General features: G+C 43.1%; 1 protein-coding gene and 1 long non-coding RNA gene across 4 annotated transcripts; one reads left to right on the top strand and one right to left on the bottom strand.

Annotated features, from left to right (window-relative positions):
• Positions 1 to 49,007: 49,007 nt before the first annotated feature.
• LOC308610825 lies at positions 49,008 to 64,165 on the bottom strand. Of its 3 annotated transcripts, none has more exons than XR_014014658.1 (3): positions 64,036 to 64,165; positions 52,679 to 52,919; positions 49,008 to 49,082 (listed from the first exon to the last, which is right to left on the bottom strand). It is a non-coding gene; the product is annotated as an uncharacterized lncRNA (long non-coding RNA). The 3 variants fall into 3 exon arrangements; XR_014014659.1 differs by having other exon boundaries at positions 52,679 to 52,780; positions 64,036 to 64,164; XR_014014660.1 differs by lacking the exon at positions 64,036 to 64,165 and adding an exon at positions 57,856 to 57,939 and having other exon boundaries at positions 52,679 to 52,817.
• A 1,566-nt stretch (positions 64,166 to 65,731) lies between these two features.
• Positions 65,732 to 71,776, top strand: LOC308610837 (NUT family member 2G-like). The gene is made up of 3 exons (XM_081259833.1): positions 65,732 to 66,836; positions 67,789 to 67,918; positions 70,647 to 71,776. Exons 1-3 carry the CDS (start codon positions 66,151 to 66,153, stop codon positions 71,706 to 71,708), a joined length of 1,878 nt encoding a protein of 625 aa, XP_081115959.1. The 5' UTR covers positions 65,732 to 66,150; the 3' UTR covers positions 71,709 to 71,776.
• Positions 71,777 to 72,089: the final 313 nt, after the last annotated feature.

The following is a 72,089-nucleotide window of genomic DNA, read 5'->3' as shown; positions in this document are numbered from 1 at the left end:
AAGATTTGTGATATCACACTAATTAGATATTATTATTAAAAATTTATATCCTATGTAAAGCATTCTTAAAATAGCTACATTGACTTTTGCTATGATATTAGAAATGGAAGGATATATAAATAAAACATGTATATGTACAACATATTTGGAATTCTGTAGAATTAGTACAGAATAATAGGGCATCATGGAATGAGAACAGTTAAACATTTTTTTTTAGTTAGCATGATTAAACAAAGTGGAAATGTAACTGCAGTATACAAGCTCATTGAGCTCTTTTAAGAGTAATTTTATTTCTTGGGCTTTTTTTTTTGTATTTGCCTCAGTTATTTGGAGACATAGAGGTAAGCCAAATCAGTATCTGGGTATATACCTAGATCCAGGGGAGTATAGGGGTGAAATAATGGTGTGAATTGTGTCACATTTATATTGTACTTATGTATGCCTAATAAAAGATGGGAACTTTTATTAGAAATTTTTTAATCTCCTAACAAGAAAAGTGTAATTTTAAAAAATTTTAATACATATATATATTTGTGTGTGTGTGTGCGTGTGTGGTACGCGGGCCTCTCACTTTTGTGGCCTCTCCCGTTGCGGAGCACAGGCTCAGCGGCCATGGCTCACGGGCCCAGTCGCTCCGCAGCATGTGGGATCTTCCCGGACCGGGGCACGAACCCGTGTCCCCTGCATCGGCAGGTGGACTCTCAACCACTGCGCCACCAGGGAAGCCCTCCTATATATTTTTAAGAGGCATGTAAATCACAGAGGATCGTGTGGTGATTATCAATAAGCTACACTCTATGAAATATTTGTCCTATATTACCGAATACACTCCATTTTACCCTGCATCCTAATGCTGCTAAAATATAGTAGAAAGCAGCAGCATAGCACAGGGAGATCAGCTTGGTGCTTTGCGATGACCTAGAGGGGTGGGATAGGGAGGGTGGGAGGGAGGCTCAAGAGGGTGGGATATGGGGACATGTGTATGCATATGGCTGATTCGCTTTGTTGTGTAACAGAAACTAACACAGAATTGTGAAGCAATTATACTCCAATCAAGATCTATTAAAATAAATAAATAAAATAACATAAAATATAGTAGCTTTGAAGGATAAATATAACCATTTTAACCTATGATGTTTGTTTTCAGTAAATTCAAATTAAATATTTAAATGTGAATTTTAATATATGGCTTGTTCTAAGTAAAATATTAACACGTAGGTCTAGTTTTTGCAACCAAATGTTTCCTATAAAGATACTTGCCTCTTTACTACTGAAATATAGGGTAAGTCTCCACATTTCACTCTTTCATCCAGTGGGTTTCATTTGTTTTTTTGTGCGTTTTCTATATGAAATCAAAGGAGCAGTGAAGGTTGACAGGCTTATAGGAGGGTAAAATTGACTCACCTACCCCCCAGCAACTTGCAGCCTTATAACTTGTATTGTTTTTACATAGAAAAATTCATCTTAAATTTAACTTTTGGTCTACTTCTGAAGATTCTGTTTGGCAGAAGTCATGGGTGTATCTGTGTTTCTGTGTCCTTGAGATTCAGAAATGCCAAAGGTGTTCTAAGATTCAGGAAACTTGAGTGTTTCTGCATGATACATAAAATGTATCATACTTTGGGATTTTTTTAAAACTTTTATTTTTGCATTTCTGCACATCTCAATACTTTTGTTTTAGTTAAAATAACTTGTTACTGTAGAGAACTTATGTTTTTTAAAAATGCTGGCTTATGGAAAACCTTTGTACAAAACCGATCCTCTTTTTAATGGGCTTGGCATCGTTGTCAAGTGCCTTTTTGATTCCTTTCGACGTGTGCACGTGTGACATTTGCTCTGTAGACCTTTGGTGCATCTTGATTCCTTGTTTTCATGCTTTGTCAAACGTAGTCTTGGCCGCAAAGAAGCCTGTAAGTAATGGAAGGAAATACTCTGCTGGTAAAGAATGTTACCCTCCTGAAGCACTACCACCTGGAGTGTCTGGTTTCCGGCCATTGTGTCCTGCAGAAAGTGCAAAAAGCAACAGGTAACCTGTTTGCATTCCCTGTCTTTTTCAGTCATTTAGAGTTCTTTATTTTGGAACTTGTATTATGTGGGTGGTCTCTGGTATTTTGTGTAGAGGAAAAAAGGTAACTCACACATGGCTTCTGCCTAATGAGCCCTCTAAGGAAGAAAAATTAAAAGTAATTGGGAGTTTCAAGTTGTTTCTCAAGTGTCACAACAGAGGTAACTCCGTGGGAGTCTTGAGGAGACTAAAATGATCACCAATTGTGCATGTGAGAGAAGTTTGATTAAAGGCAGGTGTAGTTGAGCGAAGCCCTACAGCACAGAAGTAGGAATTTGGATACGTATGAATGGGAAAAAAGACATTTTAGGCATGGGAAATAGTTTAATGCAGAATGGATGAAAAATGTGCATTAGACCTATTCTAAATCAACTGGCTTATTAACTCAGTAAATCAGATTTAGTGAGTCAAACTAGCATTACCTGATTTCTTATCCAGGGGATAGCTGTTCATAGTAATTTTTGTCACAGAACAGTAAATAAAATGGTTGAATTATAGCTTTAGGCTTGCTAAGTGAAATAGATGGCTCTAGATGATCTTCAGGTGACTTACTTGGTAGTAATCAGGAAATTGGGGATTAACAATTGCTTAAGAAAACAAAGAGAATTGATTTTAAATAGTACTTGAAGTAGTTACTGTGTAAAATATCTGTTCAGTTGTTCATGTTAAATGGATGTTTCTAATCCCCACTGGACAACCGACTACTTTTTTGCAAATGGTAATGTGAATTGCTGTTGCATAAACTATAGTGTTGAATCCCCAGTGTTTGCACTTGAGTTTCACAGCTCTGTGGTTTCCTGTCTTCTTCCTGAGACACTTAATCGCAGGTCCATCCTCCTCACACAGGGGGGTAAATTAGAGAACGATTAATATCACCATTTAAAGAAGTGAGACTGAAATCTCAACCATCCTGAACATAGGAGCTGAAGGGGCCTCTCAGCAGTTCAGAGAGTGATTACCAAGCCAGTAGGCTGAATTCTGTTCTGTTTTCTCCGTAGCAGAGCCCTCCAGGTCCTTGTTTTGAGCTTATTTATTTTTATACACAATTCTGTATGGATACTGTTCATACTACTAAATAGTTGTATTAACTGGGTTTAACTGGTGATGTATTTACATGAAGATCTAACTTCGTTTTGTTGCTATCTTTTTAGGGGCTTTCTATTCATCAAAGCTCGTGATGTATGTAATCAGTTGGTGGTGTGTAGCTATCATATTTATGATATATAGGGCTTGAACTGGGAAAGGTGGATGGTCATTCTTCTTGCTTTTTAAACTGACAGAGCCTTACATGAAGCATTTCCCTCTCTGAAATAAATCCATGTAAAACATGTTTGGTCGCTCTCCCAATGCAACTGTGTATTTGTGTGGATTTAGTGCACACCTGGCAGCCTTGTGGTTATGTCTGTAAACAAGGAAGCCTGTTTTCCAGTCCGCAAATCAGCTGTTACCCAGTGAAACGAACTTGACTGCCATTTCTGACCCCTCACATGGAGCTGTCATACTCAAGAATGTTCACGTTTTCAAGAAACGTTGTTTGCGGGCTATATGTACAAATTCCTGATCTGAAAGCCAATATAAAGCAACATCTCCCAAACCTCTGCTCTCTCACCAAGACCACACACATTCCCTCGCTTATGGCTTCGTGGCAAGCTAATACTGTCAGTATCAGACTCTCCTTCCCACTGGTCTTGGGAGACTGCATAGTTGCTCTGTGAAAGGCACCACTGCTGAGGTTGAGAGAAGAGCATCTTGGGTGTCAGTCCTGGCCTTGCATTCCCAGAGAGAGGGGTGTGCACCTTGTTCTCCTGTTAGGGTTTTCCTATGCTGCAGGGTTTGCTGCTTGTTGTCAAAATGATGTCCTAGTGACTTGTCTTCTGCGTGGTTATATAATCCCAGCACAGTTCTTTATGATCTGTAGACTTTTATGGGGTTGTGGCCAGGTCAGTTTTTAAATGTTTGGAAATGTCCTATTGAACAACATTGCAGTGGCAGTGAAGCTTGCTGGGAGAATTGTTGCCCTAGTTTTGGCTTAAGGGTGGTGAGAAGATGAAATTTTTGATGGGTCAGTTTTAGTTGTGTATGTGTATGTGATTTATTTTTTTAAATTCTAATGTCTATTATTCACAGCTTAGATATGTTGACTTCCTGATTATTCATCAGTCCCTTTACTGATGTATTTTCCTCTGAAAAACTACATTTTCTTCCAGACTGTTTTTGTCTGATGGTGAAGAATAAATTTTTCATTTGCAGTATAAAGTTGATCTGAGAAAAAATGTTTACCTTGGATCTTCACTTGGCTTCTGTGAAAGAAACTTAATAAAATAATATGGGCAATTCCCATTACTAATCCTAACCACGTACAACAGAGGTCTGTACAGTAACATAGCAAAAATAAGTTCCTGTACTTTTACTTAGTCATTGCCTGTTTTACACTAAAGAGCAGTGAGAGACATTTATAAAGAATGATACCTCAGATCACTTTTGTTAAATGTCCTCTAATATTTGGATATTTGGTATCTGGCTTGTGTTGTCTTTTATACAATCTTGTCTTCTTTCTTTGCACTTTAGTGTAACAACTCTGTGGTTTCCTATCTTCTTCTTGTGACACTCAGGTCCATCAGAATTTCCTGTGACTGTGACAGTAGAGAGTCCTTCCTCCTCAGAAATCGAAGAGGTCGACGACTCCTCAGAACGTGTTCAGGAGGAGCCAGAGAAAATCCGTTTGATACAAGAAGCATTGCAGGTACAAAGTTATCACTTTAAAGCTATAGAGAAGATTATTTTTCAAACGGAAGGCTGATTGCAACACAGCACAGCTTGTGTGAGGGTTCTGTTTTCTCCTCCCCTCTGCGTTGTATCCCCTTGAATGGTTCCTTAAGCTTAGACCAAGGTGAATGGTGGACATTTGAACTCTAAGAAACTAAAATCAAAACATGTCGTTAGTAATATATTTTCCTTTGCTTAGAAGCTTAGTATTTTAGATTTAGGGAGAAGCTTAGTGATCATAAGATAAGGAAATTGAGTTCTGAATGAATACAGTCAGCTGATTCAGTGCTCTTGTTTTACAGATGAGAAAATAGACAGTTCTAGTTGAACTCTCTTTTTATAAGAGGAAAATATGGCCTCATTTTAAATAAAAGTAAAGTTGAAAAAAGTTTTGATGTTGATATTCTCCTTTCCTAAAATCAAAAATATCAAGAAGCTACATTCTATTGCCAAATAAACCTGACCTCTAATGTCATTCCATACTTTTGTTTGTATGGACAGAAAAGAAAAATTGATTTTTATAAGAAATTTTTGCACCTCAAAATTAATATATTTATTTTATTTCAACTTTAATGCAGAGCTGAACATTTCTAGTAAATAAAGGAACACCATTTGGGGGGGACCTTGTCTTTGTGCTACAAAGTCCATGTTTAATTTTTTAAAATTATTTAATATGATTTTCTCTTCGTATGAAATATGACACTTGACAGGTTTCAGAACTAATTATCCCATTATTGTAGGACTACGGGAACTACTCTTTGATTTTCAAAAGAGAAAGTTAGATTTTTATTTTTTAATTAAAATTAATGATAATATAGAGAAATTTTAAGAAAAGAACTTAGAAAATTATGAAATGTTAGAGTAGGAGAAATCTATAGTTCATGTAGAGTTACTCCCTTTCGTTTTATAAATGCGCACCTACAATTTGTAGAACGTAAGTGGTTTATTAGTAAATGGCAGAGTATGACTAGACCCTAGAGCATCTAACCCGCATTCCTTGTTATTTTAGATGTGGTGTATTCATTTCCTTCACGAATAGACCATGAGATTGTATTTGTAAAAGCAGTAATAGACAGTGGGGAAGTCCAAGAAGTTTAAACACTGGGACCACAGAATAGCAGATTCAGAATGCACTGAGAACCCTTTTAGCTCTTCTCTGTTTTGACAAGACACTACAATGATGGTATCAAAGTGTTTAAGTATATATGCACACAACTATCAAGAGATTTCAACATAGTTTTGAAAGAAGACAGGTGGAAGAGTGTGAAACTGAAGCAGTAGAACAGAGGAAAAGCATCACCTAGAATATGCACAGGGACCACGTGCAACTGAGGAGGATTCTGACCCCACCTGAAAAAGTAGCCCCATGCTCAGGTGCGCATGTAGGAGAGAGGGTGGAGTTAGTTAAAAGTGTGACCAATAGGGGAGCTCATTGAAGGGATGTGTTTGGAGGAGTGGACTCCCTGCCCCGCCCTAACCCTCCTGAAATGAGATGATTTCATTTTGAAGACAGTGAAACTGGCGAGAACTGGGGCAGCTACTGTGAGTTTTTACACCCTAGAAAACTGTTTTTGGGGGAGATCCTGTTACAGTTACTCCCCGCTTCTTCCTGCATAAGAAGCCAATCAATCGTTGACTTCAGGGAGCTTTCTGCGCTCATTCTTAAATAGAAAATAACTGTCATTTGCCTGTTAGTTGAGTAAAGCTTACAACATGAGAGAGGGGGAAAGAGTGCAAACATATCCTAGTAGGACCAGGGACAATTTAGGGCACAGAATAATTTAAGAAAAAACCCTAATTAGCATCCTGAGAGAGGTTTAAAAAGAGCTAGCAACTATAAAATAAGACTAGGGTATTAATGAAAAGGAGAATGGTCAGAAAGCAAGAGAGGTCTCCTGGAAATGAAAATATGGTTGCTGAAATAAATTCAGTAGGAATTTAAAAAATTTCTCAGTATATAAAAAAGAAAGACACAATGGAAAATGTGATAGAAATATGTTAGAGAGGCTGCATCTGGGAGATCCCACATGTTACTATTAGAAAGTCCAGACCCAGAAAAAAAATGGAGGGAAGCTGTCAAAGGGCAACAAAATTCCCCACAGCTGAAAGTAGACATCAGGCCTCAGATTGAAAATAGTTATGCAAGATGAGTAAGAATAGACTCATACCTAGGCACCCTTCATTGTGAAACTTTCAAATACTGAAAAAATAAATTAAAATAGAATAAAATACTGAGAGGATACATCCATTCCAGAGAGAAAAATACTGGTCACCTAAAAAAAAAGGTTACAATCTGACTTTATCATACTTGTCATGAGCACCATGGATCCTGGAAGGCATTAGAAAGATACCTCCAAAGTTTTTCAGGCACATAATTTTCACCCTAGGGGTTTGTATCCAGCCAAACTATCAGTCATAAGTGGAGGCTGAAGAAGATATTTTGTACCCAAAGAAATTTGAAAAATTGACCTCCTGTGCTACACCTTAAGCTATTTATAGACATAATCCAGCAAAATGAGGCAATAAACCAAGAAGGAAGGTAATAGGGGATTCAGTGCAGATTGCAGCTAGTCTATAGTGGAGAGGCTTCTATTGATTGTGTGATTGAGAGCTTAGAAACACCTTGAGGAATATCGTACTTACTAGGTGTTAGGCACTGTTGGAAGGGAGGATGGAGAGGAAGAGGAGAAGGAACTTGAACTCCAGAGGAGAAAAGGCTATACGGACATAAAGCTGAAGCACACTGAACTATGGTTGATTTTTAACCTACTATTGGTGAGGAAGGGAAGAATCCACTTCAACTTGACACTATAGATGTCCCCGTTTTCAGTGACACACAGGGGTAATGACCACCTATCTAATTTGTTGTCCAAACCGTAACTTGTCCAAACTCCTTACACTTCAATAGTGTAAGGAGGCATTCTAATGCTGTAACATCAGGACAACAGGTATAAACTGGAACAGCCCAAGGCGGCTTGGGGTATGTGGTCACCCTGCACAAGGGCAGTGACACTGGCACAGTATGGAACGAGGTATAGTCTATACACAGAGACACAGTACATCTGCAGTGGGCAATATTAATTTCATTGTAATAATGGCAATACTGTCTTGGTTTGCAGCTTTTATTGCCAACTTGCATGTAATCACAAATAACTAAAGTAAACTATACTTAGTATGTATTAGTATTAACTTGGTATGTACTGAAATGTAGTGTACTAGTATGTACTTAGCATATATTAGGCTCTAAGTGTTTTTGCATATATTAACTCATTTAATCCTCTGAATAGCCTTATGAGGTTGGTGCTAATATCATTCCCACTTTTGAGAGCAGGAAGCTAAGTCAGGGAAGGAACTTGCCCAGGCTGTACCTAATTTAAGGTTGGATCGAGGCTTTGAGTTTAGGCTCTCTGCCTGTTCTCTTAAACCTTACTCCGTACTGACTCTCAAGTAACAGAAGACTTAACTGCACATAGAACAGAATATAAATTTCAACTTTGACAACGTAACAGCTGGGTTTGGAAGGTAGACAGGAGGTAGAAAAAAGGGAAGATGGTAAGAATGTCCTCATTTTACAAAGCGTGACGTTGAGAGAGCTTCTAGTTGATCAACAATGTAGGTTTTTAAGTATATGACTACAAGTCAAAGAGATCATGAGCAGTGGAATAACTCATGATGACATAACTTTACTGAGCAGTGTGGACATAGGAAAGAGTGTAGAGGAACTAAACCCTTACTTATTAGTAAGTTAGAAAGTGAACTGATAACGCCTCCAATTTAGTGAGAAAATAGTCATGTAAGAGTATTACTTGGACATGGAGAAGAATTCAAAATAACAATAGTTGGACCTCCCTGATGGCGCAGTGGTTAAGAAACTGCCTCCCAAGTCAAGGGACACGGGTTCGAGCCCTGGTCCGGGAAGATCCCACATGCCACGGAGCAGCGAAGCCCATGCACCACAACTACGGAGCCTGTGCTCTAGAGCCCGTGAGCCACAACTACTGAGCCCATGTGCCACAACTACTGAAGCCTGCGCGCCTAGATCCTGTGCTTCATAACAAGAGAAGCCACCGCAATGAAGAGTAGCCCCCGCTCGCCGCAACTAGAGAAAACCTGCACGCAGCAACGAAGACCCAATACAGCCAAAAGTAAATAATAATAATAAAATAATAAAAAATAACAATATTTGACGTAAACCTCATAAAAAAGGAAATCCATACAGCCAGTAAACACAGAAAAGTGTACGACTTCATGAAGTAATAAGTGAAAAGTGAGTCAAAACCAAGGAAACTACATGTCAATCAGATTGACAAATACATAAATAAAAAGTCTGGTAGTATCAGGTATTGTAGACCTGAAGTACTATGGGAATCTTCTACCCTGTTTATACTGGAGTATAAATCGACACAACTACTTTGGAAAGCATTTAGCACTCTCCATCAACTGAAGGTATATAAATAGCCTGTGAGCCAGCAGCCCTCACCCCCGCCCTGTGTAAATGCACCAGAATAACGGGTACAGCAGGATTCCTGTCCATGATTTGCATTAGCACAAACTGAAAACAAACCAAATGTCCATTAAGAGTCAAAAATTAAATAAATGATGTGTATTTGTACAGTGGGAAAACTCTCCAGCAATAAAATTGAATGAACTAGAGCTACAGGCAGCAATGTGGATGAATTTTTTAAACCAATGTTGAGAGAAAGAAATAAGATAGAAAAGACTTCATATACTATGATCCTGTACATAAAGTTAGATGTTGACACAACTAAACTCTTTTGTTAGGGATGCATGCAGGTTAAAGGAAATGACTGTCAAGAAGTGAGGTTGGTGTTTAACCGGGAAGAGGGAAGGAGCTTGTGATGAGAAAAGGATATGGGGGGTTTTTGCGATGCTGACAAGTATCAATACTTTCAGCTTCGAGTAGTGCTTATGTAAGTATTCTCTTTTTCTTTGTCACATTGACAGTTTTGTTCTGTGCACTTCTCAGTACACATATCGTATTTTACAATTAAAAACTGCATAAAGAATCGGTCGCTTCTTGAGTGCTGGATGTGGGAGAGGGATGAGACCGTTTCATTTGAAGCCCTTCACTACTGTTTGCATTCGCATGTTCATTCATTCAGCATTAATTGCACATATTCTATGTACCAAGCACTCTTCTAATTTTATATGTGTTTTAACTCATGTAATTCTCACAAGAGCTCTGTAATATGGGAGCTTATCTCCATTTTATAGATGAGGAAGTTGAGGCCTAGAGTTATAGAACTTGTCCAAGGTTATGTAGCTAATGGGTAGTGCCAGGCCCATTTGCCTCAGAGAATCTGAATATTTACAATATAATCTAAAAGAGAAATTTAATGACTAATTATAAGCAAAAAAATTGCACATTAAAGAAGATGACAAGTTTTCATCTATCCAGTTAGAGAAAAACACACAGTCTGTCTTTCACACACGTACATCTTATATGTATGTGTGTGGCAGGGATTCTCCTTATTAAGCAATTATTTATTGACCGTCTACGTTGTGCTAGGCACAGGTGCTGGGGATAAACACTTAATAAAATACACCCCCTATCTTCAAATAACTTGCACTCTAAGTGAGGAAGTAAGCCAACAGTTACAGTAGAGGTTATATACCAGGTGATACATCGCTGATGGCAGTGTAAAATCTCAGAAATCTTTTGGAAAGAAGTCTGGAGATAGGTACCTCAGAGCCTTAAAAATGTTCATTTGCTTTGATCTCAAACTCATTTTTATGGATTTATTGTAAGAATGTTATTCTCAATATGGAAAAAAGCCTTCATGCATAAAAACGGTTATTTTGTCTGATAATACTGAAAAGTTGGAAAGAATTTAAATCTGTAAAATGGTTAACCAGTAAACCCACTCAGTGGAATATTTTGTAGCCCGCACAAAAAAATCAAGGTTATGAATCCCCTGATTATATGAGAAATGATTGATTACAATGTTAAATGGAGAAAAGTTGAACATAAAATTTGATATCCAATATGATGGGAGCTTTGCCCCAGAAAAATCACCCTAGCTGGTGTACAGAAGGGTGGAATGGAGAGCAGATGGAAGGAAGGAAAATTATTCCAAAGCCTTATCATTAGTCTTACTTAAGTAATAGAATATCAAGCAATTTTACTTTCTAACTTTTTTGGTTCCATATTTCCATGTAAGGGACATGAATTCTGAATATTTTGTAGGAGGAGGGTACACTTTTTCACAAAAATTGAACACTGTGTTCTAATTCCCTCCATTAGAGGGAGAAACTGTTGCATGTAATTGCACTTTGATGTGCTATTTAGAACCAGTCAGGAATTTTAGTCTACTTTCCTCTGACCGTGCTGAGGGTTTTTTGTTTTTTTGTTTATTTGTTTAGAATTTCTTTGAAATCAGTTTTAGAAGATTGACTAAACCATTATATTAAAAGTAGAGGAATTTTGCAATTTTTTCCCCTTTTTCCCCATTGAAAACTTGACTGGCTTTAGTAATGAAACATTAAAGAATTTGAAGTTCTTAGACTGTCAATTTTTTAAACATGTTCTGAATATAAAAATATATGTTCATTGAGCAAATGTTTGAAAACAATGAATAACTTCTTGAAGGAAATAAAAGCCACCTCTGCATGTACACACACCTAATCTGTTCTTTTGTCTTAAAAAAGTATCAGAAATATTTTGCCATGTCACTAACTACTCTTCTACATCAGAGAATTTGATTAAGCTTATGCATCATCTCCCAGGAAAAACGCACAGATATATTTTGAATGTAGCACTCCTGAAGCCCATTCATGAACTCTGGTTGAGACCTCTTGTCATTCTTAGTGGCTTCATAGAGCATTCCTTCAGACGATGAGCTGTTTTTATTTAAACCAGTCCCAATTCGGAGGCTCTTAGCTTTCTTCTAGGGTTTGGTTATCAACAATCTTATGACATCATGTTGGTAGATAAATCTTTGCCCACATCTTTGATTTCCTTAGAGTAAACTCCTGATGTAGGATTGTTGTTAGGTACCAAAAGCTACTGTCCAGACAGTGATACCAGCTCCTCTCCCAATGATGGCAGGTAATAGAGTTCCTCATTCTTTAAGTGATTGTTCAAAGCAGTTAACATGTATAAATATACCTTACTGTTTTCATAAGTATAGGTATTATGATTGTTTATCACTGCATAAGAAACCACCCCAAAACAGTGGCCTAAAACAATGACAATCATTTATTTTGTTCACGAACCTGGAGGTTGAGTAGAATATTCTTTTACTACACTCTTACTGACTGAAAACAATACCTGTTTGACTAGCTCAGAGTTCTGTAGGTCAGAAGTCCAGGCACAGCGTGACTGGGCTTCCTGCTCAGATACACACGGGAACATGTGGGTTCCCTCCTGAGAGTGTTAAAGCACGTGAAATTTAAGTGTAAGATATTGAGCCCCAAACGTTGGATGTTCACCATAGTTTGTGTGGGCCACAGAGCTGAAATCAAGATGTCAGTCTGGCTGTGTTAGCGTCCAGAGGCTCTGGGAAAGAATGCCTACAGGCTTCTTCCGGCTTGTTGGCATAATTCAGATTCTGCAGTTGCAGGACAGAGGTCCCCATTTCCTTGCTGGCTGTCAGTCGGGGGAGAGTTTCAACTCCTAGAGGCCTCGCTTGCCTTCCCTGCCGCAGCATTGGACTTCTTCAGAGCCAGCAATGGAGAGTCTCCCTCTTGTGCCTTTTGTACTTCAATTCAGGAAGAGTTCAGGTCCTTTTCATGGGGTGCCTGAGTAGGCCACATCCACCTAAAATAATCTCCCTATCTTAAAAGATCAACTGATTTTGAACCTTAATTCCATGTGCAAAATGCCTTCACTACAGCACCTACACTTAGAGTTTGATTGGATAAGTGGAAGGTTTGTGTACTTCAGTAAGTGGTAGTCTTGGGGGCTCTGTCAGAATTCTGCCTATTGCAAGCAGTGTCCCCACTTCAAGGACCGAAGTGTCTTAGTTCCTAAAACTCCTAAGATAGTTTATCAGTGTTCATTTTATTTCAGTGACCTTCGTGAAGGGAAGACTACCACCTCCGTGAGCAGGAATGGCAGCCAGCTTCCCGAGTCCACAGTGTGGCTCTGCTACTTAGTGGTGTGACCTTGGCTGTGCTGCTCTACTTACTCTACTTCTCTGCCTCTGTTTCCCTCATCTGTGAAATAACATGGAGTTAGTGATCGTTCTTTCCTCGTAGGGTTGTTTTATAAATTTATTTTTGGCTGCGTTGGGTTTTCGTTGCTGCTCGCCAGCTTTCTCCAGTTGCGTCGAGAGGGGGGCTACTCTTTGTTGCGGTGCGGTGGCTTCTCTTATTGTGGAGCACAGGCTCTAGGCGCGCAGGCTTCAGTAGTTGTGGCACGTGGGTTCTAGAGCGTAGGCTCAGTAGTCATGATGCACAGACTTAGTTGCTCTGCGGCATGTGGGTTCTTCCTGGACTAGGGCTCGAACCCGTGTCCCCTGCACTGGCAGGCGGATTCTTAACCACTGTGCCAGTAGGGAAGCCCCCTCTTAGGGTTTTGATGATTCGATTATTTAATACCCAGGGAACTCCAGGAACAGTGCTTGACTGTAAATTGCTTTAAAAGTGATTACTTTTTTAAAACATGCTTTTGAATCTGCAATTATGCAATTCAGGTATGCTAAGCAGGTTCGTTAATAGGACTTCCTGCTATAAAGAGACCCACAAATAAAAATAGAATTTTTCTTTCTTGGTCGTAACTTCTTATTTCTGACTTACTATGTTATATGCATATGCCTTTTATGGTGGCCTGCCACAAATTTATGTTGGAAAGAGTGGAATTTAAATAAATCTTTGCAAATTGGATAGATTTTGATCATTCATTTCACTGGCATGGTATGATATGACCAGTAGCAGACTAAAATCTGAGTTCACTTCTGGCTCTGCCCATAAATCCTGATGAGACCAATAGCTGGAAAGGCTTTTGGATATTATACTATGAATTAGTTATAATATTGACTCTGTTTGTTTAGGAAACCCTGGAGGAGTGCCTAAAGCAGTTAAAGGAGGAAAGAGTAATAAGACTGAAGGCTGATAGACGAGTCAGTGAGGTAAACACGTTTCATCTGCTTTTGAGAGTGTTTTGGTTTTATTTTGATTTGATTTTAAGCCATATACACATATTTTGTAAGCTTTAAAACTGTAATATGTTGCAAATCGGTGGTATCATATGGACTTTTGCATTTACTGGTATTTAGTGATCATATGATCTATATTCCAGAAAGCATGTTTTTAAAGATGTGAAAAGCTCGTTTTGTGTATGTGTGTGTGTGTGTGTGTGCTTTTATATGACATTAGCTTATTTCCTGTTCATGATTCTTTGATTCAAGAAGGCACTTTCTGTGCATGTATTGTATATACAGTAACATAAAAGACATGATGAGACTCTCCTGGCAATGAATTAGGAAAGTGAATCATTTAAATAAATTTAAGATATTGGAAAACTTCTAAGAATGCAATGAAAGATAAAAATATATACTATGAGAATTACATTAGGTAATGTGCATGAAAGCAGGGCATAATCTAAAAAGTTCTATCTAAATATAATTTATCACAGGGTGAGTGTAGGGAGGAATTTTTGAAAGTGCATCCATTGGATTGGCAGACACTCATTCAATAAATGTTGAGCACCTGCTCATGTAAGGCAAAAGGGGCATCATGAACATTAACGGCCTTTCTGAGAAATACGAGAGTTGAGCTTACAGGGGGTTTTAAGTGCGTAGATGCTGAGCGGAAGGGGAAGAGTGCACGGGGGTGAATATGTTCAAGAAGCCAAAGAAAATATTGGTGATCGTACATTTAATAAATTGGGTTGGGTATGATTTAGGACTTTTAAACGTAAGCATTAGATATTTTACTCACTAAAGTTAATTCTTAACATTCAGCAGAGTTGTAATATGTTTTGTTCAAATCAGATTCTATAATTCACTTTCTAATTTAAGGGAAACTTAAAGCAGGTAATTTTCTAATGTGGAATGAGGCTCCATTATGAATTGAACCAGTTAGAAATGTGATCTTTTGTGAAAGATCATTAATAAAACAGTAACTTTGGTTTATTTATATACCACCTAAGTGTTATATAGGAAACTTTGTTGGGTGCCTGTGGGTTTTGGTTATTATGTGATATGGTCTCTGTCTTTACTGGCAGAGGGTTACATTAATTATAAATTAATTACATTTTGAGTGTTTTAGTTTTGTTCCTTGAAACTAGGCAAGAATACTTTTTGTTTGTTTGTTTTTTGTTTTTGGGTTTTTTTTTTGCGGTATGTGAGCCTCTCACTGTTGTGGCCTCTCCCGTTGCGGAGCACAGGCTCCGGACGCACAGGCTCAGCGGCCATGGCTCACGGGCCCAGCCGCTACGCAGCATGTGGGATCTTCCCGGACTGGGGCACGAACCCATGTCCCCTGCATCGGCAGGCGGACTCGCAACCACTGCGCCACCAGGGAAGCCCAAGGCAAGACTACTTTTGATGACAATGAGAAAAAATCATGTCAGACGTTTTCAGTCTTCTTGTATAGCTGGAACATGAAAATGCTCAGTTAAGAAACACAACTTTCTCTTTGTCTGAAGCCCTTCATGCCCACTCATTGACAAGCATGATCCTGGATGATGAAGGTGTTTGGGGCAGCACTGAGAATTCTTTTCAGAAGTTCCATGCTTTCCTGGTTCTCCTTAAAGATGCTGGGTTAGTTCATTTCTCTTCATGGCATTCTTCTCTTTGCGACTCTAATGGTAGTTTGCTGAGGAACTGGAGCAATTTTCATCACTTATGTGGCTATATTTAGCCAAATTTAGTGTAATTATAGGTAATATAGGTGACGTTTTAAAATGAGGAATTAAATTTTTTAAGAAATGCATATAGGGAAGCCTGCTTTGGTAGAGTGGGGAGCCCATTATAAAAGAGTAACCTGTAGACAGAGTAATTAGTAGGTATAGTTGTTTTGTAAAGACTAAATTAAAGGCAGTTTTCATTGAAAATAGTCGGGAATGCGTAAGAATTTTCCTATCTTTCACTTCTTTTGCTTGTTTGATAAGTTTGAATTAAAGTTATCTTTGCCTTAGACATAAAAATGATTATTAATCTTCAGGGGAGATATAGGTCAGTGGTTCTCAACCGGGAGCAATTTTGCTGAAAGAGGGAATTGGAGATTGATAGTTGATGGAGTGGTGTTTTGTCAGTGAATGAATTGGTGTTGGTGTTGGGAAGGAAGGAACAAACACGTTCTTGGAAACTGAAGGAAAGGTGGTAAACAAGTGTGGGAATGGAGGTGTGACAGGCAGTGGACAGGGTGCATGGTACATATTGAAGCTGCTAGTGAGACAGTGGGATGTCTCCTAGAGGATGAATCTGGAAAGGGCTGAGGATTTGGGGGAGAGAGAGGCTTGTAGTCTGGAGTAGGATGTTGGCTTTTAAGATTTTAGAAGTAGGGCTTCCCTGGTGGCGGAGCGGTTGAGAGTCCGCCTGCCGATGCAGGGGCTACAGGTTCGTGCCCCGGTCTGGGAGGATCCCGCATGGCGTGGAGCGGCTGGGCCCGTGAGCCATGGCCGCTGAGCCTGCGCGTCCAGAGCCTGTGCTCCGCAACGGGAGAGGCCACAGGAGTGAGAGGCCCGCGTACCGCAAAAAAAAAAAAAAAAAAAGATTTTAGAAGTATTTCATGATTGTAGGTCTGGGGAAATCTAAACTGCTCTTCTGTGATTATAATAACCTTTGTCTTTTCTCCTTTCCTCCTCTCGTCTAGGCTTGGGCAGTTGGCCACAATGGCTGGTATAGATCAGTCAGATTTTCATTTACTAGGTTGTCCCCCCATGAATTCTCCTGTTAGTAGTCCACCTAAAGAAGAAAAGAAGGCACTTGAAGAAGGAAAATCAGACTCAAAACAGGGTGCCCCATAACAAATGCAAAATAGCCAAGTAAATGGACAGAACAGCACTTAATGATTCTAAGAGTGATTAGCAAAAAGGAAATGACCAAGTCAGGGAGAAAACAATAATGATCAGTCTCTAATAATTCACATGCTTGGGAGCTAGAAGACTCTGGAATCCTTTCCAAATCTGAGATTAGTAAATGTGTGCCCATTTCATGATACTGTACTTTTGTAAATAAGGAGACTGGAAGTTCTTTAGAAAATTTATGAGTTAAAGAAAACTATCCTTAATGAAGAAAGAAGACATTAGAGAAAATATTCCAGATTTTAAATTGTATAAATGTCTATTCTGTTCATATTTTATCTAGGTTTCTATTTGTATGCAGTCAGCTTACAATGAAGGAACACTAATGAAGGTACACATACTGATATAATTTTTAAAATAAGTAGTCCAGGCATAGCTAATAGGTAACATATTAGAGTGAATCACCTGGTTATGGGAATGGGAGGGGAAAACCTGTCAGCTTTTCCTCTAGCCTTACTTGAAGCCCCCATCAGCCCATCTCAGAGTGGTCTTGGGAACTGACAGCTTGAGAACACAGTCTGGTCACAAACTATATACGGTTTACATGTGCCTGGAGGATAGAAAAGACATTAATTATCCTACAGAATAGGGTTTTATTTTTAGTGAGGGAAAGGAAATGGGTAATAACTACCCCAATCACCAAAGTCTGAAAACGTAGCGGACATAGCCTTGGATATAGCTAGGTTAAGCTGAGAATCACTTGGCAAGATATAATTACAAAAAAAACTGGCTCTGAAATCTTCTGATTAATCAATTGACTGTGTTAATAATAAGATTACAGAGTAACATTGAAGTTTTGAACTCTACTTTTTAATGGTTGGCTTTGTTCATCACTGAATTTTTGTCTTGTCTTTTGTCTTCCCCTCCACTTCCCGAAAATTACAGGTGATGCTAGGATTCCTTTGCCTCTCGACTCCTTCCATGTCCCAGCGTCTACTCAGGAGGCCTTAGAAACTTCTAAAGACAACCTGGGGGTCCCAGTCACAGAGCAGCGGCAGGAGTCTTTTGAATATTTCATTGCTAGAACATGTTCTCCTTCAGCAGACGTCATTTCTGGAACTGGAAGTCAAAGAAAAGAAGAATTATCTAGAAATAGCAGGTCTTCTTCAGAGAAAATGAGCAAAGCAGGTGAATAGACCAAAAACTACTCTGCTAAGAAACAACCTGGGAAGGACCTGCATTCCTGCTCTGACTCACCTGTAAAGCAGAAAAGCAAAGGAATTGGGCAAAATAATTCTTTGGTTAATAAACCAATTAAAAGTGAGTCTTCGAAAAAACACATTTTTCTTAAGAAAGAGAGTAGAATAATCACTGTTTCATCAAAGACAACTAAAAGTAAACTCAGTGTACTAGAACAGTCTGAAAGTGATACTCTTGGATCTGATTGTGAATTTCAAGAAAGCATCCATACTCTATCACACCTAACATAGGTCTAAATCTTTTAAAATTATGTTTTTGCCTTCAAATTTTCATAAATTACTTATGTTTTTATTATAGCATATGGTGTTTTCAGTTACTTGACTGGAAGCCATTAGAGAAAGATTTTTTTATCTATACTTTTTTATTATAATGAAAGTTTGGGTGTACTTTTCCTTGTAACACTTTGCACCATTCATTCAGCTAGTGTTTACTGAGGGCTTCATATGTACAGTACTTTTCTGGGTGCTGTTGCTTTCAGCAGTGAACAAAATAAAGCCTTTACTCTCCTGGAACTAGCACTCTGTGGTGGGAGAAAACATAAACAACAAAGCAGGCTAAGGGTTAAAAAGAGATGGGAATAATAAATGGAATAGTTTTACCATTTGGTTAAACATCAAACTATTATATAAATCACACGGCCAGAAGCCATTGACATATTTTAATTCATAATAACCAGAGAGCCTCAAACATTTACCAAGGCACTTAACCGTGTTTATGGATTACAGCAACGCTCTGAGGTAGGGAACTCTTACCATCCCCATTTTATAGATGAACAGTCTGAGGAGACATTATGTGAGTTGCCCAGAATTACACAGCTATAAGTAAGTGGGAAGTTGCAATGTGACCCGAACCCATGCTCTTTTTTTTTTTTTTTTTTAATGTATGGACTTTATTATCTTTCATTTGTTTCTGATTTATGTGAATTTTTTCTTTAAAGATTTTTTATGCTGTCAACCATTTTTAAAGTGTTTATTGCATTTGTTACAGTATTGCTTCTGTTTTATATTTTGGTTTTTTGGCCTCAAGGCATGTGGGATCTTAGCTCCCCGACCAGGGATTGAACCCTCACCCCTCCATTGGAAGGCAAAGTCTTAACCACTGGACCACCAGGGAAGTTCCCCTTATGTGACTATTTTTCTGGCAATTTTTTTAAATTTTATTTTTTATTGACATACACTTGAATTACAGTGTTGTGTTAATTACTGCTGTACAGGAAAGTGACCCAGTTACACATTTATGTACATTCTTTTTCATATTCTTTTCCATTACGGTTTATCACAGGATATAGGATATAGTTCCCTGTGCTCTACAGTAGGACCTTTTTGGTTTTTTTTAAAATACATGCACTTTTAAAAAATAAATGTATGTATGTATGTATGTATTTTTGGCTCTGTTTGGCCTTTGTTGCTGCACGCGGGCTTCCTCTAGTTGAGGTGCACATGCTTCTCATTGTGGTGGCTTCTCTTGTTGCAGAGCACGGGCTCTAGGTGCCTGGACTTCAGGAGTTGTGACATCCGGCTTAGTTGCTCTCTGGCATGTGGGATCTTCCCGGACCAGGGCTTGAACCCATGTCCCCTGCATTGGCAGGCGTATTCTTAACCGCGCCACCAGGGAAGTCCCACGTAGGACCTTTTTGTTTATCCATCCTGTATATACACCAGTTTGCATCTGCTAATCCCAAACTCCCAATCCAACCCTCTCCCACCCCCTCCTCCTTGGCAACCGCAAGTCTATTCTCTATGTCCTTGGTTATGTTTCTGTTCACACATGGGCTGTAACCAGGCTCTTAATTACTTTGTTATCCTGTTTCCTTGTTAAGAGAAGAAGGGTTTAAGGAAGGCACTGAGAGAAGCCAGTGACCACTAGAAGTGCAAAAACAGTGGGGCTGTCAGAAAGCACACCTGTCTCCTTCCCCCATCGTGAGCAGAATTTTTAAATGGCAGAGTATGTAAGAGTATGTGATGACATCTCTGGATTAAATGATGTCTCCCTGGTAAAACATGTACAGATAAGTCTTTAGTTCAATCAGAGTGAAAGGTGAGATCAGAGAAAAGCTGGAGTGTCAGATTTCTTGTAGAAGGTCCTGCCTGATTGTTACTAAGAGGGCTACTACAGTACTAGTTAGTTCATTAGTCATGGGTTGAGTGTTAGAGGAGTGAAACAATGAGCAAGATGTAGTGTTGGCCCTTTAGCAGTGGAGTGAGAGGGGAAGACGCACAGCAGATGTCTCATCCTGAACGTGACATGCTGTGACGGGCATATTCAGGGCGTTTAGTCAGTGTGGAAGAAGAGGGGGAGCCGTGAGGCAAAGAAAAGTCATCAAAAGAGGCAGTCCCTAAGCTAAGTCTTAAAGGACTCGTGAGAAACTGGTGAGTCAGCCGGTGAAAGGCAAGGATACTCAAGGCGGAGTGGACAGCGGAAGTCCAGAGCCTTGAGTGTGCGAGGGGTGTGTTACAGAGCCACAGGCACAGGCTCTGGAGGATCAGTGCAGTGTCCCCAGGCAGCGGCAAGTGCCCCTAAAGGAGGCAGCGAGGAGGAGGAGAGCAGGTCTTAACCATCCATGTGCGTGGAGCTGGTTTCCTCAGAAAATAGCTAAGAATGGAAAGGACAAGTTCAGGTGGCATTTTAGACCACTGACGTCAGTATGGATGAGGAATCTGAAGAAGCCTGGAGATAATTATGCCCCACTCTTCTGAGGAGCAGTGCTTTATATTTTCAAGTGGGATTTTCACGCTGCCACCTCCTCTCCTGTCCCTACTGAAAGGTTTATAGGCCGGCAGAAGGGAGAACCTGGCTTAAGTAGAGTTAATCAGGTTTCTTTACTGTACAGCTTCTCGGGGCTGCTGTAGGCTAATGTTCATTCTGGATCGTCACAGCAGGCGTATGGTACACAGCCATCCTCAAAGCTATTTGACCCTAGAGTCCTTTTCGAATAGAATGTCTAACAACTGGTTCCACCGAACAGCAATTTCGTAACTTCTAGACCAGGTAATAGCAAGAAGAAAGGGGTCTGAAATAAGGTATACATGAAGGGAGGAAATAAGTTCTAATTGTATTTAGGAAATTACCAGCAAGACTTGACCTTGGGAAGTAAGGAAGAAGTAGGAGGCGGAGGCTGAACCCCCATCTGTGTGACTAAGGTTGGGTGGTGGTATCATTGAGTTTGGAAATAGGGGATAAAGAACTGAAGTGGGGAAAAGACTTTAGTTCTGGACATGTAGAATTTTGAAGCACCTGTAGAATTCAGAAGACAAACTGGTAGATAACTGGACATGCACGTGGAGACATGGAGAGATAAAAATTTGAATGTCCTCAGCACATATCAGCAGTCATTAAAATCATGAAAATGGATGAGATGTCAGAGAATTGTGAGTCCTGACAACGTTTCAGTGATAAGCAGAGAAAGAATTCTGGGAAGGAGAGAGGTGACAGAGATTCAAGAAGGAGGAAGGAGATGCCAGCGTCGTCCTTCAGAGACTGTGAGTGTCCATTGGATTTGGGCAGTTAGGTCCCCAGTGACCTGAGAGCAGTGCAGGGAAGTGGTGGACAAAAAGCCAGATGGCAATAAACTGAGGGTGTAGGGCTGCCTGGCGGGGCCAGGCGGGGCTAGTGAGGACAGTGGGAATAGGCTGCTCTCAAGGAATTTGGATGAAAAGAGAAAATAATGAGCAAAAAAGAATTTTTTAGAATGAGAAGGACTTCTATTTTACATGTTGAAATGAAGGAACCAATAAAGGAGATCCTGAAGATGTAGATAATAATTTAGAGAATTGGGGAAACACGGACATATGAATAAGAAAAAAACCTTGCACAGTATATAAAAATCACTTGTATCCTTCGAGCTGGATGGATACTGGTAAGTTTGGGAGGAAATAAAGGTAAGAAGAGATAGAAGTTAAAGAAGTTTATACTGATAGCCTCAGTTTTCTTTGACACAGATTTTTCAGAGACACATATATACACATACATAATTACCGTTCGAAAATTCTTTCATAGTTACATGTTTTATTAATCACGTCTGAGAAAAGTCACTGATTTTCATTTTGTACAGCATTATCTTGTAAGGACAAGATACAGTGACAACTTCCATGCTTTTTGCATATCAGAGCTGACACTGAAAGTATCTGCATAATCGAATTTTCACTTCTTATTTGTAATAAGTTTATCCTTAGGAGGATACTTTCATAGTGTTTGATCACAGATGAGTTTGGGCATTGCTATCACTCAATAATGTTAAGCATCTGTCAGGTTCTCTCCTACACTATATATTCATATTTTGTCCGTTAAGCAAATATTTATTGGCGGCCTGTGGGAATAAGATACACCTAGGCCCTCTTTCCTTGGTATATTCACAAAAGCCTCTGAAACTAAATTTCCAAGTCAGGCCATACTAAGGCCTGGCATAATAAGTTTTCATTGTTAACAGTTTTTTTGTGTTTGTGGGGGTTTTTTGTTTTTATTTTTTTGAAGCAAGGATAAGACACTGTCTTAAATCAGTAGTTGTCCATTCATTAATAAGTCAAAGAAGACATTGATGGAGCATGGTATTTTGAATATCCTTTCCACAGAATAGGTAATGGGCCATCCTGAAACTCTGGTGAGATGCTTATCATTTTCAGATTTTGGAGTGGCTGAGAAAACCCTATTACACCTTGAATTATCACTAGAAACATGAATTCAGCCAAATAAAAACAGTGCCTCTGCCTACTGAGGTGGTCAATTTCCATCTCAACAAAAGTGACCATTTCTCCTTTAGATTAAAATCAAGAAAATCCCCTCTGTCCAGGATGCAATAATGGGGTGCACGAAAGAGGAAAACTGAAGCTATTCCCTCTTTACACCTGAACAGTGAATTCATTCTGATATCAAATATTTGTTATGATTCTGTTATGAACAGGTGCTTTATTGTTTAGAGATCAAGTTACTGTTCATTCTTGGTAAGTAAGAAAAATCCACGTTTTAGGACTCTGAATAGTAACTTTATATATATTATATATATATATATATATTAAAAATAAATATGTATATTATATGTAATATATATTCCATCTATTCAACAAAATTGTAACTTCCATCATCTCTTACGAATGATGAACTGTATTCACTCTTTGGAAAGGGCTTATAGGGAATTAAAGTCTCCATATACTTTTTATATAAGACCGTGGAAACCAAATTCTCAACTGGGAGCAAACTTAGGTTTTGCTATGAAGGTTTATGCTTGCCTGGCCTTAGAGGGGTAGGCCAGGAACTCAAGTTTTTTTCCTCTAAGTTACTTTCATTGATGCCACCCTGAAAAAATTTGGAGGGAGTATTTTTGAAATAGCTTTATCTCAGTAACCCTTTAAAAATGCTTCAGGGTATGGGGAACATAACTGTCAAAATGTTCAAGCAACTCTTGTTGATTTAAGTGTAATGGATCAGGAGCAATACAGGAAGGAGCTGGGTACAAAAGACAAAAGGCGTGAGGCTATTTCATGTATTGTTTTTGGCTTATTGTACAAAACAGAGAAAGTCTCATACACTCGCGCAGTCAAGGTCCCCTACTGTTCTCTCCTTTTAGTAGAAATAAAAGAGAGCTCGTTTCTCAATAGCAGCATTCTATCCTTAAGTGGGTACACAGTGATATTCTGATGGTCTCTGGAGCAGAGAATAATTCCGTGGCAGCTCTGACCTCCAGTCACCGGGTTCTCTGTAACTTAGTCTTTCATGGCCAAGGACTATAATCATTATTTCGATTTATATTTAGCATCTCAAAATGGAAAGGATTCCATGGACAACAAAACAGGAAGTGATTTCATGAAGTGTTTTAGTATGGATAAAACAATAAACTATAAAAATACAAATCATCAGTAAAGCTTTTTCTTTCCGGAGAACTATATTCAGAAATTAATGTAAGCCTCTAAGGTGCGCATGTGTGTTTTTTCACCCATGATCATGTTTGTATGTGTGCGCATTCCACTGCTACAGGAGACATGCAAAATGATATCAGATTTGCTACTATATGCAGTACTGGTTTCTCCCAAGAACTGTGTGCTCGCAGGGTTCGTTCAGGAAGGTGAGTGTCCTACCACCTCATCACAGTCATATCTCATCACCTTCGGCAGGAATAGTTGACACTTTAACCTCACATGCAGGCTTATTAAATTAGTATTACTCATCAGAACTTGCTTACTAATAAAACAAGCTGAATTAGCCACTGCAGAATCATATTTGGAAATTCAATGACAATTTTACCTTTTTAATAAAGGCCCAGAAATATTATTTCAGAGCAGGTGGTACAGAAAACTGTGGTCAAATTTGACATTCATTCATCATTGAAGTGTGGAACGTGACAGGTGAAAATTGATATTGATTTCTTTCCTCTAATATTTGGAAGAGTTCTAACAGGTAAATCAAATGAGATAACAAGACATATCAAGTCTCACTCATTTCTATGATCACATCCTCCCCACATATCACTCCTTCGCCTGCCATGTTTTGAATAATTCAATGCCCATAGTCTTTCCAGTCCAGTGTATTATAAGACACACTCAAGCTGGGTTTCAATCATATTAGACTGAAAGCTGAACATTTTAGGAAGGATTATTTAAAACCAAATGCGTCTTGAGCCCAACAGCCTATGAAACCAAACAATCCTGGGAGTTCAGTTGGATTCAGAAAATTCAGTAATCCTATTTGATGTATGTTAACCGTATCAATATTAACAACCTTCCGCTGGATTTCAGCACTGATTTGAGAGCTGAGTTACTACTGGTCTTGTATTTTACCTAGTTGTGAAAGCACTGAGAGAGTTGTTCTTGGGTTGGACTTGACCTGCCTCTGGGAATGCTCTCTGTTCTATCCATCTTGAAAAACTTTATTCAAGTGCCATTTCTCTGCCTGCCTTCTCTTCACTTGCACCCCTTGGGAAAACGAAAGATGCTCAAATATAGATGTGAACACTGCAGGTGCTCTGCTTGGCAATGGTGTCTTTCAGCTTCCCAATAAAAAATTATATTGCTGACCACCCATTTGACTGAAAAGTGACTCATTTTACTGACAGATATCTGGATTGAGATGCCAAAAGAAATAGGTCATTTCAAATTTCCTTTTTAAGTCATAGCTTTGTGTTGCAACACTACTTGTTCAAAACTTAGATCATGAAGGTTCCTTCCTATGACCTCCAAATAATTAAAATGTTCTTCAATACGCTATATAAAAAGCAAGCAGAGGGGCTTCCCTGGTGGCACAGTGGTTGGGAGTCCGCCTGCCGATGCAGGGGAGACGGGTTCGTGCCCAGGAGGATCCCACATGCCGCGGAGCGGCTGGGCCCGTGAGCCATGGCCGCTGGGCCTGCGCGTCTGGAGCCTGTGCTCCGCAACGGGAGAGGCCGCAGCAGTGAGAGGCCCGCGTACCGCAACAACGACAACAACAAAATAAATAAAATAAAGCAAGCAGAATATTCCTAATTATCAATCTTTCTCTTGAGTCATATAGTTCTTGTAATTTCAAGGAAGAGAAACTCAAATGTAAAGTGTTACAGTAGCCAAGCATACCAGCACTATTATCTAACCATTCAGCAATTTTCTCTGCCAAGTCACTCTGAACCTTAGACTACTGAGGATGTCTTCTTAATTAATTTTTAAGGTTCTCCTCTTTTGAGTTAAAAAATGGTCACAATTTTATAAGTAAAATTAAAGAAAAATACCAAAGAGAACATCTGAGATGTTTCCATTAGGCATTATATATATATACATAAATTTAATAGATATACATATATACATGCACTGGGATAAATCTCCATCTTCTGTGTCAGTCGGACATAGGTCCATTTTCTTAGGAATAGGGAACTCCTTTCACAGTGGAAGTGAGGAAATTGGCTGGACCATCCTTCTTGAAAATAATTCTGTGAAGCCGCCATTCCTTCTAGCAATCTACTACTCCATCAGTGTGTAGTTCATCAAATTCAGGTCTTCTGAAGCCAGGCTAGAAATACAAAGTGAGGTGGACGACTAAGGTAACTGACCAAAAAGGAGGAAAGGAAGAGGAGCAAAACAATTTCCCAATTTCATTCTTTCCCATATTCTCTGTGCTTGACAATGGAAAAAATATTCGGGTCTGAGTGCCTCTCATTCTTAGCCATTGTTAGTTCAAAGTCTGAGAAAAAAAAAAAAGGTAAAAACGAAAATATGGAGTCCAGAATTCCCTTAGCTCTCTTGCATGCAATATCTCAACTTAAAAGGCCTTCCAAAATGGAGGGATCAACTTTTAAAAATATAGCCCAATCTTTTCAATCTAAACAAGTAAACACTAAAAATATATTTTAGAAATCCAGCAAACACACTAACCACAGTCAAAGCAAAGGAAGGCTTATGGCTTACCAAATGACAGTGGCTGTCTACAAGAGAGAGAAAGAGAATAGTCCAAAATTCTATCTGACCTGGCAGAGCTAGGAGGGTGCCCTGGTTAGGGTCTTTCATATACAGTTATTCAAGCTCAGACTTGATCATCTGTCAGGGATGCTACAGTAGGGAGAGATTTGCCATAACTGTGAGACTCAGCAAGATCACTTCCAACTCTAAAACCTACAACTTTAATCACCAACACCAGCCATCATTAAGAGCGACCTCAAATAACTCCAAATCTGTTCATCTACTCACATATTCTTTACACAGTCAACAGACCTCGAGTGATTACTACGTGCCAGACACAGTTCTAAGACCCAGAATAAGGGATAAGAAAGGTAACAACCTCTGTCACTGGGGGGCTTGAGTTCTTTGGGAAGAAGTTCATCTAAATACAAAGAGACACCAAAGATAATATTTGGTTTGATTATTATTCTGTGAAAGAAGTAAGGTAATCTGTTAAATTGGGACTGAGTTAGGCTAGTAGGACAATCAAGGAAAAAATATCTTTAAGAGATGAGTGCCAAAGAATAGAAAGGAATCAGTTATGGAAAATTTTTCTGGAAATAATATTTCCAAAACACGGGAACAGCGAATACAAAGTCCCTGAGGCAAGATGAAGCTTAACTACAATCAAGGAGCAAAAAGAAGCTAAAAGGTTAGGTCAGGAGATAACCACACAGATTTACACCAGCTGGTCCCTAACTTCAAGTCTACGTGGGTATATTCTTCAGGTGAGTTACATATATATCATCCAAAAAACACAAAAAAAATGGACTCCAAAATTACCCTGGAAATTCTGAGTGAGATTCTTTACAAAGGCACAACCATATTAAAGATCACAGCCATCATTCTCCAAACTCCACTCTGGGCATCACTTGCAGGCATTTAACGGGGGTGTTTCATATCCTCTCTAAAATATTGGGCAGGAAGAACAAACACCCTAGCATGTCTGCACTGTGCACCTAGTGTCTCACAATTGAAAAGTAGCCGGAGCTCACCCTGCTGATGGCTTTGCTGGGTTTTTTTAACCATTTATTAAGAGTCCCATCTCTTTTAAGAACTGGGATATATTTTTTGAGGAAATAAACTACAGGAAAATTCAACTGACAGATCATACTGTAGTTGACTTTTCTGTTCTTTGTTACATTTATTCGTTGAGACAAACGTCTGTTCTTAGCGTTTTTTTAATGGCTCTGTTAAATAGAACGGACACAGTACACTGCACATACTTAAAAACACAATTTAAATTCTGAAATATGCATATACCCATGGAACTGCCAACACAATCAAGAAAAGGAACATATCCATCACTTGCAAGTGTTTATGCCTCATTCATAAAGCCCCTTTTTTCCCCTCACATTCCAGCCCTCCACATCCCCAAGTGAGCACTGATATGCTTTCTTTCATTAGAGACGTGTTTGCATTTTTCTAGAAATTTAGATAAAGGGATTCACACACTGAGGACTCTTTTATCTGGCTTCTTTCACTCAATGTAATTATTTGGAGAGTAATTCATATTTTGGTGGGTGTCAATAGTTTATCACTTTGTTTTGCTGAATAGTGTTTCACTGTATGGGTATACCACAGTATATTTCTTCATTCTCTTGTTGATGGGTGCTCGAGGTTGTTTCAATTCTGTCTCTTAGAAATAAAGATGCTATGATGATCCATGTACAAGTCTTTGTGTGCACATATGCTTTCATTTTTCTTGCGTAAATATCCAGGTGCAGAAAGGCTGGGTCATACGGTAGGTGTACGTTCACCTTATAAAGAAACGGCCAAACTGTGGACTGAAGTGACTGCACTCTTGCCCTCCCACTAGCATGTAAAAGCCGCGCAGTTCCTACACTGCCTCACCAGTACTTGGTGTGGTTGGACTTTTCCAATTTTAGCCATTCAGTAGGTGTGTAGTGGTATCTCCTGGGGCGTTCATTTCCATAGAGCTAATAATGGATTACATTGAGCAACGTCATGTGCTTATTTGCATCCGTACACCTCCTTGGCAGGATCTCTTTTTAAATATTCTTACCCATATTGTTAATTTAAAATTTTTTTTCTAATTACTGAGTTTTGAGAGTTCTCTACGTGTTAGAGGCACAAGTCTTTTCAGGTGTATAATTTGTAAATATTTTCTTCCAACCTGTGGCTTTTCTTTTATTAATAATGGCTTCCAAAGATGAAACCCAATTTATTACTTTTTTTCTTTTATGGATCTTGTTTTTGGTGTCATCTCTAGGAAATCTTTGCTTACCCCAAGGTCAAAAAGATTGTGTCCAAGTTTTAGAGATTTATGTTTTGATCTACATTTAGTTAATTCTTTATATGGTGTGAAGTAGGGATCAAAGGTCATACTTTTGCATATGGTGAACTAGGCACTATATCCATGTACTACATGCTTCCAGCACCATTTGTCAAGAAGACTATCCTTTCTCCTCAAAATTGGCTTTGCACCTCTGTTGAAAAATCAATTGTCCTTATATGTGTGGATATGTTCCTGGGATCTACATTCTATTTGATTGACCTATTATATCTGACTCTTGGTTATAATATATTCTTTCACTGATTTCTTTTCACTTGCTCATGTAAATAGTCTCCCAGTGATATAGCCTTACCATATGACTGGACATACCTAGATATACCTGAAATGCATTTGATAAATCGATGGAACTTGCACTCAAACTAGGGTTACTTTCCAAAAACTCTTAAAATGTTGAGGTGTAAAAACGATGTACTCTACAGCCTTCCTGCCTCAACCAAGTGTATGTTAACACATCCCCACACAAGCTATTTTGCATGTGTATGGGGCTGTAGAGTCTGGGGAGTATGAGAGTGGTATGTGCTGTCTATCCCAAAAGATCATCATAGGAGGCAAAGGAAACATTAAGGAAGTAGATAAGAATAGTCAAATGCCGAATGTTAACATATTTCTCATGCGTTTTAAATATTTACATTGAGATAAATAAGTAAATTATTATAAAATAAAATACAAAACTTTAGAGAATATTTCAAAATGCTCTTTTTTGCCAGATGCAACAAGATACTAGGAATAGAGGGATTTTCTGGAACCGGCTTATCTTTCCTTTTCTTATCACCATCGAGTGATGGGGTTGTATTTTATTCAGTGTATTGTACATGTGGGTGTGAAGAAGATGGAAGTTGTCTCAAAAAGAGAAATGAGCAAAGAATATATGTCGTCAACTTGTCTAAAACACTTTTTCATGTTCTGACTCATTTTTCTTTGTATTGGCATTTCAAGGCATTTTGTTTTTTAGTGACTATTAAAAAACCTTGATAATTTCAGTGAAATCCCATGAAGATAATATAAACAACAGTAATGGAAAATGAAAAGATGATAATAGCAACCAGCACTGTGCTATTTCTTGTCAGTGTTCTTTACTATTTAGAATAGTAACAAATCCCATATTAATTTGACTTTTTGAACTTTGGCCTTTACTTTGGTGGAAGAAATTCCTTACACTTTGCTTATTATCTGTTTGCAATTAAAAACAATTAATGACCATACTTTGATATGATCATCTTAGAGTTGTATAGAGGGAGGATAGTTATGCAACTATTTATATATCTATGGGTTCAAGGAAGTTTAAAGGCTTGATATTTTTATCCTGTGGAAAGTAGCCTCCTTTCCCAGAGGGAAATGAACATATACATGTACTTAATGTAGTTTAAACTAAAGCAACACCTGTTCGTAGAGGCACCTTCTATTCCAGGTATGTTTAGGTATAGGGAAGGGGAACAAGAGCTATAAAACATAATTTTTGTGTATAAGAAGTTTACAGGGGCTTCCCTGGTGGCACAGTGGTTGAGAGTCCGCCTGCTGATGCAGGGGACACGGGTTTGTGCCCTGGTCCGGGAGGATCCCACATGCCGCGGAGCGGCTGGGCCCGCGAGCCATGGCCGCTGAGCCTGCATGTCTGGAATCTCTGCTGCGCGTCTGGAGCCTGTGCTCCGCAACAGGAGAGGCCACAACAGTGAGAGGCCCGCGTACCACAAAAAAGAAAAAGAAAAAAAAAAGTTTACAGTTTAGGGGGGTTGAGGGCACTCAATGACTCAATGCGGATGAGCCTGATGCAGGTTACGAAAAGGTCACCCTTGAATAAACTCTGCTTTAGGAAAGACCAGCCTACTCTTATTCTGTTAAACTCTTTAATGTGGTGCTCAATATACCTGAATATCAATGTCAAAGGCCACTTTAGAAATGTTTCCAGGGGTGCTAACAGCCAACAAGTTAATATGATTCCTATACACTTAACACAACTCACCAGAGGTCTTGAATTCGGTGAGCATATTGGCCTCCTTTAAGAAAGATCACCCGTGAAACTTCGAATGCTAAGTGCTAAGAGAATGAAGTAAGTAATAAGTGATATTCAGGTTCAGAGGCGGAAGAGAAAAGACGTCTCACCTTGAGTAGAACATTTTGTTGGATTCTCCAAAGTGGCAAACAATAAGGAGAACACTCAATAACTAAGACTGAATAAGTTGAGAAATAAGATGAAAGCCTAAGATGGAGGTCAAAATGGCCCCTAGATTTAAGGATACATTTAGGCTGAAAGGGAAACTATTGAAAAAGATGTAGAAAGTGCTAAATATTTCACAAAAAATTATTAGAACAAAAAATGTATTAGAATAAACTTAGCAAAGTTTGTTTGCAGAATATGAAATCAACATACACACATCACTTGCATTTCTGTACATTAACAATGAACAATCTGAAAAAGAAATTAGGAGAACAATTCCATTTACAATACCATCTAAAAGGATAAAATACTTAGCAATAAGCTTAACCAAAGACATGAAACACTGGTACACTGAAAACTACAGCAGTATTGAGAGAAATTAAGGAAGACATAAATAAATGGAAAGACATCCCATGTTCATGAACTATTGTTAAAATGTCCATGTTACACAAAGCTATCTACAGATTTAATGCAATGCCTATCAAAATCCCCTGTTTTTGCAGAAATAGAAGAAACCACTCCAAAATTGATATGTAACCACAAAGGACCCTCAATAACGAAAGCAAACTTGAAGACCTCACACTTTCTTTTGAAATGAAGTTTTCTTGTTATTGTGGGTTAAAAATCCAGTCCTAAGTGTCCATAAATTATCCTCCTAAATTTATATTTTGGTTCATTCTCAGTGACAGGGCTTTCAGTGCCTGAGTGGTATTGAGGGCCCCTTCAATATCTGTAGCTTGGGCTCCTGTCACTGACATGGTGTGGGTATCTCACAGCCTTGGCTGTTTTTACCAGTTTATCAAGTCCCAGATGAACCATGCTCAGAAGGGCCCCACACTTGCTTGGTTTCATGCTCTGATATTGCTGTCTTAATATTCTTAATGATTTTATCTTTGAACTTACGTTCTGTAAGTAAAGTTTATGGGACAATAAAATATACGCATGAGCAGAGGAGACGTGTGCAATATGTGTGTCTGCCACCATTCCTGCTGCCCCATTCACATCTAGTTTTCACCCTGCTTATGGTGTGCTTTCCATGACATGCTTATTTGGTACCCATTTGGAGTCTTGCTGTGTTCCACCAGAATTCTGTGCTACTGGTCACATCCAAGACTAAGTGAAGGTGTTAACAGATGTGGAGGCCATGCTTTCCATTTGAATCTGAACTTACTTCTAACACAGAAAGAAAGTGTTGTTTTTTAAGAAACAAGAATGTCCAAGGAATCTTATCATATCCTTTCTTACTCGTGTTACTTCCCAATATTAGCCAAACAGTCTGCTGAAAAAGATGACATGTATGAAAAAGAGAAGAGAGAACAACCCACAGAACCCATTTAGGACTCATCCTAATCTAGTATGATGTCATCTTATCTCAATTCTATCTGAAAAAATAATTTACTTGGGCACATTCACAGGTTCCAGGTGAACATGAATTTGGGGAGGACACTATGCACCCCAGTGCAAATACTTTCAACAAGACTTTTTCTTTGCAGTTTGAACAAGAGGCACTATATTTTCATTTTGCACTGGAGCCCACACATTATGTCACTTGTTACTGTTAGAGCCCATGTTGGAAAATGGGGCTTCATGACATAGCCAAGTGAGTCTGTCAACTGAATTCTAGAGTTATCCAGACTTACCCACTTTGTTGCAGCAAGTTGGTTCCAGGCAAAGCCAGGTGAGAGGGGCATGTCCACAGTGGAGCAGAGAACTTCTGTCTCTCTATCACCAGACTCACTCCCAAGAGGAAGGAAAGAAGAGCTTAGCAAAGCATGGCCAGTTATTCTTCCCAACTTTGCCCGTCAGGTAGGTCACCTCACCTAGCCAGTGTCAGTGAACATAAGAGCAGGGAGGTTAAAAGTTACACTAATCAAATTCCCTTCACATGCTGGTACCCGTAAGAATGAGAAGGGAAACTGTCACTAATGCTCCCCTGGTGTTTTCAATCTCTTAACCCACTCAACGATGCTTTTAAGCCTATAATTAATGGAATATGGCTCTCCCTTCAGGAAAGAATAGACCTTTATCAGGACAGCCCTGCTCACACTTTTATGGGGCTACTCGTTTGAGTGGCCTCCAGGAACTGCTGGTGGATGCCTTAGAGTTTCATCCCAGAAGTCTCTGATATGGGTGAGAAATTGCATTAATTCAAATGAACTCCAAGGCTACTCATATCCAATCATCAGAAACAACTTTTTGTTCTACCAGCCATCCACAACATAGCTAACCATAGACATTTGATGAGGTCAAATGACAAACTAAGATTAAATACAGAAAAGCATCCAGTAATACAATTCAGAAATCATAGAAATGTTGCAAATTTGTAAGTACACCTTTGCCAGTATCAAATTCTTCACAGACAAATTAAAAGGGCACACATGACACGCTCTTATGAATTAAGGTTCCAAAGTATTAAATCCCAATTTTGAAATCAAGTTTCCTTGTTACTGTGGGTTAAAAATCCAAAGTCCTAAATGTCCATAAACAATCCTCCCAAATGTACATTTGGTTCATTCTCAGTGACAGGGCTTTCATTGCCTGAATGGGACTGAGGGCTCCTTCAGTATCTGTAGCTTGGACTTCTGTCACTGACACGGGTGTGGGTCTCTCAGGGCCTTGGCTGTTTTATCAGTTTATCAACCCTCTCATGAACCATGCTTTTAAAGAGTCTAAAGAGTTACTAAGATACAATTTGATTTTACAGCACTATCCCCAACATTTAAAAACAGTCTCAAAAGCAAGCCAATCCCCCACTCTTAGAAGAGTGAAACTAGGCACATTTTTGTTCCCGGAATCCAGTCAAGACTTTGATCAAAGAACATAGCGGAAACTCAATGGCATTTGAGAGAAAGAGAAAGTCTCTTTGGTTTTAGCCTCACTAGAATGTCCATTAGTCTATGCCATTTAACTGAAATTTCTGACCTGCGAACTTCGAACCAGGAGGAAACTTTTAGCTTGACATTGATTTGTCACTATGAATTTGCCATGTGCAGTGCACAGCCCTGAGCATCTGTCACACATGGACTCTTGCGTTATCCTTCCTCTTTGATGACCTTGTTGTTTACACTGCAGTACTGAACTGTTTATGGGTTCTGTCGAGTGACATTACACCTCCAGGTCTGAGGCGTAGATTTGACAGTCCTATGCCGCCATGGCCATTTTCACTGCCTCCTGCTATGGAACTACATAGACCAAAGGCGGCTGCCTTTAGGACAACATTTCTTTCTCCAATATAATTGACAAATCCAGTGTCAGCTTGGGTCCACATGTGAAGGGCGTCACTTGAGCCTACGGTAGACCATATGTGTCAGTGCCGACAAGTTCTATAAAACATGTTTTCCTTATAATTGAGTCTTTGTCTCAGTCAAGCCTGCTTGGGAAAAACTGTACCTGAAGAGTAAGGCAAGGTGGACGGCTGCCTGAGACTTTCCTGCCCTGTAAACTCCTGCACACTCTCAAGTCAAGTGCCAGGTAAAGGTCTCTGTATACTAAAGACCCTCCAGGTGCCTTATTCATTCCGCTCCAGGTATTACTCAGTCACCTGCAACTCCCTAATGCCCCTTTTCTTTATATCAGACCTTTACTTAAGTGGCTCGAAAGAAACAGCCACTCTCCCACACCATAAGCTGCAGCCATCAGCCAAAATCAAAGTATCTTATGGCTGGTGTAGTGGGTTGGATGGTGGCCCCCAAAAGGATATATCCATGTCCTAAGCCTTGACTGTTACCTCATTTGAAAAAAAAAAGGGTTTTGCAAACGTCATTAAGGATCTTGAGATGGGATTTCCATCCTATATTAGCTGGATGGGTCCTAAATAGAATGACAATTGTCCTTAATATACAAGAAGGGCAGAGGGATATTTGAGACACACAAAAGAGAAGATACAGACACAGAAAGGGGGTGATGTGAAGACACAGACCAAAACTGAGTGACGTGGCTTCAAGCCAAGGAAGCTGGCAACCACCAGAAGCTGAAAGAGGCAAGGGATAGAATCTCCCCTAGAGCATCAGTAGGGAGAGCAGCCTTGATGACACCTTGACAGCACACTTCTGGCCTCTACAACTGTGAGATCGTAAATTTCTATTGTGTTCAGCCTCCAAGTTTATTAGTCTCCCAGCAAGCACGGCACATTTATACAGCATGCATTAAACGTTTTCTAAGCTTCAGCAGTTTACTGCACAAACCTAAATATTTTCAAACAGTCAAAGGTTTCAACATCCCACCATACATTAAAGACCAAGGCAGTAGACTACCTTCCTTGGCAGTAACAAAAGATTTTCCACATGGACATTTTCCTCTCCAAAATGTCTGCTCCTTTCTTTTTATTTCTCAGTGTTCCCAGGTAATGCACCAAGTGTCAGGAACTTCTAATTACCTTTCAGCAAGTATAATGCCTTAATTCCATTTGGTTTGGAATAAATTAGGAAATAAGATAAAAGAGAAAAGATGGAGGGCCGAATATTCCTGTTACTCTTGATAACACTGGCTTGAGAATCCAGTTTGAATGAAATGATCACATAACTGAACCGCAGAATTGGGCAGATTTACTAACTAGTAATACACAGAATGAGAGAAACAGAAGACACTCACACTCTCAAGGGAGAGAACAGAATTAGTCAAGGCAAGCATGCTCACTTAATTCTTTTCAAGCTTTCTATATAAGTCACTTGATCACCCTGGGGCAGAGTCAGTAAAGAAGCAGCGCTGATAGGACCCTACGAGCTCTCTTGACAGGACTGAAACATCAGGAGCAGGAAAGCAACATTCCCTCACTCCCCACCACCGCCACCCCCAGCAGTAAAAATATGATCATCCACATAGACAATGTAAAGAAATCAGAAACTACGCTAACTCTGATTCACTCTTAGTATACCAACAGCTAATCGGGAGCCTTGTGAAAAAACATCTTGATTAGTTGCTAATAAAACTCCTTAGGGGCCTGGGGGAAGATGGCGGAAGAGTAAGACACGGAGATCACCTTCCTCCCCACAGATACACCAGAAATACATCTACACGTGGAACAGCTCCTACAGACCACATTCTGAACGCTGGCAGAAGACCTCAGACCCCCCAAAAGGCAAGAAACTCCCCATGCACTCTGGGTAGGGCAAAAGAAAAAAGAATAAACAGAGACAAAAGGATAGAGACGGGACCTGCACCAGTGGGAGGGAGCTGTGAGGCAGGAAAGGTTTCCACACACTAGGAAGCCCCTTCAAGGGCAGAGACTGCAGGTGGCAGAGGGGGAAAGCTTGGGAGTAGCGGAGGAGAGCACAGCAACAGGGGTGCGGAGGGCAAAGCGGAGAGATTCCCGCACAGAGGATGGGTGCCGATCGGCACTCAGCAGCCGGAGGCTTGTCTGCTCGGCCACCGGCGCGGGCGGGGCTGTGAGCTGAGGCTCGGGTTTCAGGTTTCTGTCGGGAGCACAGGGAGAGGACTGGGGTTGGCAGCCTGAACACAGCCTGAAGGGGTAAGTGCACCACGGCTGGCCGGGAGGGAGTCCGGGAAAAAGTCTGGACCTGCCGAAGAGGCAAGAGACTTTTTCTTCCCTCTTTGTTTCCTGGTGCACGAGGAGAGGGGATTAAGAGCGCTGCTTAAAGGAGCTCCAGAGACGGGCACGAGCCGCGGCTAAAAGCGCGGACCCCAGAGGCGGGCGTGGGATGCTGGGGCTGCTGCTGCCACCGCCAAGAGGCCTGTGTGCGAGCGCAGGTCACTGTCCACACTCCCTTTCCGGGGAGGCTGTGCAGCCCGCCACTGCCGGGGTCCCGGGATCCAGGGACAGCTTCCCCGGGAGAGTGCACGGCACACCTCGGGCTGGTGCAACATCACGCCGGCCTCTGCCGCCGCAGCCTCGCCCCGCACTCCGTACCCCTCCCTCCCCCAGGCCTGAGTGAGTCAGAGTCCCCGAAGCAGCTGTTCCTTTAACCCCATCCTGTCTGAGCGAAGAACAGATGCCCTCCGGCGACCTACATGCAGAGGCGGGGCCAAATCCAAAGCTGAGCCCCGGGAGCTGTGCGAAGAAAGAAGAGAAAGGAAAATCCCTCCCAGCAGCCTCAGAAGCAGCGGATTAAAGCTCCACAATCAACTTGTATCCTGCATCTGTGGAATACATGAATAGACAAGGAATCATCCCAACTTGAGGAGGTGGACTTTGAGAGCAAGATTTATGATTTTCTCCTCTTTTCCTCTTTTTGAACAACACAATAAGTGAAATGAAAAATACTCTAGATTGGATCAATAGCAGAATAACTGAGGCAGAAGAACGGATAAGTGACCTGGAAGATAAAATAGTGGAAATAACTACTGCAGAGCAGAAGAAAGAAAAAAGAATGAAAAGAACTGAGGACAGTCTCAGAGACCCCTGGGACAACACTAAACGCACCAACATTCGAATTATAGGGGTTCCAGAAGAAGAAGAGAAAAAGAAAGGGACTGAGAAAATATTTGAAGAGATTATAGTTGAAAACTTCCCTAATATGGGAAAGGAAATAGTTAATCAAGTCCAGGAAGCACAGAGCATCCCATACAGGAAAAACCCAAGGAGAAACACGTCAAGACACATATTAATCAAACTGTCAAAAATTAAATACAAAGAAAACCTATTAAAAGCAGCAAGGGAAAAACAACAAATAACACACAAGGGAATCCCCATAACGTTAACAGCTGATCTTTCAGCAGAAACTCTGCAAGCAAGAGGGGACTGGCAGGACATATTTAAAATGATGAAGGAGAAAAACCTACAACCAAGATTACTCTACCCAGCAAGGAGCTCATTCAGATTTGATGGAGAAATTAAAACCTTTACAGACAAGCAAAAGCTGAGAGGGTTCAGCACCACCAAACCAGCTTTACAACAAATGCTAAAGGAATTTCTCTAGGCAAGAAACACAAGAGAAGGAAAAGAACTACAATAACGAACCCAAAACAATTAAGAAAATGGGAATAGGAACACACATATCGATAATTACCTTAAATGTAAATGGACTAAATGCTCCCACCAAAAGACACAGATTGGCTGAATGGATACAAAAACAAGACCCATATATATGATGTCTACAAGAGACCCACTTCAGACCTAGAGACACATACAGACTGAAAGTAAGGGGATGGAAAAAGATATTCCATGCAAATCGAAATCAAAAGAAAGCTGGAGTAGCAGTTCTCATATCAGTCAAAATAGACTTTAAAATAAAGACTATTAGAAGACATAAAGAAGGACACTACCTAATGATCAAGGGATCGATCCAAGAAGGAGATATAACAATTGTAAATATTTAGGCACCCAACATAGGAGCACCTCAATACATAAGGCAAATACTAACAGCCATAAAAGGGGAAATCGACAGTAGCACATTCATAGTAGGGGACTTTAACACCCCACTTTCACCAATGGACAGATCATCCAAAATGAAAACAAATAAGGAAACACAAGCTTTAAATGATACATTAAACAAGATGGACTTAATTGATATTTATAGGACATTCCATCCAAAAACAACAGAATACACATTTTTCTCAAGTGCTCATGGAACATTCTGCAGGATAGATCATATCTTGGGTCACAAATCAAGCCTTGGTAAATTTAAGAAAATTGAAATTGTATCAAGTATCTTTTCTGACCACAACGCTATGAGACTAGATATCAATTACAGGAAAAGATCTGTAAAAAATACAAACACATGGAGGCTAAACAATACACTACTTAATAATGAAGTGATCATTGAAGAAATCAAAGAGGAAATCAAAAAATACCTAGAAACAAATGACAATGGAGACACCACAACCCAAAACCTAGGAGAGGCAGCAAAAGCAGTTCTAAGAGGGAAGTTTATAGCAATACAATCCTACCTTAAGAAACAGGAAACATGTCGAATAAACAACCTAAACTTGCACCTAAAGCAATTAGAGAAAGAAGAAGAAGAACAACAAAAAAAACCCAAAGTTAGCAGAAGGAAAGAAATCATAAAAATCAGATCAGAAATAAATGAAAAAGAAATGAAGGAAACGATAGCAAAGATCAATAAAACTAAAAGCTGGTTATTTGAGAAGATAAACAAAATTGATAAACCATTAGCCAGACCCATCAAGAAAAAAAGGGAGAAGACTCAAATCAATAGAATTAGAAATGAAAAAGGAAAAGTAACCACTGACACTGCAGAAATACAAAAGATCAGGAGAGATTACTACAAGCAACTCTATGCCAATAAAATGGACAACCTGGAAGAAATGGACAAATTCTTAGAAATGCACAACCTGCCAAGACTGAATCAGGAAGAAATAGAAAATATGAACAGACCAATCACAAGCACTGAAATTGAAACTGTGATAAAAAATCTTCCAACAAACAAAAACCCAGGACCAGATGGCTTCACAGGTGAATTCTATCAAACATTTAGAGAAGAGCTAACACCTATCCTTCTCAAACTCTTCCAAAATATAGCAGAAGGAGGAACACTCCCAAACTCATTCTACAAGGCCACCATCACCCTGACACCAAAACCAGACAAGGATGTCACAAAGAAAGAAAACTACAGGCCAATAACACTGATGAACATAGATGCAAAAATCCTCAACAAAATACTAGCAAACAGAATCCAACAGCACATTAAAAGGATCATACACCATGATCAAGTGGGGTTTATTCCAGGAATGCAAGCATTCTTCAATATACGCAAATCAATCAACGTGATATACCATATTAACAAATGGAAGGAGAAAAACCATATGATCATCTCAATAGATGCAGAGAAAGCTTTTAACAAAATTCAACAACCATTTATGATAAAAACCCTGCAGAAAGTAGGCATAGAGGGAACTTTCCTTAACATAATTATGGCCATATATGACAAACCCACAGCCAACATCATCCTCAATGGTGAAAAACTGAAAGCATTTCCAATAAGATCAGGAACAAAACAAGGTTGCCCACTCTCACCAATCTAATTCAACATAGTTTTGAAAGTTTTAGCCACAGTAATCAGAGAAGAAAAGGAAATAAAAGGAATCCAAATCTGAAAAGAAGAAGTAAAGCTGTTACTGTTTGCAGATGACATGATACTATACATAGAGAATCCTAAAGATGCTACCAGAAAACTACTAGAGCTAATCAATGAATTTGGTAAAGTTGCAGGATACAAAATTAATGCACAGAAATCTCTGGCATTCCTATACACTAATGATGAAAAATCTGAAAGTGAAATCAAGAAAACACTCCCATTTACCACTGCAACAAAAAGAATAAAATTTCTAGGAATAAACCTACCTAAGGAGACAAAAGACCTGTATGCAGAAAATTATAAGACACTGATGAAAGAAATTAAAGATGATACAAATAGATGGAGAGATATACCATGTTCTTGGATGGCAAGAATCAACATTGTGAAAATGACTCTACTACCCAAAGCAATCTACAGATTCAATGCAATCCCTATCAAACTACCACTGGCATTTTTCACAGAACTCGAGCAACAAATATCACAATTTGTATGGAAACACAAAAGACCCCGAATAGCCAAGGCAATCTTGAGAACGTAAAACCGAGCTGGAGGAATCAGGCTCCCTGACTTCAGACTATACTACAAAGCTACAGTAATCAAGACAGTATGGTACTGGCAGAAAAACAGAAAGATAGATCAATGGAACAGGATAGAAAGCCCAGAGATAAACCCACACACATATGGTCACCTTATCTTTGATAAAGGAGGCAGGAATGTACAGTGGAGAAAGGACAGCCTCTTCAATAAGTGGTGCTGGGAAAACTGGACAGGGACATGTAAAAGTATGAGATTCGATCCCTCCCTAACACCATACATAATAGTAAGCTCAAAATGGATTAAAGATCTAAATGTAAGGCCAGAAACTATCAAACTCTTAGAGGAAAACATAGGCAGAACACTCCATGACATAAATCACAGCAAGATCCTTTTTGACCCACCTCCTAGAGAAATGGAAATCAAAACAAAAATAAACAAATGGGACCTAATGAAACTTCAAAGCTTTTGCACAGCAAAGGAAACCATAAACAAGACCAAAAGACAACCCACAGAATGGGAGAAAATATTTGCAAATGAAGCAACGGACAAAGGATTAATCTCCAAAATTTATAAGCAGCTCATGCAGCTCAATAACAAAAAAACAAACAACCCAATCCAAAAATGGGCAGAAGACCTAAATAGACATTTCTCCACAGAAGATATACAGACTGCCAACAAACACATGAAAGAATGCTCAACATCATTAATCATTAGAGAAATGCAACTCAAAACTACAATGAGATATCATCTCACACCAGTCAGAATGGCCATCATCAAGAAATCTAGAAACAATAAATGCTGGAGAGGGTGTGGAGAAAAGGGAACACTCTTGCACTGCTGGTGGGAATGTGAATTGGTACAGCCACTATGGAGAACAATATGGAGGTTCCTTAAAAAACTACAAATAGAACTACCATATGACCCAGCAATCCCATTACTGGGTATATACCCTGAGAAAACCATAATTCAAAAAGAGTGATGTACCAAAATGTTCATTGCAGCTCTATTTACAGTAGCCCGGAGATGGAAACAAGCTAAGTGTCTATCATCAGATGAATGGAAAAAGAAGATGTGGCACATATATACAATGGAATATTACTCAGCCATAAAAAGAAATGAAATTGAGTTATTTGTAGTGAGGTGGATGGACCTAGAGTCTGTCATACAGAGTGAAGTAAGTCAGAAAGAGAAAGACAAATACCGTATGCTAACACATATATATAGAATTTAAGAAAAAAAATGTGATGAAGAACCTAGAGGTAAGACAGGAATAAAGACACAGACCTGGGGCTTCCCTGGTGGCGCAGTGGTTGAGAGTCTGCCTGCCGATGCAGGGGACACGGGTTCGTGCCCAGGTCTAGGAAGATCCCACATGCCGCGGAGCGGCTGGGACCGTGAGCCATGGCGGCTGAGCCGGCGCGTCCGGAGCCTGTGCTCCGCAACACGAGAGGCCACAACAGTGAGAGTCCCGCGTACCGCAAAAAAAAAAAAAAAAAAAAAGACACAGACCTTCTAGAGAATGGACTTGAGGATATGGGGAGGGGGAAGGGTAAGCTGTGATACACTATCAAATATAAGGTCGCTAGCTAGTGGGAAGCAGCCGCATAGCACAGGGAGATCAGCTCGGGGCTTTGTGACCACCTGGAGGGGTGGGATAGGGAGGGTGGGAGGGAGGGAGACGCAAGAGGGAAGAGATATGGGAACATATGTTTATGTATAACTGATTCACTTTGTTATAAAACAGAAACTAACACACCATTGTAAAGCAATTATACTCCAATTAATATGTAAAAAAAAATGTCATGAAGAACCTAGGGGTAAGACAGGAATAAAGACACAGACCTACTCGAGAATGGACTTGAGGATATGGGGAAGGGGAAGGGGAAGCTGTGACAAAGCGAGAAAGTGCCATGGACATATATACACTACCAAACGTAAAATAGATAGCTAGTGGGAAGCAGCCACGTGGCACAGAGACATCAGCTCGGTGCTCTGTGACCACCTAGAGGGGTGGGATAGGGAGGGGGGGAGGGAGGGAGATGCAAGAGGGAAGAGATATGGGAACATGTGTGTATGTATGACTGATTCGCTTTGTTATAAATCAGAAACTAACACACCATTGTAAAGCAATTATATTCCAATAAAGATGTAAAAAAATATATAAATGGTTTAAAACAGCACGTAAATATCTATGTATTGCTAGGAAAGAGATAATTTAATGATGAGCTTTCTTTATTAGTCATATTTTATACTGTTAGAAGAATGAGACTGTCAACTGAATTCTGTTCCCCCAAAATTCATATATTCAAGCTCTAAGAAAGTGAATGGTATTTGGAGATGGGGCCTTTGGCAGGTAATTAGATTAAATGATGTCATGAGGATTAGGCTCTATTAGTGCCCCTATAAGAAGAAACCAGAGAATTTTTTCTGTCTCTCTCCAACATGTGAGGACACAGTGAAAAGACAGTTGTCTGCAAGCCAGCAAGAGAGCCCTCACCAGGCACTGAATTGGCCAGCACCGTGATCTTAGACTTCCAAGCCTCTAGAACTGTGAGTTGTTAAAGTCACTAAGCCTATAGTATTATGTTATGGCAGCTTGAGCTATAAGAGTACTAAATGGAAGAGACATGGAGGAACCCTAAACGCATATTGCTAAATGAAAGATGCCAAACTGAAATGGATACATGCTGTATGATTTCAGCTATAGGACATCCTGGAAAACGGAGGGCACTTAACCTATTCTGTATGACACTGTAATGGTCAATGCTTGTCATACATTCGTCAAAACCCATAGGATATACAACAGAGTAAACTGTAATGTAAACTATGGATATTAGTTAATAATAATGTATGAACATTGGCTCATCAATTGTAAAAAAATGCCCCACACTAATGCAAGACGTTAATAATAGGGGAAAGTGTGGTTTGGGGAATAGATGTGAGGGGGTGTATGGGAACTCAATACTCTGCTCAAAAATTCTCTTTAAACTTAAAACTACTGTAAATATAGTCTACCAATTTATTTAAACAAAATAAATCTAAGTTGCCTCATCATATTGTGAGGTTAGTAACCATCTTATAGTTTTTCTATATTCTATTTCTATTTCTAAAGACCTACTTCTTTAATGTTCATTTCTATCTTCTTTTATCCTTGTAAAAAATATATCAAATGTTTTGTATTGTTTCACCTCCCAGCCTATTATCTTTTTAGTTATATGTCTTTCACAAACATTCATTAGAAACTACATTAGATATCCTTGACTTATTACACTCTATGCCCATTACTATTTTCACCACCTCCCTCGTAATGCTTGAACCTTGGCTATGACCCATTGTCACCTCTGGACAAATCGTTTCTGCTCTATTTTCTGTCTTCTGTCCTTCTGGGCCACTTCTATCTACCATCATTACCCAAAGAACTGACTTTACAGATTCTATATGCCAGTGTGTAAGACTTGCAGTGTTTTAACAAGTATCCCAACTTCATGATGGTGATTTGGGGTCATTACTAAAGCACTCAGGATCATACATATTCTTTTAAGGTAGTTTTACAGGACAACGCACATTGGTATTTTTCTCCTATTAACAGAGTAGGAAATTGTGGGTTGATGTGCAGTTATTTTGATTAAGAAAGCAAGATATGAACACTGCTTCTTTGCTGGGGTACTTGGCACTGCTCTTTCTCGTGCTGGGACATATTTTGCGCCTTTACAGCCTTGCATCTAGGCGTACTGATCAGACTAATGTTTGGCTTTATTGGATACGTTGACCAGTCTGATTGATATTCTGGTACATACAGGGTACTTGGTCATGGTTGCTCACCTCTGAACCTCAGCTTCATCACCTGCAAAGTTCAACTAATAGCATATCCACTTTGTGGGGTTTTTAGGGATTTGGCAAGCGTCATAGTGCCTGGTACATGCTAGAGACTCAGGTGATGCAGTAATTATTCAAATGTGCATTTTCAGTGGATCCTTCCCACCTGGACAGGGTGACTTAACAGCCTTGGGAGAGTAAGAGCAGGACAAACAGCAAGGGCAGCATGGGCCAAGGGAAGGAGGTGAGAACTGACATGCAGGGAGCCCTCTTGCTGGTATCACCAGAGGGCCCATAGTGAGCCAGGATGTGGGGAGAGACTGGCCGCTCAGTAAGACCAGGCCAAGAAAGGCCGTGTGAGGGGGCTTAGCTTTTACCTTGTGGTAGAGGCCATCCAAAGGAGAAAGTGGAAGATGGGTAGGTATAGACTTCTCCCTTAGGAATTGTCCTCAGGGTCTGTTTATCTCCTGGCAGGGTGCGTTCAACGAGTTGGCCGCTCCAGCACATTCTAGAGAGGACTGGCCAGGTCTGACCTTCTGGAGATACAGCCCTGACCTCCTGGCCACCTCACTGAGGAGAGGGCTCATGGGGGAATCAGCTTCACTCTGCATCTGTCCACCAGTCCTGCACCCTGGACTCCAGGACCACTCACTTGCAAGAGGCACATCCAGCTGCCAGAGGAAGTGACATTTCCTGACTCATCTGGCTAAGAATGAGCAGAGTATCGCTGACCACTCCAGGGGAGTAGATGCCACAGAAGATCAGGATGCGGACAAGCCACAGAGGATCAGAAGGAACAAAGGTCAGTCCACGTGGGAGTTCACATGGGTGCCTCACAGTCCCCAACAGGCCCTCGAGTTTCCCTTCCAGCCCAACACACACTCCACCTGCCCACAGTCACCTGTGCCACCATCACAGAGCCCCACAGAGCTCCAAACATCCTCAAACACACAAACTCCCTACTTATGAGCAAATGCCTGACTGTGTGCCCAGAACCCTCCTGCTCCAATATACATGCACTACAAACCCCAATAAAACCACAGCCACAGTCTTGAATACAAAATCACACCCACAACGGCCCCTGATAATCAAACACCTAAATCCTCATACCCCACAAAAATCCACCCAACCCCATATAACCCCTCAATGCAAACACACAAACCCTTCAACAATAGCCAAATATATTCAAACCAAACTCACAGACTTCTTAATATAAGACACAACCCCCCAAATCCAAGTAGAACACATACAGTCCGCACACAGCTGTCAACATCCATGTATGTACAATGCCTCAGAAGCTGAGACAAACACAAAATACCATCAGAGAGACACAATGTTTCCAACCTTCTCCTAAATACTCCCCCCAGAACACATCATGACCTCACACCCCCAATACAAACATACACCCATCTCCCTCTTGAGATACTATAAACAGCCTCTGACACATCCCCTGATTATACACACACAGCTAGCAGCCCCAATTTACACTGACAACCCCAATCTCTGCAAATTCCTCCACATCAAAAATACACTCCCTGAACTCTTACCCTACAGGATGAGCATGTGTATAACCCCTGCACTCTGAATACACACGGATCCAACACACAAAGCATTAAAATGCATACCCCTACCTCTTCTCAAATGCCTGCACACATAGCCTCAAAACACCCAGAAGCAGCCCACCACCCAGCCACACCATGCTACACCAACCGTACACTCACAAAGGCACTCATGCCCCTCATCTCTCCCCAGATCACACATACACAGTCTCTACACAGCTTTACTATTACCCCAAACCATCCTATGCCCTAAACATACATCCAAGAGTTCCCCACACAGCCCTAACCGATGATAGAGGCAGCTGTACCAGGGGCATCACGGTACCCTGAACGGGCAAATGCCGCTGAGGTAAGTGCCTCCTATGTTGCTGCATTTCTTGCTGCTGTTGCAAGTCATCCCTTGACCCCACCCAGGCTGACTGGGACACCCTAAACAGGAAGTGGCAGCGTATGAGTCAGGAAGAGGAAACTCCATTCCAGGTGTTCCCTGTCACCATCCATTGCACCAAAACATCAGATGACCAGCATGAACAAGAAACAGAGACATGTAACTATACCATGGTTGAAAGGCAAATTTTTCTAGAAAACATTTGTCCAAGGGAAGGGGGAGAAGGGTGCTCCCCCTAATTGTAGAGCCACGCTGTTACGATTCAAAGAAACGTCAGATACAGTCCAACAGGCGTGGGACTGCATCCATGTTGTAGCTGGATACGAAAAAGATAAGTTTTCGGAAGCCCCAAATCTCGCTTGCCAGTAAAGGCACATGGGCCCCGCTGCCCCATTGGCCAGGAACCCAGCAGAGGACCCTTAAGGGATATAGGGACTTCTGGGACCCTTACTGAGCTCCACCAAGGGGTGGTGCCATCACACAGCTCCATCCTTCATGAGATGACTAACAGACCTCCCTGTATTGGCAGCTCTGGAGATCGGGGGTCCCTAATGATGTCAACTTGAGACCGCCCGAGCACAAGTTAGAAATTTTTGCTCAGGCGCTGCAGACTCTTCAGGAGACTGGAGTGATGGGTAGCCGTCACCTCTCCGAATCCTGTACCCTGACCTCTGCCAACGCCTCTGCCTTAGGGACCTGGCAGATCCCTGGAGCGTGGCCCTCCTCTGGGACACTTGCCCATATACTTCTCTAATTTTCCTTGGGACACACATAAACAAATTTTCTTATGGCTCTCATTGACAACGGGAGCTCAAATTACAGTGCCTCCTGGGAACCCCTCCAATTATAAGCAAGGGCCACACTTTAGATTACAAGGCATAGTAGTCAGGGGAGTAGAAAGCATTCAACTTCCATTGAATGTCACTACTGAAACAATCTTTATTAAAAATCTTTTAGTGGTGGTAGCCCCTTTGGCCCTACCCTTTCCCGTTACAGCTATGGATGCCTTGATGTACTGCAACGCCATTTGGAACAAACCCAAATTCCTGGCCTTCCTGGTGGAAGCTGAAACTGGGAGCCCATAAGACTGCCACCTAAGACAGTAAATATCCCCCAATAACATGTATGACAGGGGGGCTGTGGGATTGCAGCCCATAATTCAGAATTTATGAAAAGAAGAAGTCATTAAACACACCATTTCTCCTTTTCAATTTCCCCATTTGGCTGCTATTAAAACCTGCTATTAATGAGTGGTGACTTATAATCAACTACTGAAATAGAAGTGCTGCTCCCCACTATTAAGGCTCCCATTTCCAACATTGTCCAGTTCATTAAGGATATCCAAAGGGCTCCAGGGAATTACTTTGCTGTGACAATCTAGCTGTTATGTTCTATTCAGTACCAGTTATTAAGGAGTCCCAGCTGCAGTCTACTTTTACTTCAGAAGGCACCCAGTATGTTTTAACCTGTCTGCCTACTGGCTATCTTAACAGCCCAGCTATTGCCCACAGTCTTTGCTGGCAAGACCTGGGGTCCCCTTGCACCGTCTGGCACTATACTGAGGTTCTAAGCCACAGCCCCTCAGGAGACTGGTGCACAAGGCCCTAACATGGTTGGTGACCCATCTATAACATACAGGTGGGCTATTTATTGCCCCACATAAAATTCAAGGGCTGTCCACAACTATTAAATTTCTGGGCATTAACTGATCCTCTAAAAGCCAGGAAATTCCTTTTGCAGCTAAACCTCAGCTGTTAACTATTCAGCCCCCCAACACACTATAGCAAGCCCAACACATCTTACTTAGGTCTCTCCACACTTTGGAGGCAACGAATACCACACTTGTCCATCATTCTTAGACCCATTTATGCAGCCACGTACAAACCCTCCATAGTTTACTGGCCAAGAGCTAAACAATAAGCTTTATAGCAGGCACAAAGCTCAATTAGTCAAGCCCTCCCACTGGTTCCCCCTGGCTGCTCCTTCTGGGCTGAGAATGGACTATGTGTCCCGGACCCTTTGGACTAACACAGCTCCTCCTAGCTGCCTGTGGGCTTCTGCACCAGACGGCTGCTCTCTACACCACTACACCCCCTCAGAACCGATTTGGGAACTGGTTCCTTGGTTTTGGTCTTGGTTTTGTGTGCACTGATGCCAGAATTTGTTTGCGTCTTTTGCGTTTGGGTGTACAAAATGGGAAATACTCCATCAACCCTGAAAGAGAGCCCTTTGGGGCCTATAGTAGATAAATAGGTGTAACATAGCCCTGAGCCTATGACTAAGAAAGACATGTATACTATTGTAATAGGGTGTGGACCCAAAATATAGGATCACAAGGGCGGTAGCCCCTAAATGGCTCACTCAATTTTTATAGGATCTCGCAGTTAGAAGTGTTTTGCAAAACAGCAAGCTGCACCGGCAGTTGTTCCACCTGCCCACCCTCTCCCCATGCCGCCATCATATTCACCACCTCCTGTTTCCCCTACCCACGGGGATCAAATAGAAGTTTCTGTGTTAACCCCCAGAGGACAGGAGCCTGATTTAGTATCACCATCTAAGACTCCACAAGCCACCCAATTTGGACTGGGAGCCACATCCACAGCAGGGCAAGTTCCCTTGTGCGGACATCCTATAAGAGGCCAGGGGACTCCCTTGGCCTTGAGGCGTCCGATTCTAATTTCCCCACAGGAGCCCCAGGGAACTTTGACAGTGGGGAACGAGTTGATTGACTCTCCAATAGATACCACTCCCCAAACCCTCCCTGTTTATCTTAAGAGGCTTGTAAATATTAAACAAAGGGGAAACAAAGTCATCCTAGGAAAAACTTGCCTGTATCTTTGAGATGCAAATGTCCTTTCTGGTCTTCTCAGGAACTCTCATCTCTGCCATCTTTCTAAAATGCACCTTTTTGAAAGAGGGTAAAGTAATTTAGAAACTGACTTATCAAGGATAAATCAAAAACCTAAGTGTCTTTTCTGTAAAAATTCAGCCATCTAGACAAGTGAGTTGGATTTGTTCCATCTGCCAGAAACCTAATTTGAATCCAACCTCTTTTTCTAAACTGATGGGCTTCACATGGCTGTACCTGACTCAGTGCTGAAATTCTGAAATGACAACCATGACGTCTCTGTATGTTTGTGTCCTTGTATGTGTCTTTGTCTTTGGATAACATTGCTGAGGTTGATTTGTGGATGAGCTCTATTTAATTGGCTTAAAGAAAAGTAAGCACTTACACACCAAACTATTCTAAATACAAGAGAAACTGAGCTAAATGAGCTTCAGGTTCATGTGAACTGGGAAATAGTCAGTATTAATTAAGACCTGGTATTAACGTTCGTTTGTTGATCTAATTAATAGAGACATGCTGTTAGAGTCATCAACATTAAGTATAATACTTTTATTGTGCCTACGTTTAATATAAGCTAAATAAAATCTTGTTATATCTGTTGCAAATTTGTCAGCAAGGAAATAACTTGATGTGAAGAAACTTTTAAGGAAAGAAAAGGCAAATGAGGTAAGAGCTTTAGGTGAACTTTTTAAAATACTTATCTTTTAGGAAGGTCTATCTAAAATTAATCTCTCCAGATATTTGACCACTTGAAAGTCAGAATTGTGCTAAAGTAAGTGACAGAAGGTTTATGGAAAGTGGACCCTGAAAAAAAGAGTTCTGTACGTGGTCAGGACTAAGTTTAAAATAAGTTTAATTGAGTAAATACGTTTTAAAAGTAAGCTGGTGCACAACTTGAATTTCGCTTTTCTCTCTGTTAAGAAGACAAGGTTTCTTAAGATTTTGGACTGCCTTTGATACCAGATTTTAAGTTTTTCTACCTTTTAAGAGATCTGTTCTGTACTTGCCTTTGAAATCTTTTATTGTTACTTTGGCTAAGTGAATAACTATTGTTTCACAGTGACATGGGATCCTATCTGTTTTAAACCCTTTTCTTATTTTTTTGACAAAACTTCCCAAATCAAATTATAATGAAGTTCCTTTGACCTCTAGCTAACTTTGGGGTGCTTCAAAGGGCCCCTGAAACACCCCAAAGAGAGATATTAACTAATTAGGTTGAATGACACAGGAAGTGTTGTCAAATAAGCAATAAATCTTCTTAGGTTCTATTGTATGCCAAATGACACAGGTATTCTACAGATTATATGGAGTTCCTAAAATCTGGTATGTCCTGGTAAAATGTTACCAGTCAGAATTCTCTTTATTGTCTGAAAGTGTTGCATGTCACCGCAGTAACCACGTTACTTTCTCAATTGCACTGTAATCAGATTGAAACGTGCCTTCTTAAGTCTTTCACCATTGTACACAGTCATGGTTTCACTCTGATGCCTTTGCAAAAATGCTTCCTCTTCAAGAAGATTTATAGAAAGGACCTTTGCATAAATACAAGTTTCTGATTTACAAACCATAAAGGTGAGCTGGGTAAGAACTTGAAGAATTCTAATGGGAAACCTGATGGCTTCATAAAGCTGTTAACAAAAACGATTAGTTGCACATGCCTGGGTAAAAGGGTTATACTTATGGTTATAATTTTGGTTATAATTATGGTTATAATTTTTATGGTTTCTATCTGAAAAATGACTGTTTTAACTCTGTGTTTTCCAGGTGTAAGCAAAACGCTCCCCTTCAACTCATTATGATTTACAGTCATTTGTTAAATTATACCCTTATAAGCAGAATTGAAACATTTATCTTTTTCTCTCTACCTGGGTGATCCTGCCAGTAGCATATGCTTGTCCCAAAGATTAAGCCATGCACGTCTAAGTACGCACTGCTGGTACACTGAAACAGCGGATGGCTCACTAAATCAGTTATGGTACCTCTGGTCGCTCGCTATTGCAATTGGATTACAAGTAGTTATACTGATCATTGTTCTTTGTTTCCAGATTGTTTGCTCTTTGTGTCTCCCTGCTGTACTGTGTCTTTGTTAACATTACTAGCTGCATTACTTATATCCTGTCTACTTTATAAGACTGGCGTCTCTTACAGTACCCAGTATGGAACCAGGCCTCCAACAATACTTCAATGGCTAAACATCTTGAGAAAATAGACCACATTTATAACATGAAATAATTGTAATAGTGTGATTCTAGGTACAGGAGGAAGCAACAAGGGAAAATGTCTCCTGGATCATAATTAGATAGAGGATCCAGAAGATCTTTAATTAGCAATAGGGCCTAATCCAAAAACTAGCACCTGGAGTGGCATATCAAGAATTCTCCCCTGACCTGGGATGAGCCTCCCAGCGCCGTGGGACAAAATTTGATCCTGAAACGTCTCCCAAATATGGGTCAAAATCCTGACCAAGAGGAGAGGATCTGAGAAATGGAATATTTCCTGACACATCAGTCATTAGCGACTGCAGCCCCCCAACGTGAGCCGGTGAGCCCTGACGAAACTCAGGATATGAGAATATAGGACACAGGCCCCAGACAGCTGAGGTACATATCAAATGACTGATTTCAGTGAGCCCAGACCCTTGCATCTTCCCGTACATGGAAAAGTGCTGAATTCCTTAACTTGAGATGCTGCCTCCCAGGCTTGAAGCCCTCAAAATTCCCATCAAAGAGGTCGTAACTCTCAACTTTTAGGCTGAGAATATTTTTTTAAGGCTACAGGTGTAAAGGACACACTTTCCAGAGAGGAACAAAAAAACCAAAAACCCAGCGTTTGGAACACCGGCACCAATGGTGGACACTCCCGGAAAGATCCATCTGATGAAGCAATTAGAAGGGCCGTCACCCCCTTTTATCCACAAGACTGTGGAATGGACATTGACAGTAGGGAATTGTAACAGGGAAGAGCCAAATCGGACTCCACATGGGATCTGTTCCTTTTACTTTAACCTTTGCCTTCTGCTGCTTTTGTTCACTACAAGGATACTGTCTGTACCTGTACATAATGGCCTGCCTCGGGGAACCCTGTCCCTCTGTCTGAATGTTAAACTAAAGTGCCTTTGTTCAGGGAAACATATGGACTCCTTCCACCTGTGGATGGCTACAATTAAGAAGAAATTAACACATCTCCTCCCCGAGGCTGGCCATTCCAGGGGCTATTTGCACAACTTATGGCCTTCTTACTTTACCTCCTCATCTCCTCCCCATCTCTGTATTATAAAAGAAACTGGCACCCAAACCCCGATAAGATGGTTATTTTGAGAGTTTACTCTGCCATCTTCTCGGTCTGCTGGCTTTCTGAATAAGGTCATATTCCTTGCCTCAACACCTCATCTCCGATTTATGGCCTGTCGTGCGGCAAGCAGAGCAAGCTTGGACTTGGTAACATGTTTACTCAGGACACGGTGTCACAAAACGGGACACTGTTTTCTGTTTGTTTTGTTTTTGTTTTGGGCCGCGCCATGTGGCTTGTGGGATCTTAGTTCCTCGACCAGACATCCAACCCGCGCTCCCTGCAGTGGAAGCTCGGAGCCCTCACCAATGGACTCCCAGGGAATTCCCATGGGACACTGTTACCTGGCAGTCACGGCCCTCACCTTTGTGAGGCAGAGGTAGTAGTGTAGCAGGATTGAGAACGGTGTGACGTTTAAAGATTAGGTGGTGAAAGCAGGATTTCACAGGAAGTTAATCCAGTGATACTTGCAGAGAAATGTTGTCAATTCAGCGTTAAGAAGACTGTGGACAAGGTGTGGAGTTTGCAAATAAACTTCATTTCCTAGAGTCAAATCTGCCAAGGCTTCCACTAAATTTGCAGTTGTGGCTATAACCTTAAGACACCTGAGACAGGCAAAAGCAACTGAATCAAGTTGTATGCTATAACAGGCAATAGGCCTGTGTTTACTACCATGCTCACACAGTTCTGCGCGGCCTGATTATGCCTTTCATGCACAAATAAAGGAAAAGGTTTTGAATAACCTAAAGTTAATCTATTAAGTAGAGATCTCTTTTCGAACTTAAAAGGGCTAATATACTTTGCCTCCAGTGGAGATCTCACCTTAAAGTATCCGGATCGGGCTTCCCTGGTGGCGCAGTGGTTGACAGTTCACCTGCCGATGCAGGGGACACGGGTTCGTGCCCCGGTCCGGGAAGATCCCACATGCCGCAGAGCGGCTGGGCCCGTGAGCCATGGCCGCTGAGCTTGCGTGTCCGGAGCCTGTGCTCTGCAACGGGAGAGGCCACAACAGTGAGAGGCCCGCGTACCGCAAAAAAAAAAAAAAAAAGTTTCCGGATCAACCTGAACCTGATCATTTGGGTAACCCTAAGGCAGGCAGCTCTTGCAGTGCTTGTTTTAGCCTTATAAAAACCTGCTTATGTTTATCTTCCCAAGCAAAGGATTCAGGAACTAAATCTTTAATAAGTTCACAGAGTGGAAGAGGTAACAGAAAAATTTGGAACCTAGAGCTTGCAATAACCAGCTAAACCTAGAAATCCACAATGCTAGCACTTAGTTGTGAGTCTAGGAAGTTCCTGTATCAGCCTAATTCTCTCTGGAGATAGCTGAATTCCTTCAGTGCTTAGATTACGTCCTAGGTAATGAACAGCGTCTACGGATAATTGTAATTTTTCCTTTGTTCTTTCTCAGCTAACTGTTGCAGCAAATAAATGGAATCTTTTATGAATGCCTTATGGAACCTTTACAGTAGCTGAGTACAGCAGGAGGTTATCTCCATATGGTAAAAAGGCTGATTTCTCAGGGAACTAGAGGGTACTTAAATCTTGGTGAAGTACTTGGGAGGAAAAAAGAAGGAGTCCCAGTGAACCCTTGAGGCATAAAAGTGCAGGTATATTGTTGATTGTTCCAAGTAAAGGCATGTAGATATTGGCTGTTGGGTCTCCGGGATGCTGAAGAAAGGTGAACAAAGGTCTCCAACTGTAAACCATTTCAAGTCAGTTCAAGCTTGTGACACAAGGGTGGCTAGGTTTGGAACAACAGGAAAACAGGGAAGAACTATTTTTATTAACAGCTCCCAAGTCCTGGACAAATCGCCATCCTGACAGGTTTCCAACCAGGCAAGATTGGCATGCTGCAGGGACGAGTACACGAATGATTACCTCCTGGGCAATTAGGTCTTCTACAATAGCTATGGGACCTTGTATGACCGCAGGCTTTAATAGCTCTTGAGGAAACCTAGGGAGAGGTTTAGCTACATCTATCTGAATCTTTATAGGTTTGCATTTTTTTATTCTTCTCATGTTAACACTGTCAGAAGTAGCCCCCAAATTTGCAGGCATCCTGTCAGAAGTAGCCCCCAAATTTGCAGGCATCTCCATCCAATTAGGGAACTTTTGTTGAACTTCCGCTTTTAGGTCCAGGACAGATTGTAAGGAACATAACTGATCAGGTTCACGTTGATCAGGAAATTTTAAGGTGAGATCTCCACTGGAGGCAAAATGTACTGGCCCTTTGAAGTTAGAAAAGAGATCTCTACTGAATAGATTAACTGGGGCTATACTGCATAGCAGAAAGGAATCTTGGTTGAGATAAAAATTCTCTCTGAACTGTATTAGGTACTCCCACTATGGAAACATTCTCTTTACTCAGAGGCACCTGTTGTTCTTTGAGGGTGGGATTTAGAGTAGAAAGCACAGCTCTGGTTAGGGCTAGGGGTAGGGTGTTAAAGGGTTAGGTAATTATGTTTACAGTTAGGGTTAGAGTTTAATGTAGATTTCAAAGTAAAATATGAGAGTGGGGTTTCAAGTAGAAAGCATAGCTCCAGTATCAACTAAAATTTGGCCGTTTTTCATTATATTTTCCTCTGGGCTGTTTAAGGTCATTGCTGCTAATAGTTTACCCTAACCTCTGGAGTTCTGCCAACTAGGGGAGAGGGTCATGGGGGGCCCTCCCTTTGAGACAGATACGAGAGCATTTGTGAAGAGTTTGCATAGGACCTTTGAGGACACCTCTTTTTCCAGTGTCCTCAGTGATTACAAATGAAACATCAACTTTGGGTCATCAAATTGATCATGGACCCCTAGGAGGTTGTAATGGGGGAGGCCCAGGTGTCATTTTGTGTCCCTTGCCTTAGAGCTGTTGTAACTGTAAGGCTATGAGCTTGGTGGATTTCTGTTTGTGGTCTTGCTCCAAGGTCCTTTCAAAATGCTCAGCTATAGTCACAAGTTCAGTCAGGCCTATAGCCTCCCACCCTCTTTTCTGCCCTTTTATCAATCCACTCATCTCAGAAGATAATCCACTTACAAAGAGGGCAGTTAAAGCAGGCTGAGTGGCCTTTTTATTCCTTGGAACACCAACTGCTGTAAAAAGAGAGCTTCCAAACTGGTTCCAAAGTCTTCCACAGATTCACCCCTCTTTTGTTTGTACGAGTGAATAATACATCAATCATTATTAGGCCAATTAATAATAGACCAAGTGTGAGCAGGGAACATTTTAGGAATAGCTTATAAAAGATTAGTTGTTATTCTGCAAGCCTTTTTAGGTTGAGGATCTTGAATACCATCCTAGGGATTATGTCATTTTGCTTCCCACATCCATTCTGGGGCTTCCCCCAGTCCTACCAACATGTGTACAAGTGGATAAAGATCTAGCAGTTTGGGGACATACGCCCTGACAGTGACTCTAAGTTCTTTAAAAAATGTTGGGGGTTCCTCCAAGGTTTAGAGAATTCTTTGACTACAGCTCTCAGTTCAGTCTTTGACCAAGGGGTAAAGGACACCTGAGGGGGCTCACCTGCAACCTCAGGTAGTTTTACTTTAAATGGCAATTGTTAAATATTCTTTTTGGAATAGAGAAGTATTTCAGACAGGAAATGAGTAACACAAGAGTCCTCGGGTGACAACGGAAAGGGGGGGACAGTAGGAGGTGCGTCTGCAGTCACATCCGTCCTACGGTCTTTTGTCTCAGGTACCTTTTGTCTCTTTAATTTTTCATTAGCTTTTTGTTCTAAGTCTCTAAACGAAGCTCTTTTGGAATCTTGAAACCGTCTGTAAACTTTTACATACCAAGTAAAGCAGGCATCTCATTCTCCCTGTGCAATCTGTGAACCCTTGCTCTCTAGTGGTTTCCTTAAATGTACAATCTTGTCTAACTGGAACATGCCCCACAATGACCACTGTAATTCTAGATCAATATTAGTATAATTTTTCCATCTTTCTAAATATCTACAACCTCCAGGACCATAGTTCTTAAATATAAAATAAGCAGGTGTGCCAGAAGCTGGCATTCTCAACTCTTGGGCGATAAAGGATCTCATTTCCTTAGCTAGCCTTTGTCAACCCAAAAGAACACACAAAAAACCTGCGCCTTAATATATCAGCAGTAACAAAGAGATGTTACTATGTCCTGGACAAAAGAAGGCCTGGTATGCACCACCACCGATTCCCAGGGATCCTTGGACTGAGGAAAAAGATCCAAACGGCAAATCCCAAGGAAGGGGGACTGCAAACTGATTCCAAACAAAATGGAGAACTATAGCCACCACCAACAGCTCCAAGCATGGGAACTGGGGGCTGATGCCAAACAGATGGGCAAGTGCAGACTACACTGTCAGCAGTGCCCAGTGTGGAATCCAGGGAACAAAATTAGGGGCTATGGTTTACCACTCAAAAAATATAGTGGCAATAACCAAGAGATGTTACTGTGTCCTGGGAATTTCCATCTGAAAGGCTAGGGGTTTGGCCTCAAGGAGAATCCTCTACCAGCCAAACTGACCTGCCCTGTAAAGGAAAGCCAGTTAGATTGGGAGCACAAACGCAAAGAGAATGGAGCTCAAACCAAGAGGAGCTTACCAACAACCTTCAGGAATGGCAAGAAAGACAGTGAACTCAAAGGAGTTGTGGGCACCACACCTGTTCCTCCTTGTCCCAAATGTTATCAGAAATTTGCTTCAGATCCCATCACTGCCACCAATATATTTACCTTTTTCTTTTTAAAAAGATAAGCATTTAATCATAAAATCATCTTGTTAGCAGTAGCAATCATAAGAGTGGATTTTAGAAAAGTGCACATACATATTTTTATACAGAACATTTCTGGAGGGATACATATTAAACTGTTAGTGGCCACCTCTGCATGCCCCCAATGTATTAAAAAACAAAATTTAACTGAGTAAATTGGAAGATTTACTTTGAATTTTGAATAAATTGGCCTTATTAAACGATTCATGAATCAGGCAGCATCTCATCTGATAGAAAGGGAGATACTCCAACGGGTTACACAACATGGAAGGCTTTCTTTTTTTTTGGCCATGCCACGTGGCATGTGGAAATCTTAGTTCCCCGACCAGGGATCGAACCCATGCCCCGTGCATTGGAAGCGCAGAGTCTTGGCTGCTGGACCACCAGGGAAGTCCCAGAAGACTTGTATAGTAAGGAGGGTGGGACAAGGAAAGAAAGTCATCATCAAGGGAAAAAATGAAAGTTCACTGGAGGAAAGTAAAACTTCAGGTGACAACGGCGTCTCATTGGCTAAACTGCGGAATTTTCTATTAGCTATTTCTATTTTCTATTTCTTGTTGCTGGCCAGGAAGGAAGTCTTCCCTCCTCCAGCTGGGGTAGTAAAGTGGTTGCACTTCCTCTTTGGGGTCAGTAAATGACCTCTTCCTGTTGGGGTAATTGATGATGAGTGGCACGGCATGAGAGCTCCCTCTACGGGCCTTCCAGACTCCAATTCTAGTGCAGGTTTCCTTTTGTTAACATTCACAGCATGTTTTATTGGCAGGAGGAGTCACAATGAGGGAGAAAAGGCCACAAGACTCACCATAAAGAAGGCTCAGAAATGCTTGGGTGGGTCCAAGGCAGGCACAAGGTGGCTGTGGGGTCAGCTGGTGGCTACAACGATCACATGGTTCCCTCTGATGGATTTGCAGCTCGATGTGGAAGAGTGAATAAAAGGGTCAGTTCATGCTATCAGAGAAACATGAAACTGAGATAAGCTTCCCACTGCTAGAAGCATCTTGAGCCTTCAGAAAAGAACAGAGAACATGTCTAAAGGGTTTGGGAACATCAGAGCCACATCTCCTCAGAGTGGGACTCCCCAGGCTCTCCAGGTCTCAGTCCCCAACTCTCCCTCAGTGACAAAGCCTCCCTACCTCTGTCCTTGTCAGCTCAGTGATCCCTAGAGGTCCTGCCTATCCGTGAGGACTTAGGTTTCCATGAGACAGGTTGGTTGAGACCTAGTGATACAGTTGACCAGCCTGATATGCAACAGTTCCCACCACCCTGGGGCAGTTGGGCTCAGGGACACATGGCTCTGGACCCCATGTGGAGGGTGTCCTTGCACGTCCGCTGTGCCACAGAAGAGCCAGTAATGCCTGTAGCTGTCCAACTGATTCTCAGGGGGGTTTCCTGGGAGAGCCCTTGGTCATCTGACCTCCTATCCAGGAAGCCCCATGACTTTCTGATTGCTGCCTGTCATGCCAACAACACACCTGTGAAGGTTCTGCTCTGCATGGCCATCTGTCCGCCAGGCGCCCCCTTCTAGGGACCCAGATGCTAGGACCACACAAATGCTGAAGGAGTGTCCACCTGCCTAAGGTACAGACACCCCTGTATCCATCTGCATGATTTCTACTGGGAATCAACAACATTTGTGGGGATTCTCTGGCCCTAAAGAACAGACCAACCTGATAGGAGCAATGCAATGATTCACAATTACCAGGGTCAATGCACATATACAAGGGCCCATAGCCCCAGATGCCCCACTCACAATTCACATGAGGGTCCCATACGTACCCACCGATGCCCAAATATTCTTGCTTCACACATACACAATCCAAACACGCACATCAGTGGTACGCTGCTAAGTGCTTGATAAAAAGCTCTCCGAGAAAGGCGGGAAAGACTTCACTTATGGTATCTACATGGTATAAATATTCCCAGCAGGACCAATTTCAAGCTACCCACTTGACATCACTAAACACACAGCTGGGAAGAGATATGCACCATTGACTCTCCCAAGACAGTATGAACCAGTTCCAGCACATCCCATAACTTTTCCTGTGAATATGTGCACAGAATCCACTTACACCCCAAGGAGAACTCTCAACTCCCACCACAGATACATAACCAAAAGGACACCACATACACATTTGTGTTTGTACATAGATATATATATATATCTATATATCTCCTGAACACACACCCTCACCCTGAATAAATACACAAACAGACCACCTCTTACTACCTAAATTTTTACAGATGAAACCTTACTCACCCTGAATATTCACATTCCACTCTCACAACTATATATACACACACAACATGGGCCTGAAAACAAACATGTGCAACCAATATGCCATCCAGATGTACACACTGAGTACCTAAGCACACAGGGTCACCAAGTACACAACTGTCTCATGTGCAACCCAAAAAAAGACCCATATGCAACCCCACAGCCCTAAAATACATAGACTGCAGGACTCCTGCACACACACAGAACCCACACAGCCTACTGGTTTCCAAACACACAAACTAAACTCTCACGTCCCACAGAATACATACCCCAGAAGCCCCAGGAACTCAAACACACACACAGACACAAATAATCTATACTTATCAAATACAGCTGACCCTTGAACAGCTTGGGGGTTAGGGCGCCAACCCTCCATGCAGTGGCTCTGCATCCATGGATCCTGTAGTAGTCCTGTAGTAGTTACTGAAAAAGAAATCCACTATAAGTGGACCCGTGTGGCTCAAACCCATGTTGTTCAAGGGTCAACTGTCCATATAAGTCCACCTCACTAATACTGAGAACACACATACAAGCAACACCACTAAATTCTTCAGGCATTACATTTTGAAATAGACACATAGAGGACTCGAAGCCTCCTGCTACACTCACAAATCACAAATACACACATCCACAAACTACTCATGAGTATACACCCCAAATGCTCAGACACACTCAAAACAGAAAAACACTGACAACCTCTGCAGTCTTACTAATATACATACACAATTCTCACACACCTATGGACACACACATGCAAATATTCCTAACCCCTGAACATATGGATCCCCTCCCAAACACTATACATTATGCTACCTCTCCAGAATACAAGCTCCCCACCACTACTCCAACATACAAACTGTATATGTGTGTGTGTGTATATATATATGTTTCTACCCTCACCCTGAATATATAGACAGACCACCTCTTACTCCTACCAAACACATGGATAAACACCCTAGCGTTCTCCAAAGAAATACACTTTGAATACTCCTAACAACTCCATACCTTATGAACAAACTCTGATAATGCATGCACCTGATGATGGACACGCACACGGATTAGAATACACAAGTAAGATACATGGAAATATCTCCAGCAAACCATTTATGAAACAACTTCCATATATCAAATTATCCCTAGCTATCAGGAGCCAGCTCACACATATGCAAGTACTAACAAATACCCGTATCACATATTTCTAATACATACAAATGCAATTGTCCACCTTCCCTGTAGAAACATAGAACCCCACCTCTCTATCAGATACACATATACTCACTTCCCAAAATACATAAGCCTAAGAGGCTCCTACTGAAAATTACAAATGCACAGCCTCAGCAAATATTCCTCCAAGTGGCCATGCCCCTTGAATACACACACAAACTCATTTAACACACAACTCTCCACAAGTCCCAAATAGAACCACGATTACCCAGTACACTACAAATAGACAATAATGTCACCCTATACGCCCTTTGTTCCAAATACACATACAGTACCACTCTACTGGCGTATACATAACCCCATATTCCCAACCTCTCACACAGAATGAACTCTGCCATCTTGCAGAATACAGGATCATACAAACACAACATACCTACACATTCAACATCCACCAGCCCCATAAAATAGTCACAGACTTGCCCTCTACACATCCAAATATACATACACAGCTCCTGAAAATGCACACCCACAAACACCCCATAACCATACAACATGCCCTGAATACACAAATGATCAGCCTACATTCCCCAAATATACAAAATTAACAGACTGGACACCCAAAGTAATATACACCACTACTTTTCCTGACATGGCCCTTACGCATATGCAGATAATCCTTCCAAATCCACCATTACACACACACAAATCCCCAAATTCAGGGGTGAAAAAAACACATGTAAACATATTCCCCAAACACCAAATTACAAACACCTAACCACCAACTCCTTGAGTATGCCTGCGTCACATCTCAACACCCTCCAAATACAACGCTCACTCTTACACACTCTCACAAAAACACAGGCATGACCTCCCTTCAAACACAAATATCCACGGACAAAACCAACCCACACATTTGACTACCTATCAGATTCCCACCAACCAATTAAGTATGTACAGACCCCATCTATGCTTGCAAATCAATCATGATTTGACACCAGACTACAAATACATGTTTATTACCACATTCAGCAAAGTTGCTCGCATCACTGACAAAAGAATGCAGTTTGAACCTAAGTGTTGACTGATGTTTTTATGATAAGAAGGAAGACACTAGTGAAACGATGAGTGTGTTCCTTCCATCTTCACTCATTTTCCAATCACCTGAGCTACACCTTCGGAACCAGATGAGGGTTTTCAACTCGCAAGAACTTCCCTCTAGCTTTTGTACTCTTCACAACGCGCAGACTAGAACGGCACCTGTTTAATAGCTCGCACACACTATTTAGCCCCCACTGTAGGCCCCGCAATCACTGAACCCTTCATGCAGCCGGCTCCCCAGTGGTGCCGATAATCCTGGGGTAAACATCTCAAGGGAATCGAGCTCTATGGGGGCGTGAATCCACATTGTGGGGAGTCTCCTTACATGGACAAGGGCACAAATAACCCACAGGGTGAACAACAGTGCAGAGCGGTGACACCTGAGGGGTGAAAAGTCCCCGTACCCCTTACCTCACGATTCCTAGAATTGACTCTACAGGCCGCCATGACAGGCCCCTCCCCCGCCGGACAGCCATTGGGGCCCCACCCTCCGCGCTCCCGCATGCGCTCCTGTCTTCCGGAGCAAACTGCCCCAGCAGACGCCGGGAGCTGTTGGAGGACGGCGGTCCGCCGTGCCCGAGAGACCCGCCCCAGTGGGCGTGCACAGGCGTGCGCGGGCGTGCAGGCGCGGGGTGCGCGGGCCTAGGAGGTCTCTGCAGGAGAGGACAGAAATGGAGGGTCGGGCAAGCTGCGGAACTTCTCTGGCGACGCTCCTCGCTGGGAACCTTCGTGACGGTCTCTTCTTAAAACCAGCTCTTGGGAAATGTGCACTCGTGAGTTTTATATTGCACTCGTGAAACCCATGCACTTAGCTACAAAGAGTTCTGGAGAGCTCCGCTGTAAGCACAGTAGCCTCAAATTGGGGCAAGTACTTTCATGCCCTTTGGACTGCCGTTCCTTGGTTCTTGTTAATGCCTTTCAAAAAACAGTAGGTCCTTTTTCCTAGCACACCTGAAGTTTCCGTTAAAGAACAATGCTAGCAAAGAATTTCAGACCTGGGCAACACTCTTAAGATACTGTCTCCTGACTCCGTTCCTAGAGTTTTTCCAACGCATTTACTCTACTAGAATATTTTTTCTCCGTGTTCACAGGTGTTTCCTTTGTACGGTTTTGGGGTTTTTTTAAAAATAATTTTGAGAAAGAGTTGACAATCTGGGCCAATTTCAACAGGTAGTATGGGAACAATTTTATTTTCCCTCCCTCCTTTTTTATAATATCTTGCAGAATTTCAGTTGACAATAAAACAACAACAACAAAAATAGTAGCGGCATCAACTTACTGACCTGACTTTGTAATACTTCCCAAAGAAACTTCAATCATCAGATCCGCTTTCTGGTCAAATGCAAGATTAGAGCATTTCTCACTCAACAGGATGCCTCTGAAGACCCCTCACATGTAACAGCACTAAGCGCCTCCAAGTGCAGACTTGAAAACTCCACAAGACACAAACATGGTATCTCTTCGTTTCTTTAATGTTTCGTGATTGAGTGGAAGATGAACTGTCTTCTGAGGCTTGTGATGCATGTCCAGAGATGTTTTTTCTCAGTAGTCAATGCCCGCCCCCACCTTCTGTGCAGGAATAGTCAGAGATCATGATCCAAAGGACTTTTAGATACTCCCTTCTGTGACTGGTCTTCCCAAGTTACATTTGGGCTAATTTGATTATCTCTGTCTGTGGGGTGTAGGATTTTGAAGTATTACAAAAGTGATTGCAGTATTGGGACTGGCTAATTTTTGCACAGTGCAATTTTTGTATCAGTGGCCTTGAGAAGAGTCCTTCAAATACTGTATCAGAATTATGAGTGGGAATCTTGTAAATAATTGGTTGAATGACTGAACAAAGGGAGGAAGCAACAAGGAAGCCTGCCTTTCTCGAGTGCCTGGGTACAATATTTTGCCTCACCATTCCTCTAGTATGAAGTTATTGGTTGCAAATCATTTACGTTTTCCTTCATTATAAAAGCTCCAGGGCTTCCCTGGGGGCGCAGTGGTTGAGAGTCCGCCTGCCGATGCAGGGGACACGGGTTCGTGCCCCGGTCTGGGAAGATCCCCCATGCCGCGGAGCAGCTGGGACCGTGAGCCATGGCCGCTGAGCCTGCGCGCCCGGAGCCTGTGCTCCGCAACGGGAGAGGCCACAACACTGAGAGGCCCGCGTACCGCAAAAAAAAAAAAAAAAAAACCTAGGTTGATGGATAAAGACGTGAAAGGAAGGGACTGTCATGCTCAACCTCGGTGCCGTGAATCAAAACAACAGTTTATAAACTGCCTAAAGAGGCACACGCCAATTGTGTTGCCACTGTGGGAGGTGGAAGGAACTTCCGGTTCTTGCCTACCTGCCAGAGCCCTCATGGAATGTCCCCCCAGCGCACGCCACCCCACCCCGACCCACGTGCCCTCTGCCCCTCCCCCACCGCAGAACGGTTCAGCCCGCATTTTCCTCTTTACTTTCAAACGTGTCCCTCGTTGACTTGGATCCCGAGCGTTTGCTGAAGCAGGTCGCTCTCTGGCTCCTGGTCTTGACTTTTCTCATTGAGGCTACCAGGCAGCAGTAGTCCGTGCCCAAGCCTGCAGGATGGCTTCAATAGGAGGTAAGCCTATAGGCTGGGGGTGTGTTCTCAGAGACGCTGCCATCCTCACATCCTTCAGGTTCACACGTTACACTTAACTGTGGGCACCTAGTTGGACTGAAGTAGAGGGAGAAGAGAGCACTGGACGCACAAGGACATTTCACCTGGGGAGACTGGGGAGCCTGAAGAAACCTGAGACTGCCCTGGGGAGGAGGGGTCGTTGGAGGTGGATCCAGAGGAATTGCCCTGGCTATGGAGAAAGGATGGCAGCAGACAGTCTGATTCTTTCTAGAAGGGAGACAAGCCACTTTGAAACGTGTGTGTAAGGATGTGTGTGATGTCCTGGTGGTGACACAGGGAGGGTCATGAGGAAAGCCTAGAGCTGTATTGTGTTCCTGAGGCACCTGAAGCTTGCCTCACCATATCTTTCAAAGGGATTTGAACAGGAGCATACTGTATCTCAGGGGGCTGTGGGGAGAGATGGTCTTGGTGAGAAAACTATTCAATGGGGCTGTGTGTGGCCACACCTGCAGTGAAGTGTCCTCTCCGAGAGCTAGGCAGGGGGTTACTCTAACTGCCGCAGCCCACACCTCGTCCACTCCTCCCAGCCCAGAGCTCACTTGTCAGTTCAGGTAACTGTTGCCTTGGATTCAACAGGGGATGGGCAACCATTACGAGTAACTTCAGCCAAGAGAGGGCTCAGGTTCCTGAGTTGCTCTGAATTGTTCTTCCTTTTGTGGAATGGCAGTACTTCAGACCTACTTCATCTTGTCCAGTATCTCATGGTGGACCCTCAGGCTGCCTTGAGAGGAAGAGTTTGTTCCTATTTCAGGTCACTCCTTCATGGACAGGGAACAGATGTGGAGTGGGGTTGTTTCGGGTGGAATGTCTATGAAGCCTGCTTCCTCTTTTAAAGGGGGAAGGAGTGTAGCCCAGGATCAGGAAGATGATCTTCTGTGTTACTATTAAACATCCTATGACATCTGTTCTGGTGAGTTAGGTGCACCGTGGTGTGTACCTTGTTCTCCTGAACAGGGATGTGTTTCAGACAACTTGATCGCCATGGCATCTGGCTTATGCCTGCATCTCAGATTGTCTCTCCGTTATTGGGAGCTGGAAGGGGAAGGACCACAGGCAGTCTATACTCCCACGACCAATGTAACATGACAATTCCCTGGCCCTTGTTTAATCCTCTGCAGCCATCACTGGCTGTGAAATGACCGAATCTAAGGGACACGTGCCTACTTCTCAGACCACCCCAAGCCCCTAGGAACAGAACTCCTGACTGATGACAGTAACTCTGGGCACTGGGGAAGGGGTGGCAGGACCTGGCCCATGTTACGTATCTGCTGTGGGTTGTTCGGAGATGCAGGTGCTTTCTGGGCCAGTGTCATGGGTTTGTATCAGGATTCCATTAGAGATATTTTCCAGCATTTTGTTTTGTTTTGTGAGGCTAGGAAAGAAAGAGGGGATTTATACTGAGCATCAGGAAAAGGAGGACTGAGGAGGAGGTGGGGCCCTAATATTTTACACAGTGCCTGTCCACAAAGGGCCTTTGGGGGCCTAGAACTTACCTTGCAGAAGGCCCCACCTGCTAGTACGCCGGCTGAGGGGCATTTCTCACAGAGCGGATGTCCACACAGCTCCAGGTCTTGGGAGACAGCCTGTGAGGCTTAGGTGCCAGGGTGTGCCTTAGGGAGGCTCTCCAAGTGAGTGCTTGCTGAGGCAATTTCTTCTCGGCAGGCAGGGGTCAGGGAGCTTGGTGGATGGGCGTGGGGTCACCAGTGGAATAATTCTCAACTGGAAGTCAGGGCATGAAAATCACTTGAAGACATTTGCACGCTGCAGTTTCCCTTGTCCAAGAGTCTCTCATCTGTGGAGATTTACACTCTGATGCCGCAGAAAGCCTCAGTCCCACTTGCCCATTCTCCTCCTCCATTCACTCCTTTCCTTTGCCTCAACAGCATCTGCAGTGCTGGGAACGGATGTCACCATGAACCCCGGTGCCTCCTTGTCTACTTTCACGGCAGTGTCCTTTCCTCCACCCATTCCTGGCGCCCAGCACTGGCCACCCTGGGAGCAGCACCTGCCACCTCTCATCACCCCCGCATTCCCTCCTGGCAGCAGCCTGCGGCTGCCAGCTTTCCCCAGGATGCCTTTGGTGGCTAATGGTGGCTGTGGCCCCAGTGCCCCTGGGGCTTGCAACTTCACTGTACAAGTCAGGTCACAAGGGAGGCCAGTGCAGGCCCCCCAGACTCAGACCTTTATCGTTCCTCAGGGCCCCCTCAACTGGAGCGCTCCAGGGGCCCTCAGCGGGAGTGCTGCATGTCCTGCACCCATATTCTTAGCAACCCCTGCGATGGAGACCATTGTGACTGCTCCAGCTGTTGGAGTTACTCAGGCTGGCAAGCGAGGCTGGACCCCAGGCTTTCCTCCTCAAGCTCCACCACCAGCTGCCCAGATGGCCCCTAACATTCGCCCAGTGAACTCTGGGCCATGGCCACATGGCACTTCCAGGGAGGGCAGCCTGGACACCAACCAGCCCTATGCCTCGCAGGAGGACTGCTCTAACCACCAGAGCGTGTACAGTAACTTCCGACGGTGGCAGCGCCTCAAGCCACTGGCCCGGAGACACCTTCCCCAGAGTCCTGATGCAGAAGCTCTTTCCTGCTTTCTCATGTGAGTGAACGCTCAGGGGGTCATGAGCTTATCGGAGCTCTTAGATAAAGAGGAACTGGGGATGGACTCGCAGGTTAGGTTTCTAGGGATACTGGAAGCAAGGTGTGAAGGCGATGTCCACGCCAGGAGAAGGCACACTGTCAGTCATACGGGCGAGCCTGCCAGTCCATGACATCATGACTGAAATGTGCCTTATCTCAACTGACCCCACCCCCCTGTGAGTCTAGCCAGCTTGCTCTTCCATGATTCTCCTGGTAATACGGCCTGAAGACTTGCAGTCAGAGAGGGTCGTGGTGTAAGTTGAGGAGCCAAGGAGTGGATGCCACACTCTCCTGTGCTGACGTCTCCTTTCATACAGCACTTGAGTGTACGTGGCCGGGAGAGGTCACTTCGGAGAAGGGGGAGGAGCGCGGGGCCCAGGAGAGAGCTTCATGCACGCCTCGACTTTGTTGATGTGGAGAATTCCACTAGGAACAGGGTGATGGTAGAGCTCTCCTAAGGGCATGGGCTCTCTCCCACTAGAGTTGTGAGCCTGGCAGGCATTTCCATCCTAAACCTGCGGTCCCTCGTAAAAAGGGGACAATCACACTTCACCTTCAGAGGACCGTGCAGAAGACTCCTTGGGCTAATCTATGAAGTGTGAGCAGATTGCCTGGCACATGCCACGCCTCATTGATGATGGTGATTTTTATTATGAAAAGGCAGCCTTGAAGAGGAAAAGAGCTCCCCAAGGCACAGTGTCCCAGCTCTAGCCTGGGAGTGGATGGTCATCCTCGAGTGAGTGTGAGGCGGTGTAGCCGGGAAGGCTTGTCTCTGCTCTCCCAGACACCTGCCTCTCACTCTCCTGTTGCTCAGTCATGCTGTGTTGAGTGATGTGTGGTCCACATTGGTGGGTGGGGTCAGGCAGGTGGGGGCTGGGCTGGGCACAGAGACTAACCCCGAGTGCTTACAGCCCAGCGCTTCGATCCCTGGCCCGCCTGAAGCCCACCATGACACTGGAGGAGGGACTGTGCAGGGCCGTGCAGGAATGGCAGCACATTAGCAACTCTGACCGGATGATCTACTACGAGATGGCGCAAAAGTGAGTCAGCGTCCTGGGCCCAGGGGCTGCGTGGAGGGTGAGGCGAGTGGGTGAGGGCAGGGTCTGGCCGTGGGGGTGCTCATCAGAGAGGACAAAGGAGAAGGGCTGTCGCTCGGAACAGGGGGCCCGCAGCCCAGAGGCCCTACAGTCCTCCAGAAACCCCTCCCTCACCTTGAGAGTTTGGGTCTTCTGTCCTTCCTCCACCACGAGCTCTGCCCTCCCCAGAGTTTGACCTACCCTTGCCCTCACATGAAGGTCTCAGGACGGGGCAGGGTGAAGCTGTGAGTCCAGTAGGGGTCCAACTCCGGCCATATGGGCTGGGCTGGGGAAAGAGCTCCACCCGCCAGCCTGCTGCTTCCTTAGTGGTGGCTGGCTGGCGGCCACTGACATAGATTTGGGACCCCCTCTCCTCACGAAAAGTGGCCTGAGTGGGTACCCTGGCATCCCTCAAGAGGCTGGGGAAGCCAGCTGTCATCAGCCCAAGGGTCTCTGGCCCTTCCAGTGTTTGCTCCACGGTAATCCCCTTGGCTTAAGAAACAAAACCAAACAAACAAGCACCTCTCAGAGGAAAGGAAGGCCTGTCCTCTAAGCTCAGCATCCACATCGTCCAGCCTCTCCTGAGCCCTGTCTCCAGGTCTACGTTCCAGAACTCTCAGTCCCAACCCAGGGTCCTGGATTTGGGCAAGGACCCCTGTGGGGAACACATGCCTGTTCCAGCCTCTGGCTGTCAGCCCTTCATGTGGCTCTGGATGGGGGGCATGGGGAGGGTGCCCCCTGGGTCAGCCACGTGTCCCGTTGACCTGGTTCAATGCAGCGACCTGGCTCTATGCTGTTGAATGCTCTCCAGTGCTGGTGAGGCAGGAAGGGTCCCAGATCTTGTATCAGTTCCAGGAGCAGCTCTCTGCTGTGGACAGCACCTCACAGGGCCTTGACAGCCCCAAGGCACATCCTCTCCCAATCCCTCATTCTTGGCTGTCTTTGTTGGGCTCCAGAACCCAGGCCATTTTCTCAGGGTGGCCTGTGCCTCCGTCACACCCCAGGTTCATGCAATTTGAGGCAGAGGAGGAGATGCAGATCCAGCAGTTGCGGTGGATGCAGTGCGCGCAGGGCCTGCCTCCTCCAGCCCCACCGAAGCTGGATCCTCGGGGGCCCCCAGCCCCGAAAGTGGGCCTTCAGCCGGCCACCCAGGTTCCCACTGGAGTTGAACGCACAGGTAACGGGGGCCCAGGGTTGGCCACTCTTCCCATGTGGATCATTTTCCTTCAAGACAGGGGCATTGGTCTTTCAAGCAAAACAGCCACCGAGGCGGGGGGTGGGGGGTGGGGTCTCAGATGCCCTTTGTTACTACGGGGTATTGACTTGGTCTATCTTGTAACTTCTCTCACGCCTCCCTGTCAAAGGACTGCACACAAAGTCTGCCTAAGAAGTGGGCTTGATGGGGACACCCCTGGAAAATTGGAGGTTCCCCACTTCCTTATATGTGACTCTCTTAGATGCCCCCTTACCTCCCCCCTCCAACTGTGCATGAAGCTCCAGGTGGTCCTGACCCCCACACACCCACATCAATGTCCCCCAACAGTGCCCTCACCAGCGTGCGCTCGGTGGTCAGGAGGTGGACCGGGAGCCCCTCACCTTCCTTCCCTTCCTCCTGCTCTGCCGCAGCCTGTGCTCCCAGGATGTCCGGCCCCAGGGCCCAGCCCTCCCGCCCGAAGCCACACGGGTCCCAGCGACCCCCGGAGCCCAAGGCACCCGAGGACATTCCACCTGAGGCTGTGAGGGAGTATATGGACATCATGGAGGCGCTGGTGGGGCCCGTCCACTCAGCCACAGGCGACTCAGATGCAGAATGGGGAGAGGACGGAAATGAGCTGCAGCAGGAAGAGGACGGCACCTACTCGGACCCCGATCTCTTAAGCTATATCGACAAGCTGTGTTCCCAGGAGGACTTTGTCACCAAAGTAGGCTAGGCCTGGAGACTGGGGTCTGCAAGATGCCAGGGCATGGAACTCTCAGCACCCAAGATCTGGGTTCTGCTCAGGCCGTTGGGACTTAAGCTCAGCTCCTTGTTCCTGAGCCTGGTGTTAGGGGAGGTTTACGCAGATGTTTGTGTGTATATGTTTGTGTCTATCTGTGTGTATGCCTTTGTGTCTGTGTTTGTGCCTCTGTATATGTGCTCTTTTGTGTGTGACTGTGTATGTGCATGTTTGCGTGTGTGTATGTGTGTGTGTGTGCGCGCGCTGACCATCCCCGCCTTGTGGAGGAGAGTGGGGTGGGTCTCTGCTTTTCACTTTCCCTCCTGGCCTTCTTGTCTCACAGGCCACTCCTGGCCGAGGATGCTCACAGCCTCTTCTTTCTGTTCTAGGTGGAGGCAGTCATTCACCCTGGATTCCTGGCAGATTTGCTTTCCCCAGACCCACAGCTGGATCTCTTGGCCCTAGAGAAGGAGCTGGAGCAGGAGGAAGGGCTCACCCCCGAAGAAGTGAGACAGGGGAGGGAGAGGGACACTCAGGGAGCCAGGGGACCCCACGGGAGGGGGACCCCAGGTGATCCAGGGGACAGGGGAACCCAGATGACCCAGGGGAGCCAGAGGAGGGAGGGATCCCCGGTAGAACAGGGGACACAAGGGACACTCAGGAAGACCAGGGCACAGAGGGACCCCAGTGAACAGGGGAGAGGTAGGGCCCCAGAACAGGAGGGCCACATAGCGCTGTCCATCCCTCCCCTGCCTGGGACACCTGGCATGGGGAAGGGCCCGTTCTGGGGTGGGTGCAGTGCAGGGTGAAAGGAAGGAGAGGATAGGGAGCCGGGAGGGGAGGGAAGGTCACAAAGCTGGGAATCAGTTGCAGGAGAATGGCCGGACTGCCACAGTGTCTGTATTTGGATTCGAGTCCTGGGGTCGCCCATCCCCTCCTCCCCCCCAGGGCCATTGTCCCACTGCCCAGTGCTCCTCCTCTCACACGTGTGTGTGGAGCCGTCACTGTCCTCCTCCCTCCTACCAGCTGGTGCAGAAACGACTCCTGGCCTTGAAAGAGGACGACGGTGTGCGGGCAGCCCCGAGTCACAGTGCACCCGGAATGGCCTCAAGTCCTTCTGAGTCCGACGCCGGCCAAGGTGCCCAGAGGCACGACCAAGACCCCCATCTAGGGGTCAGTGATGAAGCCTGCCCACCAGAGATTGATTCTCAGGCTCTTCATAGGCTCATGCAAACAGACACTGCCCTGTGCAGGCCCGAAGTCTTTGTTCCCTCTGGAGGACGTCAGGAGTTCTCTATATTCCGGCCCGTACGGCTCTCCCCTCCCCAGGGTCAAAGGCGCACCGGCCCTCTACTGAGATCCAGGGATGCGTCTGTTCTCAGAAAGGCCTCTCCTCTTCGGGAGGCCCGAGTGCCCAGGGACGGGTCCAGTGAGAACGAGGAGGTGCTCCAAAGCGTCTTCATCATAGACTCTCAGCATATACTGGTGCCTTTCGGGATGTCCCTCAGTCCTGCGCATGTCTCAGCCCTGGCTTCCTCTGGAGGTTGGGGGGCCCAGAGTGCTCCCCAGTCCCCCTCCTCTCAGAGAAGAGGCCTCAGCCCAGCTCCACCAGCCGCTCCCAAGTCGAGGAAGCGGGCTCTGTGTGGACGCCCAGCCGCTGCTGAGAAGCTGCCCATCCCCGGGGCTGGCCTCGGCGTCTCTGGGAGGCCAGCCTTGGCTCTGGGGCTGGCTCGCCCCTCACAGCTGAGAAAGAGAAAGCGTGACCCGTTTGACACAAAGAAGCGTGGGAAGAGGAGGAAGAAGCACTGCAGCCAGTAGGGTTCAGCTGGGCCGGCCCTCCAGGGCGAGGCCCCAGGGCAGCCCCCTGGGGAGCCTAGGGGCTCCTCCTCCTCCTCCCAGTGCTGATCCTGGATGATGTGGGGGGAAGGGAGCGGGGCAGGACCACCAGGGTGGGGAGGGGGAGCGGGATTGTGGGGGGTTAGGGAGGTGGGGGAGGTGGGTGTGGCCAGGTGTGGGTGGGAGCAGGACCTTTGGAGTGATGTATGTAAATTGTGAACAAAGATCGTTTTCGTGGGAAATGCTCTCAGGCCACTGTCATCTTGTTGGTGTTGAGCTGCTCCACAGAGAGCGATCCTGAGAGGAAGGAAGGATGAGGGAGGTCACAGGAGCTCTGGGTCTACAGGTGGCCACACCTTTCCT

Source organism: Mesoplodon bidens (genome assembly GCF_964165515.1).
Source record: "Mesoplodon bidens genome assembly, contig: HAP1_SCAFFOLD_238, whole genome shotgun sequence".
NCBI classification, from domain to species: domain Eukaryota; kingdom Metazoa; phylum Chordata; class Mammalia; order Artiodactyla; family Ziphiidae; genus Mesoplodon; species Mesoplodon bidens.
The sequence above is the reverse complement of the archived record's forward strand: the minus strand, read 5'-3'. Positions and strand labels throughout refer to the sequence as shown.

Bases quoted from the DNA above. Each gene is read 5' to 3' on its own strand.
- LOC308610837 (XM_081259833.1), top strand. From the start codon at position 66,151: ATGAACCCCGGTGCCTCCTTGTCTACTTTCACGGCAGTGTCCTTTCCT. The intron at 66,837-67,788 runs GTGAGTGAACGC...GAGTGCTTACAG, and splicing joins GCTCTTTCCTGCTTTCTCAT to CCCAGCGCTTCGATCCCTGG. The intron at 67,919-70,646 runs TGAGTCAGCGTC...CTCCCCTGCCTG, and splicing joins ACTACGAGATGGCGCAAAAG to GGACACCTGGCATGGGGAAG.